The sequence below is a fragment of the Capsella rubella genome, unplaced genomic scaffold (genome assembly GCF_000375325.1).
Source record: "Capsella rubella cultivar Monte Gargano unplaced genomic scaffold, Caprub1_0 scaffold_3, whole genome shotgun sequence".
NCBI classification, from domain to species: Eukaryota; Viridiplantae; Streptophyta; class Magnoliopsida; order Brassicales; family Brassicaceae; genus Capsella; species Capsella rubella.
Window position 1 is genome coordinate 10,971,757 of NW_006238921.1, and position 58,841 is coordinate 11,030,597.

The 58,841-nt window shown below is 33.0% G+C and overlaps 5 protein-coding genes and 3 long non-coding RNA genes across 10 annotated transcripts; 2 read left to right on the plus strand and 6 right to left on the minus strand.

The window, feature by feature from the left end:
• Positions 1–11,099: 11,099 nt before the first annotated feature.
• On the minus strand, positions 11,100–13,222 carry LOC17892899. Its single transcript, XM_023786136.1, is given in 6 exon segments — positions 11,100–11,612; positions 12,024–12,230; positions 12,405–12,664; positions 12,749–12,847; positions 12,955–13,106; positions 13,164–13,222. Coding segments are annotated over 6 exon segments (1,290 nt in total).
• A 4,135-nt stretch (positions 13,223–17,357) lies between these two features.
• LOC111831739 lies at positions 17,358–17,848 on the minus strand. Its single transcript, XR_002834878.1, has 3 exons — positions 17,772–17,848; positions 17,609–17,693; positions 17,358–17,512 (listed from the first exon to the last, which is right to left on the minus strand). It is a non-coding gene; the product is annotated as an uncharacterized LOC111831739 (long non-coding RNA).
• A 1,815-nt stretch (positions 17,849–19,663) lies between these two features.
• LOC17892855 lies at positions 19,664–22,123 on the minus strand. The gene is made up of 7 exons (XM_023786137.1): positions 21,971–22,123; positions 21,645–21,891; positions 21,451–21,550; positions 20,843–20,971; positions 20,312–20,438; positions 20,105–20,218; positions 19,664–19,888 (listed from the first exon to the last, which is right to left on the minus strand). Exons 1-7 carry the CDS (start codon positions 22,121–22,123, stop codon positions 19,664–19,666), a joined length of 1,095 nt encoding a protein of 364 aa, XP_023641905.1.
• A 5,932-nt stretch (positions 22,124–28,055) lies between these two features.
• LOC111831521 lies at positions 28,056–28,361 on the plus strand. The gene has a single exon (XM_023786138.1). The coding sequence runs from the start codon at positions 28,056–28,058 to the stop codon at positions 28,359–28,361; it is 306 nt and encodes a 101-aa protein (XP_023641906.1).
• Positions 28,362–31,440: 3,079 nt separating this feature from the next.
• Positions 31,441–32,751, minus strand: LOC111831718. Its single transcript, XR_002834867.1, has 4 exons — positions 32,700–32,751; positions 32,307–32,346; positions 31,973–32,115; positions 31,441–31,649 (listed from the first exon to the last, which is right to left on the minus strand). It is a non-coding gene; the product is annotated as an uncharacterized LOC111831718 (long non-coding RNA).
• Positions 32,752–34,262: 1,511 nt separating this feature from the next.
• On the minus strand, positions 34,263–37,175 carry LOC17893353 (zinc finger MYM-type protein 1). Its single transcript, XM_023786275.1, is given in 2 exon segments — positions 34,263–36,631; positions 37,167–37,175. A coding segment is annotated over 1 exon segment (2,109 nt). The 5' UTR covers positions 36,428–36,631; positions 37,167–37,175; the 3' UTR covers positions 34,263–34,318.
• Positions 37,176–41,195: 4,020 nt separating this feature from the next.
• Positions 41,196–41,707, plus strand: LOC111831522. The gene is made up of 2 exons (XM_023786139.1): positions 41,196–41,330; positions 41,420–41,707. The coding sequence occupies exons 1-2, from the start codon at positions 41,196–41,198 to the stop codon at positions 41,705–41,707; spliced, it is 423 nt and encodes a 140-aa protein (XP_023641907.1).
• Positions 41,708–42,295: 588 nt separating this feature from the next.
• On the minus strand, positions 42,296–45,112 carry LOC111831593. Of its 3 annotated transcripts, none has more exons than XR_002834687.1 (7): positions 44,957–45,112; positions 44,671–44,829; positions 44,353–44,451; positions 44,160–44,239; positions 43,246–43,730; positions 42,962–43,148; positions 42,296–42,460 (listed from the first exon to the last, which is right to left on the minus strand). It is a non-coding gene; the product is annotated as an uncharacterized LOC111831593 (long non-coding RNA). The 3 variants fall into 3 exon arrangements; XR_002834688.1 differs by having other exon boundaries at positions 42,952–43,148; XR_002834686.1 differs by lacking the exon at positions 42,296–42,460 and having other exon boundaries at positions 42,701–43,148.
• Between the last annotated feature and the right edge of the window lie 13,729 nt (positions 45,113–58,841).

A 58,841-nucleotide genomic window follows, 5' to 3' on the forward strand; every position in this document is an offset into this window, starting at 1 on the left:
TAAGTGTTTTTGCAGGACCTATCAACCGAACATTTGCTTGTTTTATTTCATTGAGTCTAAGTCCTAGAGAGTCGAACCTAAGCCTCCGACTTGTGGAGAGGGTTCACTTGTGCGAATGACACAAGTTTCCTTTTTTGGTTGTTTTTCTTACTTTATTTTGTAACCGTTAGTTTATTTGAGATTGAATCTCGACCCTCGAAGGTCATGGCTGAAGGACTATTAATAAAGTCCCATTCGCAGCCTTGTAGTCACGTTTTTAACCTAGATCAATAAAGTTGCATTTTCTTCTCTTGCGCCGTTTGCGAGTTGAGAGTTCTTACACGAGTATTCTTGAGTGGTTTCCCCTTGAATCAATCCGTGTGAGCTTGTTACTTGGTTGATCGAACCCCCTTGCTTCCCCTAAGCTATCTTGTTCCATTGAGTTTCATCTTGTTTGCGGTTTTATCGAGAGAGAGCGAAGGCCAACTCGATCGACCCTAGTTCGTGCGTACGTGTGACCCTTGGAGCGTATATCAATCTTGAGCCGAGGTAAAAACAAGAACACCACCATATCCGTTCTTTAGAAATGTTGCATCTATACTTATAACCTTCCTCATGACTTGAAACCCTTCGATGGTAACTCCCAAAGCTATGAACAAGTACATGAATTTCTTATTCTCATCCAAATGCAGATATGTTCTCGTACCTTGATTAACCTTCTCTAACATGTGCAAATAACAAGGGAGCATTTTGTAGCTTTCTTCCGCGGTACCACGCAAACTAACGGCTTTAACTTTCCCTCTCAATGCCGTCGAGTATGATACACTCAAACCTAATTTGGTCTTCACAAGTTCCATGATAATCTTGGGACGTGGAGTTTCTATCTGTCCTGGATAATCATTATGCAAAAGGGATGCAACTAATTCTGGAGTGTCGCGCCTGTTACTGTTGCTTGAACTTTTACTCGCCCGAGAGCAACTATGCATATTGTTGTGCCGGCGGATAGAGAAAATCTCAGTATGTGGAACTCTTGTAGCTCGTAAACCCCAACTACATCCTTCTTTAGAACATTTCAACACATAACGATCCTTATCCGACTTCGCAATTTTAAACCTAAAACAGTTAGCAAACGAAGCTCTATCCACCACTTCTTGCAATGCCTTCTTGTTTGGGAATTCGTCAAATTTCCTCAAAGTCAAACCGTCTTCCCATGGGTCTATAATCCGAGAAGGTTTTACAACAGGTGGTTGTTCAACATACTCATCACCTTCTTCACGGCCTAAAGTTTCAGAATCACCCTCGACACCCTTTCCTTTATCTTTCTCTTCGTATGGAACAATGGCGTTAGCCTCATCATCTCTAGTCTGTTGGTTTTGATAATTCATACCAACAGAACTTTGGTCCACTCTAACAGCCTCATCATCATCATCATCATCATCTTCAATCACTTGCTCAGGCTGTTCCGATACCTTTGTGACATCCACAATCAACACACATCTTCGCTTCTCTGTATCAAAGGACATCAAATACACATCCAAATCCTCATCATCATAAATCGTACACTTTTCCCTCTCATTCGATTCTGCCACTAGCGGATAGTAGCTCAACTCCAACTTAACGTGGCTCTCAACAAATCCAGCCTTCTTGTTTATCCTTCCGTTTAGCATCGACAACGTTATATCACTCGCTTTTGTCTTGATCATAATACTATACATCCGACCTTCACAATATATGCTAACACTTTCGCTCATTGTATCCTGCCAAAAAAATACAATAAACAGAATCAGTTTTATCAGTTTTACTAGTTTTACCATTTCCAGTACTACTTGGTTTTACCAGTTTTACCATTTATGCGAGTTGTACCAGTACTACCAGTTTTACTAGTTATACTATATTTACCACAGTGCCTAGTTTTACTAGTTCTACTCAAAATCGAATTTCGATTCCGGGTTCTAAACTCTGCAATTCAAGACGAATCTGGGTCTAAAAGTCATTCTAATCAACTAAATAGCTCAATCAACCCAGAACCCATGCTCAAACATCCAATGTGCTAAGGATTTATCTTCTCAACCAAAATCCAATCAAATTTCAAAAATCTAGTTCTATATGAAGCTTATAGTTGAAGAATGTACCTGCATTTTGGAACTTTCTACAGCTCAAAAGAGAAGAAGAAACGCAGGGCCTCCGACGTCGCCGGAATCGACAGCTCCAGCACCAAAAACCGAGCACCACGTCAGCTCGATTTTTTGTTTTGTTTTTTTTTTAATTAAACTGAATAAAAGAAAAAGAAAATAAGGAAGGGTAAAAATGGAATAACGAATTCTCATTAATGAAGGAGGGGTAGAGAGATTAAAAAGGGAGATAGTGGAATAAAATTGTGAAAAAGGACATGAGAGATGTTACTATCATTTCCCTTTATTTTCTAAAAAGAAGGAACAGTAACATAAAATTTAGATTTATTATTATATTTGACATGTATTTTGATACAGTGTTATTATCAATATTGTATTTTAAGTATTTATTTAAAAATATGAGAATTATTTTCATATTTTAAATTTTTTATTTTATTTCCGTAAGTTTTTTTTTCTATCACAAAATTATTTAATATAAATCTAATTACTACTGATCGTTACTACTAATCACTACTAATAATATAAATATTTATGATATAATGTCTAATCACGACTGATCATTTAAAATTCCACGTGAATGGCCTCAAAACCGTATATATGCATAAATTCTATGTAATAGAGATATTTTTTCTTCTTTCTGAAGTATTATAAATATAATTTTTAAGTATTGTCATTTCTAAAATTAATAAAGATTTTAAAATTTTAACATTTATATTTTGATTAGTTTAATTTCGTTTATTTATTTGGAAATCCAAAACCTAAATTAGAAATAGTTCCATATATTGTATGTTATGATTTCTTACCAAAAAAAAACTATCTTACAGAAAACTATATATTGTAATTTTGAGAATGTTAATCAATGAGATGGATAATCGTAACTGGTTGATTATGATTGTAAGTTTTGTATATTTCATATACTGTTTTCCAAAAATTTATATTTCTATTTTTCTATATATTTTCATTTTTATTAATATCTTTTATTGAAAATATTAGAATTTTAAATATTTTAATTAATGAGTTAAAAAAATGTTAAATAATGAAATGGCTAAATTTCTTCACATCTATACTTTGATATAACTGATAATTATATATCATTTAATTAAATTTGAAAATAAAATATTTTGATTATTTTTGTATCAAATATTTTAATAACAAAGTTTTATATTTAGAATAGTTCCTATATTTTAAAATATCTGTTTTATTTTGGGAAAAATGCCATAAAAATCCTGGAGAGTATGATTTCGTTGATTTAAATCCTGAACTCTCCAACTGTTGATTTAAATCACAAACTTTATGTTGACTCTCTCTTTAATATAAAACTTTAGTTGACTTTGCCAATTTAGGCACATCTTTAAAACGCCAAACGGAGCAATTAAACGAGGTTAGATGTCGTTAACGAAATCCGTCAAATATGAAATGAAACCGTTTTTAACATAACCCAAACACTTAATCGATTCAACTTTTTGTTAAGTGTTTTGGGGAAAAAGTTGAATCGATTAAGTGTTTGGGTTATGTTAAAACGGTTTCATTTTGTATTTGACGGATTTCGTTAATGACATTCAAACCCGTTTAATTGCTCCGTTTGGCGATTTAACGATGTGCCTAAATTGGCAAAGTCAATTAAAGTTTCATATTAAAGAGAGAGTAAACAGAAAGTTTGTGATTTAAATCAACAGTTGGAAAGTTCGGGATTTAAACCAACGAAATCGTACTCTGCAGGATTTTTATGGCATTTTTCCCGTTTTATTTTCCATATATCATTGGTGTATTTTCCTTTTTACATAATTTTAGATATGGAAAATAATTGCTATTTTAAAATTTGATATAATTTGGTTAAAATTATTTATCGTTGATGATTAATGAATTAACTACTCAAAACAACATCGTTCATCTAAACTCCTAAACTCGAAATTAGATGTCTTTCTTACTTTCTACCGTAACTTAGTTTTATATTTCCAGAATACCCATACTAAATTTCATAAACAAATAAATTAACTAACCAAGATATGTAAATAATAAACAAACAAAAAGAAAACAAATAAAGATATCGGATTGTACTTTTTACCTTAGCATCTTCTGCCTAACATCAACTCCAATTACTTCATTAAAAGACTTTTTCAATCAAAGATTCCAATATAGTCAATACTCCTATTACATAAACAAAACGTAAAAAAACAAAAAGTTAGAATTGCACTAAACAATTAAAACACACAAAATAATACAACACTATAAATACACAATTATAACCTTGAATGGAACACAAAAACATAAACGGATGAGATTACATGATACCAACATACATGATACATGGCAAATAGGCTTACAACCCATATGTGATCATTATATTTTCAAACTCATTTTTAAGTTGTTGACTAATTTCAACATAATATCTCCTCTTTCAATGTAAAAAAGAGAAACGAACATGAGAAATGTGGTAATCAATGCCATTATCAGTATTGCCCACATAAATGTGGCGATTTTGCTTGGTGAAGAAGGGTTGTTGCTGCTATAAACACTGAGCCTCTCTTCTCACTTTGGGCATCGATCATTTCGATAAAAAGCCCCCTTCTCTTTCCACAGTGCCAGTGATAGGCATATGCAAAGAGTGCATTTGTACAGGGATCATGTTTAGTTAACATAAAAAGTAATGTATTTTAAGGTCCAAAATTTTTTTTACATGTAACTTAAGTTCATTTTACAAAAATTAAACAGAAATTTTAATTTTTTTGGTTATTGTAACGCGGGTATATTTGCATTGGTTGTTTCAAATTGTTATAGATTTAGTAATCATTTAAATGCGCAAGTATGTATGTATCGATTATTATAACAAAAATTTAGACTTAATAACCATTTAAATATACAATGATAGGTACTACACAAAAATACAATAACATATTAATTTTGATTTGTTTGAACATAAATGATCTCTTATTTATATTTTGAGTATCATTTATATTATTTATAATATTGTGTTGATAAGAAAGAAAATATTAAAAAATTATATGATTAGTTAATATTCATATTAATATATTGGTGGACAAAAAAATAAAAAAATTTTAAAAAAATTGAAAATATCTCTGGTCTTTTTCACCTTCAACGCTCTAATGGAATCTTATTATTTAAGTTTTTATGATATATAAGAAATATGTGGTGGGGACTTAACTTCTATGACTTCCTCATTTTAGTATCCGCAATTCCACTATTATTCCTCTTTACTAATTACTACTCTCTTTATTTTAGCTCTTTTAAATATAACATTATAAAAAAAATTTGTCTATCTAAACTCATAAACTCTCTTTTGTACAACTACTATCTCTCATATAATATATGATCTATTAACAATATATTTTAGCATTTCTCGTTTCGCCTAATCTAATCACAACTGTACGTAGTAATATATATACAGTAAAACCTCTATAAATTAATACTCGATAAATTAATTATCTCTATAAATTAATAAATTTCTTCGGTCCCAACTTGGGACCAGTGTAATTTTAGACACATTTCGATAAAATAATAAGATAATAACTTTTTTGAAAATCCTTTGTAAATATATGATCCCATCAATATTATAAATTAATAATTAGGTAAACTTTTTAAAATATATGTATATATAGACACATTAGTTTTTGTTAGATTTTATTTCTAATATTTTACTATATGAAAAATAGTTAGCATTCTCTTTTAATACATAGAATTACTGTTTTATTTGTAATTGATTATATAAAATGCTAATTATCATGATTAAATCTTATTTTTAAATATTGTTTTGAAAATATTTTCCAAATTAGGAATATCTCTCTATAAATTAATAATTATTAATTTATCTATAAATTAATACCTCTATAAATTAATAGATTTTCATGGTCCTAACATTATTAATTTATAGAGGTTTTACTGTATATACTACCTCTCATATATAATAAATGATATTAAATAATATATTTTAGCACTTATTAGTACTCCGAATCTAATCACAACTGTATGTAGTAATATATATATATATATATATTTGCTTGTATATATGTAATCTCTTGCTTGATTTTTTTTACTTCATACATGTGAACGAACTTAACAAAATTAGTGATAGTAATATGGACTATGTAGTAATAATTAAAAAAAAAATAAAGACTTCATATATTTTTTAAAAGTTGGTTTGTGGTTTTTACCTTAGCATTCGTCTGCCTAACCCCATATCCAATTCATTCGCTTTCACGATCATAGAAACTAATACAAAAAGAACTCCTAGTACAAAAAAAACTCCAATCAAGAAAAATAGAATTGGACTAAATAATAAAACAATACAATAATACAACAAAATTATATATATATATATATATATATATATATATATATATAACTAAATTAGAACTTTGAATGGAATCACAAAATCATGAATGAATGATAAGCATCTCAGAAAAAGAAATACAAAAAAAAAATCATATTATCAAAAAATCAATTACAAAAAACTAATCAATTAGAGCTACAAATTTAAGCCTATCAATTCAACTATCTTGTATACTAATGTTGTGGTGGAGACCCTATATTTATAGTTAAATTGTTAGGCTAACTTTTAGAATTTTTACTTTTTAAAATTAGGAATTCACTCGAAAATAAATCTTCAAAATATTTTCCATATATCTTTTATTTCCATATATCTTATATTATTTTCCTTTTTGCAAAAAATCTTAAAACTGAAAACAAATATAATTTTTAAAAATGTTAATTAGTGAGATGGCTAATTCTGATTGATCGTTTAAAATCCTATGTGGACGGTCTTAGAAACTTATAGCTTCAACTTTTATATAGTATAGATTTTTTATATAAAATATTATATTTAAAAATGTTAATTAATGAGATAGAAAAAATGTTAAGCACTGAGATGTCTACTTGTAATTGGTCGTTTAAAATCCTATGTGGACAGATTCAAAAGCTTATAGCCTCAACTTTTATATAGTATAGACTAGATTTAACCCGCGGGACAAACATTTTTTTTTAATTTATATATTTTAAAATTTACAGATTTTTTGGATTTTATTTAATAATTATTAAGATTATATAATATATATATTGATATCTACTATGCAGAAGTTTTATATCAATCCTATTAAAGGAAAAGCGATTTAATCCTGTTGCCAAACAAAAACATTAAATTTTCATATCAATACTATAGTATAAAAAAATTAAAACTGTTGCCAAACAATGTTTTAATCTTAGCCTTTCTTTTATAAGTGGAAGCTTCTATTCCTCACCGTCTGATTTTCTGGCCAAAAATTTAATGTTTTAATCTTAGTCGTTCGTTGTAAGAGGAAGCTTCTATTCCTCACCGTTTAAATTAATAACTAACCATACAATTTTTTGGGCCTTAGTTATAATTTACGTTACGAAAACATACCTTTTCTTAATGTCTTCAAACATCGGTATGGCCATATTAGTAAGCAATTGTGATGAGTCATAAGAATTAGAAACACTCCAAACATCTGAATTAGTGAATAAATATATATGATTGTAATTGCAAAAATCTTTTAGTCTGTATACATGATATATTTTTGATGTAAAAGATTATGTCACATACATGGCCCTATATACCTTTGCTCTAATGAATTTTAATCTCAAAACTAAAATCGTATATTATCAATATGGTTGCAAACGGAAATTCCACCCTACTTTTTGGATTAGATTATTCACAAAAGATTCTAAGATTTATTTGTTTTAATTAATGATAATTAATGATAATTGAAATCGTATACTAAGATCTTAAATTACGGAAGAGGATACCATAACTACCCTATAATTGATTAGCACAATATACGATTTTGTATTTTTATCCAAAACAATAACAAACTTTGTAAGCAAGTTTATTTTATTTCTTATTTTAAATATATTCGTAATAATCGAAAATCAAATTCGCTAATCTTAAAGGGATTCGAAATCTTCCCTAACCTAAATTTCAATGACGATACCATCACACTATAAATAAACAAATTCTTATTTATACCTATCATAACTAAAAGATTAAATAAAATTAGAGAATCAAAAGTTGTTAGCCGCTACACTCCCAATCACTTCTCTTAATGCGGTAAAACCTTACAAATTGAATTGGTATATTCAAGTGAAGGTTTTGCATATTTGGAAGCAGTATTCCACCAAAATTGGTGAAACAATCGAGATGTTTTTGGTCGACATTTCTGTAAGTTACAATTATAACAATTTTTCATATAATAGTATTGATTTTAATTTCCTAACTGTGATATTAGAGTTTCTTTCTTTGCTTTGAATTTTTCATAGGGTCATAAGATTGCTGCTAACGTCAAAAAGGAGCATATTAAAAAGTTTGATAAATGTTTAATCCCAAATTCTTGGATCATTATTTCTATTTTTGATTTAACTCCTTTTTATGGTGCATTGAAAATATCGGACATAAAATTTAAGATTGGTTTCATGTCGAAAACAATTGTCACCGCTTCTGAAAACATTTCCGACGATATGTTTCTTCAATTGGCCAGTTACGATGACGTTCTTAATGGAAACAAAACAAGAGTTATTTATTCGGTTAGTTATGTTTTTATTAGTTTTAAAATAAATTAAATGTTTAGTTAAAATCTATAACTAATTTTGCTTAATTTTGGGCCAAGTCGATGATTGTGGTGAGATTCAAGATATTCCTAATTCTACTAAGCCAACCAAGAAGATCGACTTTCACTTGAGAAAAAACGAGTAAGCTTACAATTTTCAAGTTTAAATTAACAATTCATGAAAATACCTTGTAGGACATATTTCTATTATTTTCAAATATTAATTATTCGATGTACTAGGGGTACTCGGGTGTTATGTACACTGTGGGAAAAATTTGCTCAATCACTAAGTCAACCATGTCAAGAATCGACGGATGGTATTGTATTTTGTTTGATACGATATGCCAAAGTCAATGTTTTCAACGGTAACATAACAATTTACATGACATAATCTTTTACATCAAAAATATATCATGTATACAGACTAAAAGATTTTTGCAATTACAATCATATATATTTATTCACTAATTCAGATGTTTGGAGTGTTTCTAATTCTTATGACTCATCACAATTGCTTACTAATATGGCCATACCGATGTTTGAAGACATTAAGAAAAGGTATGTTTTCGTAAAACATTAATATTAGTAATTATCTACTCTATTAATAATTATTAATTTATCTATAAATTAATACCTCTATAAATTAATAGATTTTCATGGTCCTAACATTATTAATTTATAGAGGTTTTACTGTATATACTACCTCTCATATATAATAAATGATATTAAATAATATATTTTAGCACTTATTAGTACTCCGAATCTAATCACAACTGTACGTAGTAATATATATATATATATATATATTTGCTTGTATATATGTAATCTCTTGCTTGATTTTTTTTACTTCATACATGTGAACGAACTTAACAAAATTAGTGATAGTAATATGGACTATGTAGTAATAATTAAAAAAAAAATAAAGACTTCATATATTTTTTTAAAGTTGGTTTGTGGTTTTTACCTTAGCATTCGTCTGCCTAACCCCATATCCAATTCATTCGCTTTCACGATCATAGAAACTAATACAAAAAGAACTCCTAGTACAAAAAAAACTCCAATCAAGAAACATTAATATTAGTAATTATCTACTCTATAAATGTTATAACTAATATCATTTTATTTTGAATATTATGTAAACAACCTTACCAGTGATGGTTCACAATTGATGGTCGTGGGTAACGTACAGACAACTGTCTTCTTTGCTCGTACTAAAAAAGAAGACATGGATGAGTATCCTATCATGACTATTGAGGAACTGCTTCAAGAAAATGAGGTTTATTCATATTTTCGTCTAACGATTCTTCAGATGTTTTATCTCATGTTTGTTGCTCGCTGAGCAAAACAATGAATTACTAATGAGAAATAGCGAGATGAGACCTCCGGATCAGCCCCACTCCCTGAAACCAATGCTGTTGCATCGGATAAGAAAGAAGCCAAAGAGGCTAACCACGTCCAAATAGATAATAATACATCCGGCCGTGGACGTGATAAATAGCAAGGACGTGACCGTAGTCACTCCTCCAGTCGTGGACAAGGTCGAGGCCGCGGGTATCACGGCGGAAAAGGGCGTAGCCGTGGTACATCTTTCAAACCGCAAAACCCGACCGAAAAATCAGTTTGCCATAGATGTGGGATGGGGAACCATTGGGCTAAGAATTGTCGGACTCCCAAAAATTTTATTGACCTCTATCAAGAAAGTGTCAAAGGGAAGAATCCGGAAGCTCAATTGTTGCATTATGATAATGAGGATGATTTCGATCATTCCAAGGATGATCTCATGGAGACTTCCGATTGCCTTGAATAAACCAAGTGTTTTGACATCAAGCTTTGTTAAGCTTTATAATTCTCTATAATAATTTGGATGTATTCTCAATAATTACTATGGATCTATCTCTATTGTTTTGGTTTGAATAAAATATGAGAATATTTTTATAAAAGTGTTTAAGATATAATTCGTGGTGGATAGTGGGGCAAGCCACACGATCTTACACTTAAAAAACGCCAATATAAGTACCATAGCGGGTATGGCTAATTTAATTGAAGGCTACGGCCAGGCCCATATATTATTGCCCATGGATACGCATTTAGGGATTTCTAATGCGTTATATTCACCCACCTCAAAGAGGAGCCTATTATCTCTCAAAGATATTAGAATGAATGGTTTTCATATTGAAACCAAGGGCGAAGGAAACAGAGAGTTCCTTATAACTTATAAAACGCCTAAGGCCATAAGAAAGTCCTAGAGACTATACCCGCTATATAAACAGGCATTCACTATGCTAAGGCCAGCAGTGGCGGACCCATGAATTTTTTTTGCCCATGTCAAAATATAAGTAAAAAAAACTGTTTTTAATATGATATAAAAAAAAGTTCCTACAAACCGTCTAACAAGATTTAAAAAACAAAAGTCCTACAAAAGCATCCTACGGTCCTTCATGTCTTGAAATCTTGTTATCACAGTTTCATTTGTAATAGCTTTGAATATATCTTTCTCGATAAAACAAACTAAACAATCATTCAAAAATTGATCTCCAATCCGATTGCGTCGATGTGTCTTTACAATCTTCATGGCTGAAAAGCATCTCTCAACAGTTGTAGTAGCAACATGCAGAATCAAAACCAACTTCAAAAGCCTATTAACCAAAGGATATGACATATGTTTCCGTGTTTCCACCACCATTCTAGCAAGATCTCCAAGATTCTCCAAATTAGAAAATCTTTCATCATTTCGAACATTGTCAATGTAGATATATAATTCTTGTTCAAGAGAAATGAACTCCCCTGAACTAAAGTCATCTGGTTAGAACCTAGATAACTTCAATAACTTTGAGAGATCAAACTCAGAAAATGCATCCATAGGAGATAAAGAAGCAGCACAAACAAGCAATTCAATGTTCACCTCATTAAATCGGTCGTTAAATTGCTGAAGCTGCAAATCCAAGACTGAAAATAAGCAATTGACCTTGTAATTATGCATATTTGATATTCCTGATTTTTTTCTTCTTCTTTTCGAGTCAACAAAATCTGCCTCCATCTCAACCTTTTCAGTCTCATGTTTCTCACAAAACAATGACACTTTTGTCATGAGAGAATTCCATCCATCATCCCTGAACAACTGAAGTTGTCTCTTAGTTGATTTCACTAATGACATAGCATTTAAAATATCTTGATCTCTTCTTTGGAGCGCCATTGACAAGTTATCTGTGAATCCTAAAAGGTGTACCATCATTTGCAAATAAAACACAAAATCAAAGCTATGAAAGTAATCAAGGAGACCATGTGCTTGACGTCTTTTCAAGTCATCTAGACCTTCATTCTCAATGTACTCAAGCACCTCGATGATAGAAGAAAACAACTCAATCAACCGCAATAGAGTTTTGTAGTGAGAATTCCATCGAGTATTCGCTGGTCTTTGTAGAGAGATCTCTTGATTCAACCCTGTTCCAGTACTGATTTCACCATTATTAATTTCTTCCATAATCTTTTTCTTGTAACTCTCTCGGATCATATCCTTCCTTTTACATGATGCTCCCACCACATTCAATAACAAAGAAATCATATCAAAAAAGTCGCCAACATTAAAATGTTTTTTTGCAACTGCCACAACAACTAATTGAAGTTGATGAGCAAAACAATGAACATAATATGCCGATGTGCTTTCCCTCTGAATTAATGATCTTAACCCGTTAAACTCGCCTTTCATGTTACTTGCTCTGTCGTACCCTTTTCCTCTCACCTTTTTAATGCTCAATCCATACTTAGCAAACAAATCATCAATAGCAAATTTCAAAGATGTTGCAGATGTCTCACTCACATGTGTAATACTCATAAATCTCTCTTTGACTATCCCACTTTTATCAACAAAGCAGAACACTACCGCCATTTCCTCTTTATCAGAAACATCAGCAGATTCATCTACCAGCAAACCAAAAACATCATGATCAATTTCTTCAATAACATATTTGACCACGTCTTCTGCAAAACAATGCACAATATCTTTCTGGATTTTAAGAGACTACATCTGATTATTTCTGGGAGCATTATCTAAAACAACCTTACTCACAACTTCGTTCTGATTAGCAGTGTACTTTAAGAGTTCCACAAAGTTTCCTCTATTAGCTGATTTTTCTGATTCATCATGACCACGAAAAGCTAATCCTTGTTGCAATAAGTATCTTGAAACATCTACGGAAGCATTCAGCCGAATTCGATACTCATTCCTTGTAATATCGTCTTGTTTATGCAAAGCATGTCAATAGACTGGCCTTGTTTCATCAAATTTTCACACTTCATAACTGCTTTATTATGAAAACTATCAACACCTCCCACATGTTCCGAAAAACTCTTCAAACTATTACACCTACAGAATCCATATGTGATAAATGCATCACTTCTTACACATTTACCAGCATTATCTCTGAACAAGTAACAACACAAGCAAAAAGCTTTTTCTGTTTTCACACTGTACTCTAACCTGTTTCTGTTTTGATCAAACCAAGCTGGATTAAATCGCCTCAATGATTTTCCTATCATTATTTGCTTAAAAGTATGCCCACGAGGTTGACAAGGACCTCTAATCAAATATTTTCGGATAACCTCATCTCTTTGGTTCGGATGATAATCTGTTTTTCTTTTTCGATCTGCAGGATCCCAAGGTAAATCAATGTTTTCTGATTCACTTCGAAGTGGATATGGTTCTTTTCTTTTATAGTATCTTTTCAAAGTGTGCATTACTTCGTCTGATAACAAATTAGAGAAGAAAAATATTGTAAATAGAATTAAAAAAATATTAATTTGATTTTAAAAAATCTAGTTTTGCGTATAATATATAAACTTACTTGATAGTTGACTTTGAAGAGTTTGATGTGTTTTTATGCCGCTGTGTGTGAAGAATAGAAACCTAAAAATCACCAACAAGATGTTCCAACTCGAAGACAAAAGAAAAAGCAGTTGCCAACACGTAAAAACCGATCTGTTTCTTCTGCTTCATTTAATTTAGTGGCAAAGAATAATTATTAGGTTAAAGTTTGGGCCAAATTTGTTTTTAATTTAAAACAACTGAAAAATAAATTAAAAAACCTTTTTCTATCTCAATGGACTAATGGACGTTTCTTTTTGTTAAGGGAGGTCAAATTAATAAAAAAATACTAAATGGGCTGGACTCAAATATACATACTTGAAAAACTCTATAAGAAATTCCAAAATTTGGGCAGGTCAACTGACCCCCCATCACTGCACGTAGGTCCGCTACTGAAGGCCAGTATGATATAATCTAATGCCACGGTAAACAAAGAGTTTACCGAGAGATTCACTCTATGGCACGACCGGCTTGGCCTTCCCGGGTCGAGTATGATGCGAAAAAATAATGGGCACACATTGAAAGAAATAAGAGTTATCCCAAAGAATCTCACGTGTGTAGCATGTTCACAAGGGAAACTCATTATAAGGCCATCACCAGTCAAAGTGATTAAAGACTATACGTCTAGATAATGCTGGTGAATTTACGTCCCAAGCTTTTAATGCTTAGTGTATGTCCATGGGGGGTAAGAGTAAAACATTTTGTGGCACATGGACATACACAAAACGGTCTGGCTGAATCATTTATAAAATGCATACAGCTAATTGCCAGACCATTGCTAATGAGATCAAAATTCCCGATCTCAGCTTGGGGACATGCTGTCTTACATGCAGCTGAATAATTCGCATCAGGCCATCTAGTGAACATACATATTCCCCAAAACAATTATTAACGGGTCATAAGCCCGACATATCCCATCTTAAGATATTCGAATGTGCCGTATATATATCAGTTGCTCCACCACAGAGAACTAAGATGGGTCCTCAGAGGAGGATGTGGATATATGTTGGATATGAATCTCCCATAATAAATAAGTAGCTTGAGCCGACCACGGTTGATTTATTCAAGGCCAAGTACGCAGATTGTCATTTTGACGGATCCAATTACCCACTATGAGTGGGGGGGGGAGATAATAATAATAAGCTGGTAAAGGAAATTATATGGAATTAATCATCCTTATAATGGCAAGATCCTCGGACTATGAAATATGAATTAGACGTCCAAAGATAATGCAAAAGCTATCTAATTGCCAGATTCCTTTGACCCGAATAGAGTGACTAAGTCACATATACCAGCTATAAATGCACCTATAAAGAATTGATGTTTAGGAAGGACACAATCAAGTTGCTACAGAGTTTAAAGCCCGTATGAAACGAGGCAGACCATTAAGTTCCAAAGATAAAAACCCTCGGAAATAAAGAAAGTTGCTAAGAATGAATCCGAGGTTGAGAAACCGTGGTTACCCGAGACATAACCGAACCTTAGTTACCTAACAATGGGGCTTGGGACGCCAAGCTTCAAGGTACTGATGATGTTCATGATATTAATGAGATCGTTATCATTGATGTTATGTCCGGGATAAAATGGAACCGCAAGAAAGTCGACGTCGACGATATATTTGCATACAAGGTAGCACTTGAAATGAAATTGATAAGCGAGGATCTATAACCCAAGTCCATAATAAGTGCACTCAATGATCAGATTGGATTAAATATGTGGAGCTGAAATCATAAAAGAAGAGGAATGTATAAGGACACCTCTCGATATAAAGCCAGTTGGACATAAATGGGTCTTTGTGAGGAAAATAAATAAATATGGTGAAATTGTGAGATATAAAGCACGGCATATTGCACAACTATTCTCACAAATACCATGAATATATTATGAGGAGATATGCTCCCCTGTGGTGAATGCTAAGTCTGGCTATATAAAAGAAAAGACTTGATTTGCGGCTAATAGATGTAATGCCTGCATATTTATTTAAGTCCACTGGATAATATATGAGATTACCAGAGAGTATTGAGCGCAAAGATAAGAAAGGTTCTCGAGAACATTATTGCATAAGGCTGGACAAATCCTTTCATGGACTTAGAATAAATGGGCATATGTAAGGTTATAAATGATCCCATCAGTCCACGTATTATTCATAAAGAGGTTTGCAAACAAAGGATTTGTAATCATAAGCAGTGTATATAAACCTCTAGGTAATCAACCAAACAGTTGAATCTAAAAGGAAAGACATAGGCAATAAATAATTCCTGTTTGGGATTACAACTTGAGTACATGAATAATGGAATCCTTATGCATCAAATGGCATATGCTGAAAGAGTACTCAAGGAGATTTAATAAGGACTAAGCCCGCCCATTGACCAAGCCCAATGGTGGTGAGAAGCCTCATATTGGATAGTGATCCATTTAGTCCGTAAATGCCATACCTCAGTGCTATAAGAGCTTTGATGTATTTGGCGAGCCACACTAGGCCAGATATATGTTTTTCCGTGAATCTATTATCTAGATTTAGCTCATGTCCAACCCAAAGGCACTGGAACGAGATTAAACATATTCTTCGTTATCTACAAGGTACGAAAGATTTGGGTTTATTTTACACTAACCATCCCAAGGAGGGATTAGTTGGTTTTGCTGATGCAGGTTATCTCTCGGATCCGCACAATGGTCGATCACAAAATGGCTATGTTTTCACACACGGTGGAACGGCAATATCTTCTTCATTCATGAATTACAGAAAGCCAGAGAGGTTCAAGTTGAACAAGTTCAATCATGTGACAACTCGGCGGATCTATTCACCAAGTCGCTTCCAACCACAACGTTAAAGAAGCTTATAAAGCAAATTGGAATGCGCCGGTTGAAAGATCTTCAGTGAGCTTCAAATGAGGGGGAGTAATACGTGTTGTACTCTTTTTCCTTCACCACGGTTTTATCCCAATGGGTTTTCCTGGTAAGGTTTTAATGAGGCAACATCCCCAAGCGTATTACTAGCTCACGGCGGTTATGACATCCAAGGGGGAGTGTTATAAATCATAGTGGATTGTCATAACAAGCCCAGTAAGGCTCGGCCCATGTCAAGCCCGATCTGGCCCAATGTTATGGAGGTTTAACCTTTTCCTAGTTGTATTAGGGTTTACTCATAACCTCTTGTATGAACCTATATATATATGGCTCTAAGCTAATGAATAAAGCATCCTAGTTCCCTCTCTATTCTCTCTAGTCTATAACAGCCAAATACTCTAACCAATAAAATAGAACAATTATCTTCGCATATTTAGGACTAAATGGTTTTAATCTTTATAATATTCCTATATCAAACTAAAAAAGGAATTGCAAATAAGTATATGTTTACCAAAAAAAGGTAATCAATGTTATTTTAGTACATAATATAAGCAGTTGTTAGGATTTTTTCATAATTTGTTCGAAATATCTTCCAAATTTATACTATTAGATATCTTGAAAGATATAATCAAGGATATGGAATAGTTTTCGGCCCAACCACAGTTTGTATGATTGTATACTAAATGGTAATGGAAGCCCAATCTCGACAGTTTAACATTTGTTATTTTAAAATATATCATATGTAAGTTTAACCTATGTTACTTCTATAGGAAATTGTGTCTTAAGCCCAATGTTTTAAGTTTAAGCCCAATATCTACTAAAACCGAATAATTCACTCATTTAAAACTATAATTTAAATGAAAAGAGGATAAATATAGATAACATCAATTAAAAGACCATAAAACATGGTCATCGTTTAAGTTTTTCATAATAAAACATAAGCTTTAAAAGCATAAGAACCGAGATAAATAGGTTTAAGTTCATTACATAATGATAACATTAACAAAAGGATGTAGACGGATCAACCAAACTAAACAACTTAGATAGATGAGCTTCTTTAGTTTCCTTCCACATCATTTGGACCATCATCGTCAATAACATCTGCTAAGAAGCCATTCCTGAAACCAAAAACATAGATGATAGTGGCATTAGCATGTGTTAAATTTAAAGAACCTACATTGCTTCATGTGTAAACATCGTTTGAAACGTCTTACAGTAAGTTGTCTCTGTCTATTTCATCGAAATCTTGGTCCATGAAGATCCTTGAGCACCGGAATCCAGAGATGAGACATGGATCCCCTACACATTTGATATTTGGATTTTTGTTAAATCTCTAGATAGTATCATTGTCCAATTGGAAAATGGTAAAGATCAAACCTTCGTAAGTAGAGGCTCTCCAATGGCGAAGAACACAGACTACTGGCTCGTTACCTAACTAGTAACTGAACTCCTCGTCATATCCTTTGTTACGCCAGCTATGCATGAAACGGTCGTAATATTCTCCCACAGCACAACATCTGACAATCTCACCACTAAAACATGTTGTAAACGTTATAAGCTAACAATATATGACATAAACTACTTATATTAAACCAATCAAACATTAAACCTCTTCTAAATTTAACAATACTTACGTTGAATCCTTAAGTTCAATCTCTACCAATGAACATTCATCTAGTATTGCATTTTCAGTGGCCACCCATGGAATTCTCTTAGTCGCCGAGACACTCCAAACAACACCAAAAGCATCTAGAAAAATAATATAAATTTCCAACAATATGTTAATGTTTCAATCAAGGCAAAATTGAATAGGAGAGAAAGTAATAGATATCCTTACCATGAACAAAAGAGTCATTAATTCGATTAGCCTTTATGTCGGTAATTGACACAAAATCAAAGAAGTTGGCTTCAGATCTTGGATCGACATGATACATGTTTGTCTCATAGAGACACTTTATCTGATAAGGATGGTTTGAGTTTCTAGGGAATTTTGGAGGGTTTATGACTCGAAAGTTGGACATCAAGTACCATTCACCTTCCACTATATCCCTTTCGAAGTCAAACATGTAAGCCATAGGAGGAATAGTTGCATCTATTCTTTTACCCTGAAATTTTTTGCAAAAATCTAACTTAAATCTAAACCGTATAACTATTATAACTGGTTAATCTCTATAAAAGCAAAAAAAACTTCATCTTTATGACAAAAAGGAGAAAAAATTACCGTTTCATCACAAAGAATCATCTTAGTCATTTGTCCTAAACAGTCGATTAGAGGCCTCCACTTCCTCAGTACCTTGACGAAGATGAACCAGCTAGTCTTTCTTGGAGTCAGATCTGCTACACTCTCGATCTCAAAGAGAAACTCTTCGTTTTCAGCCATTTTTTTGTTGGTAAAGTTGAAAGAGAAGAAAAATGTTTAGATATTATGAGGTAAGTAATGATATGTGAAGTTGAATTTTTGTAGAAGATGAGTCGTATCTGTAAATTAAATATTTTGAAAATATTTTTCCTTCTTTTTATTGGAAAGAGTTATCTAACACGATTTTGTAGGCATGCATGTCAAATCACCACATGCAAAGCAAGCAAAAGGAATTTTTCCAAATTTTCTTTTCTAAGATAATAACATTTATTAATAAATCTAACTGGTTTTTTAGTATAAAAGATATAAAAAGTTAGTCAGCTTTTGGAAACTGTACTAACCAAAGGAAATAATGCAAATATCTTATGAGATTTTTGGAAATCGAACTTTGGATTAATACAAATTCGAATTTTTGAATGATTTATGTTTTTAGAAAACTTTTTATTACCGATATTCTATGTAATTTAGTGTATATGTATAAACTGTATAATTTATTAAAAAGGTTTTAGTAAAGTAATTAAATTGTTATTACCTGGTCAAATAGTATAGATGATTTTCTTTTGGGCTTCAAGCACGTAAAATCTTTTTTAGTTGGCCTACTATAAATGTTGCCAACCGTTTTAAAATGAAGAGAGTGGTTTTTATATTGGACTAAATTATAACCTAATTTAATCCATATTTAGTTTCATATTTAGTTTAAGTAAATAAGATGAAAATTAGTATGAGTAGAACTAATTATTAGCAAATAATTATAATCCAAAAAAAACTTGAAATTAAACTGAATCCCAAAATAAATCCAAAAACAAAAGCAAAGGAACTGTAAAATTGTAAAGACTTAAATTGTTCGAATAAAAGCAAGTAATACGATAACTGGTTAATTCATTGAGGGAAAGATAGAAGTGAATGACTACTAAATGACTTGGTCTTCTCTTGTAATCTCTTCATTCAAATCTTTCCTCACAACTTCGGATCCATCAACCTGAATAGTATCAATCTTGGAGCACATTTTCTTAGTGGAACTTGAACGATCAGTTCCATTACCACTGCTGTCAGACTTCCGCTTTGATGAAGGTGTTGAAGTGGAACTCAAATCTGTTTCATAAGGTTCCGTACCATTGGTAATCATAAGGGAAGCCTGAAACAGTATATGAGATTATTGAGATATAATCTTTTTTCATAATGATAAAGTAAATTAATAATGTTCCATTAAGTTTAAAAAAATCCGAATATTTATAAAATTTAAAAAGATTTTAAACCTGATCAGAAGACAGTATGCTGTTATGCTCTAAATAACTTTCTGATTCTTCATTAGCAATTTAATGAATTTTTCGCCTGACCAAACATTAGACACCTTGTAGTACTCATACCCTCCATAAACATTTTTGTTTCCTACGGTTATCAGAAACTGAAAAGTTTTCCCAATCAATGCTTTAATTTGATCAGGAATTGCATTTGGATCCTCAATCTACACCAAGCAAAGTTTAAGAGTAAAACTTAATTATGATTTAGTCATTACATGCATTACGAATAACATATTATTTCATAGTTATAATCACACCTCATCAAAGGAACCATTAAGAAATTCAGAAGCTGGAGCACCTCCAAGGATCTTTTTAGCCCAACTATCAAACAAAAAATATTTGCTTTCACCAGTGTGATCCATGATGGACAAATGCAGTTTGTATCTATAACGAAAACATTTCATATTAATAACACATCAGAAATATTAGTATAGATAGTATAGATATGATAGTAAATATTAATTCTACTAAAAGATGTACATACTTTGGAACTATTATCTTAGCCCCAGCATCACATTCTTCGCACCAAAACTTTGGTTTAATTGGCTTCTTCACATCTTCGATTTTAACAGCATCATCCTTACACACCTTTTTGTTACATGGACGGCATCAAAAATAATACCATCCCATATCGGTATCAATTTCGGAGATTGTACAACAATTTCCTTACTACGATATATAAAATGGAATTAAAAAAATATATAGAAGACAAAATCAACTAAATTAGCAAGGTCTAAATTACTACTAAAATTTGAGTAATTAAATATTCAATAAAAGATATATATTACCTGAGACTAAGCAAGCATCTCAGAGATTGTAACCCTAGGGTAGTCAATGCCTTCATTAACGTTTTGGGGATATAAATCCCTTTATCACCAGAAGAGTTGATTGTCAAAGCCAAGCTATCATTTGGAAGTCTACATATAAACATATATCGTTTAAAAAGAGAGGTATATTAATCGAATTCAATGAATAAATGATGTTATTACATACATGCTCTTAAATTATTCCATCTCTTCTATTTGTGGATTGATCATCAGAATGGAAGATTCAAAAGCATTTCAATGTACCGTGTGTCTGCAATAATATGAAATTATGGAAGTTAAAACATATGACACGAAATAAAGGTATTCAACAAATCTGAAAATAATTTAAATAGTTTGATGAATAATATTATTACTTTTGTAAAGATTTTGCTTGACAAACCTCAACAAACAGATGACCATGCCATCATTTGACTCATGTATTGCCTTGTTAAGTAAGTCAGCATAATTTTCCCATAAAGTAAATGAGAGACGAATGTCGCTGTAATAAGATTGTTTTGATTATGTAAATTTGAATTTATATATAAATGTTACTGATAACGAATGGGGTTTTTGGGAATATAAGTGATTACTCATTGTCTCTGAGCTCAAACACGATTTTCTTGGTTTCTTTGTTGTAACGATTAAGAATCACTTCAATTCCACCGGAGGAAACAACTTGACCGATAACATCTGTGGATAAATATATAGGACAAATTAGTATAACATGTTTTAAATGTAAAACTAACTATAAACACTTAGTAAAATAATTATATTTATAACTTACCAAATAAAATGTTTTTGTCAAGGGTTCCAGCAAGGATATCATCAAACTTAGCGAATGATAAATAATGATCATCAGAAATCTTTTCAGACTGGTTAATTGTGGTACCATAACGTGTGGTAATCTTGTACTTCAAATGAGAAGGTCGGAACATTCCAGTGGAAGGATGCAAGCCAAAGCTGGTGATTATCTTCCATTCGCCCTCACGCAAACTGTGATCCTTTCTAATCGAAGCTCCCATTTTGTCACCCTATACATTAAAAAACACAATTAATAACTATATGAAGAATAAATAAAGTACATATAGTAGAGGAAAATAAAAGACATACTTCTTCATCCGCAAGAATCAATTCTATTGATTCACTAAACTTAGCTGAAAACATTCTCCAACTATGGAGAATTTTGACTTGGATACGCCATGAGTTTTTGTAAGGTTTCAGATCTTTGAGTGGTGTGAATGAGAGGGGAAGAGCCATAGACATTTTTTATGGAGTAGGTTTTCTTTTGGTTGGGAGAAGAATATGAGTGAGAAGCAAACGTAGTATCAAATTTATAGAGTTCTAAATATTTGTTTTTGGAAAGGAAAATAAATTAATTATGGTAATTTTCAATAATGTTAAACGTTTTGATAGTATAATTAGCAGAATATTCTATATACGCAATATTCAGTCGAAGATGACTGTGGTTAGAATATCTAATCATTTTTTCAAAATCAACGATTGTGATTTGTTTAGTAGAAACAAAGGACTAAGATCCATTCTCCAATATGTTAGCTAATATTTGATGAATATAGTTCCCTAATTTGATGGGATGATGATAAATTAGAACTTGTAATTTAGGTAAGATGTTATTAGATTTCGAAACCGGTAATATATAAATTTCCGAAAAATCAACGCAAATTGAGGACATTGTACTTGCGGATCAAGTGATCTAATAAATGGTAAAAATTAACGAATGAGATTAACGCTTCCAATTAACGGATGAGATTAAACATATTAACCACCGAGCAAATAAATGCTTACAAATTAACGAATGAGATTAAAGCATAATCATTAACGGATGTGATTAACATGTTAAACCCGATTAACAGATCCGAATTATTAGTTAGATCCGCGTGTTATTAAAGCTTGTGATTAACGGTTGTGATTAAATAAATTGAACCCGATTAACAGATACGATTAATTAGTTAGATCCGCGTGTAAACCCGATTAGGAATCATAATTATTTCATTTTGAAACTATAGTTTAAATTCATTGGATACTTCAGCTTTAATAGTATAGATACTAAATAGTCAACATTAATACAAAAGCTAAAGTCTATGATAGGATTGATATGGAAACCAGAAAACACTAATATCTTTTTATTGATCTCAAATGATTTTTAAATATTTTAATATTGCGAAAATGCATTATTCTTTTCCTATTAACCATCGGAACGATACATATCAAAAGTCGCATATATTCACTATATTAAAACCCTTCTTTTTTTCGACTTCCATTATCATAACCTCAAAGAAGACGAAACAATTCTACCCTAACTCCAACTTAATTTTTATCTTACAAAACCAAACTTATATCGACCATGAAGATCGATGCAGTAGCTGATTTAACCCCAAGAAGTAGTGGTTCCATCATAAGGGTCAAGGTTTTAAGTACTTGGCATGCTTGTGATTTCTTTATGAAGAGGGTTATGGTACTTGCTGATGTAAAGGTAATTCACTTTCTTAAATTCGCGTTAAATTTATATTTGTAGATTACTTAGTCAATTAGGTTAAATTAAGAAAAGGAACCATTTTTGTAGGGTGATAGAATAGAGTTAACGATTCCTCCTGGTTTGGAGAATCCTGAAATACCACGACACGTCTATGATGGTGAGTGATATGTTATAAGGGACTTCAAAGTCATCCCCGCTATTCTTAAAGAGAGGAATACAAATCATCCGTACCAGATAAAGTTAACGGAGAAGACTGACAAGATGTAGATTAGTCCAGACTCACTTAAGAAGTTTTACAAGTTTGAAGATTTCCATCATGTTGCTAGAGAGTTGCTTCCATCTAACAACTCTTACGGTTAGTACTTTTTACTTTTATTTATTTCCATAGAACAAATATATAATCTTACAACTATATAATCCTTACAATTAATACCACTTAGTCATAAGATTGGATTTTGGGTTTATTTTAGATTTCTATAGCTGCATTGTTGATGTTGGTCAAGTAAAAGCAGAGGATTTTACTAACAGTCAAAATGGGACGACTTCAAGGATCAATGGATTAGTAATCAAATTGATCAATGGGAGGTTAGTTTTGTAGTAACTTATTTACCATCTGGATTACAAATTCAGGGATGACATGAAGTCTTAGTTAACATGTTTCATCTTTGTAGGAATGAACAACTACTATGCCATATGATTGGCGGTGCTGTTCAATACTTCAACAACCTTTGGCAAGAAGGTGGGTACCATCTGACATACAAAACTGATCATGTGTTATGTATCTTTCGTTTCTGGCGAGTGTCTACGTATGAAGGTAAGTTTTGTATCTTTTGTTTAGTTAATTTCGGCAATTGTTAAGGGTTTTAAATGACTACAGTTTTTAATATCGGCTCATGAACAATGTAGGAGTCCCTTGCATTTCTAATGATACACATATTGGTAGTGGAGCAACTAGGATTTACCTAAATGTTCAAGAAGAAGGTCTTCAAAGTTATCGTACTATGTAAGTTCTCTTATGTTGTGAATCGTTTCTTTATGTGTATGAAAATATTGTGCTAATAATCTAACTTTGAATTGACATTTCCGAGTTCGCTGTTCGGCATTATTTTAGAAATCAAGAATGAAGATAAAGCCAGGGAACGAAATATCAAGATCCAGAGTCGTCCTTCATTTGTGAATTTTTTTTTGAGTTTTCTAATTATATATCAATCGATTTCTTTTATATATTACCTATGGTTGTCAAAAATATTGCATAACAAGGTTAATGTTAATATAATTATATAACCTGGCTTTATCTATGTAATGTAGTTGCAATTTATTAATGAAACACAGCATAAATGATTTAACGAAAATTGATGAGAAAAACGAAATCACACATATTTATATTTACGATGACGTTCCTTTGTAATGAATGGATCGGGCAAAGTAATGAATGGTTTTATGAAACCTAAGAATAAGCATATGTCTTTTCAGATGTCGAAACTCAATAACTTGGATTTTTCTGCCTTTAATCTCTCGAGAGATAATTATTTACAATGGGCGCTGGAAACTAAGATTATCCTAAAATCTCAAAGGCTCGGTGAATGTATTGTGAATGACGAGCCCGAAATGAATAAATATAAGGCAATATTGATTATTCGCCATCACCATGTGAAGAGTCTCAAGGATCAGTACTTGACAATTGAGAATCCCTTGGACCTTTGGAATGAGTTAAAAACGAGATATGATCACCAAAAGACGGTGCTATTACCAAAGGCCATGCATGATTGGAGGAATCTCAGAATCTAGGACTTCATGTCCGTGGATGAATATAATTCAGCCATGTTTAAGATACTTTCTATCTTGAAACTCTGTGGTGAGGATATAACCGAAAAGGATATGCTTGAGAAAACATGTCGGACTCCCAAGCATTTTATTGACCTCTATCAAGAGAGTATTAAAGGGAAAGTTCTGGAAGCCCACTTGGTCCATTATGACAATAAAGATGATTTTGATCATGACAAAGATGATATTATGGCATATGAGACTCCCGATTGCCTAGAATAACCAAGATAATTTTGACATCAAGATTCTCATGATTGTTTTATAGACCATAAGAAAGTATAAAAGACCATAAGAAAGTATAAAAGGCCATAAGAAAGTATTAATGGCCAGAAGAAAATATAAAAAGCCATAAGAAAGTATTAAAGGCATTTACTGTGCTAAGGCCAATATGATAGAAGCTAATGCCACGGTAAACAAAGAGTTTACCGAGAGATTCACTCTTTGGCACGACCGGTGTGGCCATCCCGGATCGAGTATGATGCGAAAATTAATATTAAATACAAATGAGCACACATTGAAAGAAAGAAGAGTTATCCCAAAGAATCTCACATGTGTAGCATGTTCACAAGGGAAACTCATTATAAGGTCATCACCAGTCAAAGTGATTAAAGACTATATGTCTAGATAATGACGGTGAATTCACGTCCAAAGCTTTTAATGCTTATTATATGTCCATGGGGATAAATGTAGAACATTATGTGGTACATGTACATACACAAAACGGTTTAGCTGAATCATTTATAAAACGCATACATCTAATTACCAAACCGTTGCTAAAGAGATCAAAATTCCTGATCACAGCTTGGGGACATGCTGTCTAACATGCAGCTGAATTAATTCGCATCAGGCCATCTAGTGAACATACATATTCCCCAACACAATTACTTACGAGTCATGAGCCAGACATATCTCATCTTATAAATTTGGATGTACTGTCTATATACCAATTTCTCCTCCACAGAGAACTAAGATGGGTCCTCAAAAGAGGATGGGGATATATGTTGGATATGAATCTCTAATAATAAATAAGTAGCTTGAGCCGACCACGGTTGATTTATTCAAGGCCAAGTACAAGGATTGTCATTTTGACGAATCCAATTACCCACCATTATGGAGAGATAATAATAAGCTGGGAAAGGAAATTACACGGAATCAATCATCCTTATCATGGCAAGATCTTCGGACTATAGAAAGTGAATTAGAAGTCCAAAAGATAATACAATTACAAAAGCTAGCTAATCAATTGCCAGATTCCTTTGATGGACCAAATAGAGTGACAAAGTCACATATACCAGCTGTAAATGCACCAATAAGAATTGATGTTCAGGAAGGACACAATCAAGTTCCTACAGAGTCTAACGCACGTATGATACGTGGTAGACCAATAGGTTCCAAAGATAAGAATCCTCGGAAAATTAAGAAAGGTGCTAAGAATGAGTCCGAGGTTGAGAAAATCGTGGTTATCTGAGACATAACCGAACCTCAGATACCTAACAATGAGGCTTGGGACGCCAAGCTTCAAGGTACTGATGAAGTTCATGATAATTATGAGATCGCGATCAATTATGTTATGTGCGGGATAAGATGGAACTGAAAGAATGTCGACATTGATAATATATTTGCATGCAAGGTAGTACTTGAAATTAAATATATAAGCGAGGATCTAGAACTCACGTCCATATTATAGTGCCCTCAAATATCAGATTGTATTAAATGGAAATAAGCTATAAACGTGGAGTTGAATTCATTAAATAAGAGGAATGTATTTGGTCTAATAATCCGGACACCTCTTGATATTAAAACAGTTGGACATATATGGGTCTTTGTGAGGAAAAGAATTGAACATGGAGAAATCTTGAGATATAAAGCACGGCTTGTTGCACAAGGATTCTCACAGAGACCAAGAATAGATTATGAGGAGATATACTCCCCTGTGGAGGATGCTAAGACATTTAAAATTTTGCTAAGTCTGGCTATATTAAAAGAGAAAGACTTGATTTGCGGCTAATAGATGTAATGCCTGCATATTTATATAAGTCCACTGGATAATATATGAGATTACTATAGGGTTCTCGAGAACAGCACTGCATAATGCTGGATAAATCCTTCCATGGACTTAGACTAAGTGGGCGCATGTAAAGTTATAAATGATCTCATCAGTCCATGTATTTTCATAAAGAGGTTTGCAAACAAAGGATTTGTAATAATAGCAGTGTATCTGAATGATTTAAACCTCTTGGTAATCGACCAAACAGTTGAATATATCTAAAGAAAGAATCAGAAATAAAAGACCTAGGCAATAATAATTAAGTTCTGTTTGGATTTACAACATGAGTACGTGAATAATGGAATCCTTGTGCATCAAATGGCATATACTGAAAGATTACTCAAGGAGATTTAATAAGGACTAAGCCCGCCCATTAACCAGGCCCAATGGTGGTGAGAAGCCTCAGATTGGATAGTGATCCATTCAGTCCGTAAATGCCATACCTCAGTACCATAGGAGCTTTAAAGTATCTGGCGAGCCACACTAGGCCATATATATATGTTTTGCCGTGATTATTATCAAGATTTAGCTCATGTCTGACCCAAAGGCACTGGAACGGGATTAAACATATTCTTCGTTACCTACAAGGAACGAAAGATTTGAGTCTATTTTATACTAACCAATCCAAAGAGGGATTAGTTGGTTTTGCTGATGCACGTTATCTCTCGGATCCGCACAATGGCCAATCACAAAATGGTTATGTGTTCACACACGGTGGTACGACAATATCTTGACGATCTCAAAAGCAAACAATCGCAGCCACATCGTCCAACCATGCTGAAATTTTGGTGATGCATGAGGCCAGCCGTGAATGTGTTTGGTTGAGATCCATGACTCAACACATTAGGATCGATTATGGGATGACCGAAGGGAAGGCAACACCAACAATAATGTATGAGGACAATGCTGCATGCATAGCTCAGCTTAAAGACGGATATATCAAAGGAGATAGGACGAAGCATATCTTGCCAAAGTTCTTCTTCACTCATGAATTACAGAAAGTCGGAGAGGTCCAAGTGGAACAAGTTCAATCATGTGACAATTTGGCGGATCTATTCACCAAGTCGCTTCCAACCTCTACGTTCAAGAAACTTACACATCAAATTGAAATGCGCCGGTTGAAAGATCTTCAGTGAGCTTCAAATCAGGGGGAGTAATACTTGTTATACTCTTTTTCCTTTACCACGGCTTTATCCCATTGGGTTTTCCTGGTAAGGTTCTAATGAGACAACATCCAAAACGTATTAAAAGCTCATAACGGTTGTGACATCCAAGGGGGAGTGTTATAAATCATATGGTGGATTGTCATAACAAATCCACTCCGGCCAGGCCCATATCAAGCCCGGTCCGTCCAATATTGAGGAGGCTTAATCTGTTACATATTTCCCCTTGCATCAATCCTTATATAAAGGACTCTATGCTAATGAATAAAGGCATCACGAATTCCCCTCTCTTCTCTCTAGTTTACAACATTTTACACATATGTTTTTGATAAATTTCAAATTTTATAGTGACTTTTTGATAAAATTAGAAAGATGGGTATTTTTAAAAAGTGGTATTGGAAAAGAGGTATTTCCCCCCTTAAAATATATTATGTACATCTATTATGTAAATATATTTAAATATATATATTACATATATTTTATTTTGTTTAAATATAAAATATATAAAAATAAAATATGAATTATACATCTCATTTTTGGATATAAAATATATAATTCAATATATATATATTTCATTAGATTTCTTTTAAAAATAATTTGGAATAAAAATGAAATATATATTTTGGATATGAAATATATAATTCAAAATAAACCTTTCATTGAATCACTTAATATTTTTGGATAAAATAGAATATGTAATATATATTATGAATTAATATATAAATAAATGATACAATGAAATATTACTAACAAATATTTTTCTTCAAATAAAATTATAATTAATTTCATGTCATGTATGCACTAATAATTAATAGAAATGAAGAAGGGTAAAATTGGAATATATATTTTTGAATATTTTTGGTAGGAAAATGACAATATTTAATATTTTAGGTATTAAATTGCATGTTTTTATTATTTTGGGTATTATTATTCCAACAAAAAAAGATCAAGTATTAAACGTCCAAATAAAAAATAGGTGAGGTATTTTTAATCTTTTTCCCAAATTTCTTTTTCAACAACAGGTATAATTTTATGAGAGACTCTACTCTTAAACTAATAATAGTCTGTGGCACCATTTTTTTGTAACTAATTCTCAAAATCTTTTTCTTGTTCTTCTTTTTCTTGTTTATGTGATTGTTTATTTCATTTCCGTGAGAGTGAGATATCAATTGATTGCTGAGGACCGACATTGTCATCAACAACTCAGATTTTAATGTGAGTGAAGCATAAGAAGAAGCAAAAGAAGAAGAAGAAGAAGAAGAAGAAGAAGAAGAAGAAGAAGAAGAAGAAGAAGAAGGATGTGTGATCAATATCGACGATTACGACGAGTCAACCATATGTAACTAAATTTGAGAATGTTTATTGAAGAAAAAAAAATTTAAGGTATGATGGACAAAGGAAATAATAATGCAAACACATAAAAGTTTGACGAGTTTAATTTTTTAGCAATATTTTAGCAATTTTTTAAGATACCCTCTAGTGTAAATCTTACCTCTAAGATCCCATCAATAATGTTGGTCTTAACAATGGTACCACATAATAAACTACCATGAACCCAAATCAGTATTAATTAATCTACATGGTTTAAAATTTTCAATTTTGAAGATTAAAAAACGTAATCATGTGACCAGACTTTTATTAAAAACGTTTAATAATATGATCAAGATTATTGATTTGTCCATATGATCTATAATCTCTATAAACGGAGTATAAAAGTTTTCAGATATCTGATCATCGAACGAAGAAAAGACTCATGCATGTTATCAGTGATCATGGAGCTTGCAAAAATACTCATTTCCTATCAATGAAATTAATTGGATACTACAGTCTATAGCCAGTCAGCCATACCAAATTTGAAGAAATTATTGGATACGATATGGCATATTTATTAGAGTTTTAGTAGAATCATCATGTAACTAATAAGATATATTGCTTTTTCAAAACAAAAAAAAACTAATAAGATATATTTTCTTTTAATGTTTGACAACAAACACCCATCATTTATTATTTTGCGTATTATTTTTCAAAAAAAACAATCAGGTATTAAACGTTCAAATAAAAAATAGATGAGATATTTTTAAGCTCCTTTCCCACAACAGAGTTTACAATTCATTTAAGGCCCAATTAAATTTTTCCATCAAAGTAGTTTTTCCTATTAAAACTTTTATAAATCTATATATACATTTTTCAAGTAATTTGGTATTATAAACTTTTATTTTATAATATTTGCATAATAAATCATTGACATTTTAATAAATACAAAACTTTAAGATAAAATTTTTAATAAAATCACAACAGCATCACAAAATTGGAAACCAATTATTACATTAACAAAATTTCCTAAAATATTTCCCTAATAAATTGAAAGTCTCTCAAATATTTTTATATGATCTTGTTTGTTTTTAAATTAATATTATTACATATAACGTGTATAATAAAAATATATTTTTCGCATATGTTTCAATCTGTCTTTTTGAAAACGAACTTATTATTAAATCTATAAAGAAAAACAAATATGTACAACGTCACGCATCAGTTAGAAAATTTTAGACAATGGTTCATACTATTATAATTAGGAATAACATTCTTCTAAACGGGGTTTGAGTTTACATAAATTTGATTGAAGGGGTTTGAGTTTACATAAATCCCTTATATATTATAGAGAAGCATTTTTAAGAGGAAAAACTGATGTGGCACTCTTAGAAAGCTCCTCACAAAAAATTGCACAATTAGCACTATAGAAGTTAAAATTTACAAAAACAAATATTTGTAAACATTGAAAAATTGAGACTAAGTAAATTCGATTTACTCTCATTTTTTACATAAATCCTAATTTTTTCAGCTTGTATAAATTGTCTCATTTGTTTAGAAGCCATATTCCACATTGATTTTTATCCTGTATACTGTGTATGTATTTTTCTAAATGAATAATTTTACGGGCTTATTACAGAAAATGCGACTTTATAGCCCATATATTTTGATCTACCATTTCCTTATTGAACTTGTAGATATGCCATTTTTGATTCAACGGATAGACAATCTCTTTCTTCCTATATCCACAAAAAATGTACACACAAACTGAATATGCACACACGTTTCTCTTGTTCATTGCTCTCTACCATAGCTAGTCATTCCTTCATTTATACATCCCTAACCTCCACTACCACAAGCATCTGAATAAATAACTCATATTCCCTTTCTTGAGCACGCAATGCACATTTACTTTTTTCAGCAAGAACTAGTGTGTGTCATGCTCCAATCCTGCCAATAGACACCACAGAATCCTAAGTTTCCTTTAACACAAGACCACCAATGTTTTGTAAATTCGTTGAAAAAGAATGTGAGTGAAAGGGAGATGATCACATATACAAGTCATAAATTAAAGTGAATAATATCTTAGAAATATCAGCAAAACATCAACAAGTGGGAACATGTTACAAGAAGTTCTAAGAGAAGGAATACTAAACCATAATCACTGTTGCCGAGGGGAACCCAAACCAAAGATGATAAGAACACAAAGATCAACGATAACACAACAACCACATAAACATGGCATAAAAGAGAGATTACTAAACCCTACTCACCACTATGGAGGAGAACCCAAACCAAGTAGTATTAAGCCACTAATGCATGGTTGTAAACCGTAGAATCCAAACAGAAAACAACAACAAACTCAAGAGTTTGCACTTCACCTTGTAAAATGGGTATAGGTACCTACATTTATGAGCTGAATAATATCGAGCAGGTGGTTAGCAAACAAAAGTAAAATCAAACGTCGTTGTCTTGCGAGGTCGATTGAGCTTGTCTCAATCTCAATTTTCAGGAAATAGTATTGTTAGACGGCTTATGATCAAAAGTTCCAGGTTTCAAAGACATATAATTTACATTAAGATGAAATCAAGGCAAAAAGATTATTACTTTCGTTGTGCATTAGCTCTTGCTAAGATCTTTGATTTTTCTGCAATCATGAATAAACATCTGAATTAAACAAGCAAAAATCAAAACCTCGAGATACATTTGAATCAACAAAGACCGAAGAGCAAAGTATGCTTTTAACGAAGCCCAAACAACAATCAAAACCTTAGTTTTATTCTTGAATTTTTTGTTAATTAAACTGACCTTGAACTAATCCGTTGAACAGTATTCATTTTGACCATAAACCCTAAGCTAATCCCAGCCACCACCTTTAGAAGCTAAATCAGAAAACAAAGATGCAATGAAAATTTCTTGAAATTTAAGTTCAGTTTCTACAAGATTTAGCTTTGCAAAATATGTAGAAGCAATCAATTGAAGACAAAGGGAGTTTAATACCTCGGTATCTTTCAGGGACGGAGCTGAAGGAAAAGCTATGGCAACGGAGGAGCATCAGACGATCTTCAAAGCTCGAGTCTATCAATATTTTTAAACTCCATTGTTCGATTAGATTTCAAAAGCGGAATAAAATAAAGAAAATAGATGTTGATGGTGAGGAAGGGAAGAAAATCGAAACTTATGGTTTCATCGCAAACTGGGTTTTCTCGATTTTCCTTCAGTTCAGAATTATGTGAACAAGGTAATTTCGTCTTTCCATGCAGCTGATAATGGAAAATCCACAAACTAATACGAAAAGGGCTGAATCAACAAAGGCCACGCCATAAAGTGGCTTTCTCATAATTAATTCTAATTTTACAACATGGTGGGAATCAACGTCAGAAATTAAAGACTATGTTCATGTTTCTTATTATAAGGGAGGTGGACGTGATTTCTTCGAGAAACAATAAATTCTTCAAGATGAATAAACTAGAAATTATGCATTTGAATTCGCAAGTCAGCCACCAAACAAATATGTAACTCAGCCTCAATAAATCAGCCACAACATGAATAATATTTAAGTAATCTTTAAATGATTTTTTTTCGGCTGCCAAATTCAGCCGTAACGTCAATAAGTCAGCCGTAACGTCAATAAGTAAGCCGTGGCAGGTTTAAGCTCGGCAGAGGGTTCGAGAATAGGGTCCTGCCCAACTGCATAATATTTAAGTAATTAATCTTTCGTCTATAAGTCAGCCGTAACATGGTTGAGTTTCCGTTAAGTCAGCCAATTACGACTGAGTTAGGTCTCTGAAACATACGTCAACCGTAATGACATTTGATAACTCAGCCGTTATCGATAACTCAGACAACCGGAGAAAGTTAAGTCAGCCGTGTCGAAGACATAACTCAGCCAAATTTCAGATAACTCAACCATCAGAATATAACTCAACCGCAGTTGCGGCTGAGTTATGCGCGTAAGTCAGCCGTTGGCCCAAAACTCAGCCGTTTTCCATAACTCAGCCGTAACGTAAAATAAGTCAGCTGTAACGTAAAATAAGTCAGCCGTAACGTAAGTTATGGCTGAGTTATTGGAGACACACGGCAGAATATCTGACGTGGCGATTGCATTCTTCGTAATTATTTTTTCATTTAACGTGTAAAAAAGGCACGTTGGGAATTAAAAAAAAAACCCGAAATACCTAAGTTATAAAAAAAGATTTAGCAGGTTCTGGTCATTTCACCTAAAATGTGTTGTATCTAAGTAAATCTCCCTATATACAACTATGGATTCTATTTAAGTGTACCTTGATATTTAAAAATTTTATAGGAAGAAAGAAATCCAATGTATGGCAGTAGGCAAAGCTACTAGACAATTTCATAAAGAGTGGACATATCTTATTTTCAAGAGAGACTTTGTTGATAAACCTATAATGTGTGTTCTTCGTTTTTGGAGAATGACTGAATTTAAAGGTAAGTAAACTTCCTTCACCAATTTTTTAGGTCCCTATAATAATGAATGAATAATTACACGTGTATACTTGGTCAGTGGCGGATCCAAAACTATTTTTAACCTCGGGCACGAAATAATAAAAATAAACTTTTAACTAAAATAAAAATAAGTCTTACAATAGAAAAAATATCTATAAAGTTATCCTACGGTCTTCCATATTTTGGAACCTTTTCACCACTTGCTCGTTTGTCACTTGATCGAGTAATTATCTTTCAATGAAACAAACTAGACAATCATTCATAAACTGATCGCCTATACGATTACGCAAACTAGTCTTCACAATTTTCATCGCAGAGAAGCATCTTTTAACTGTAGCTGTAGCTATAGGTAAAGTCAAAACTAGCTTTAAAAGTCGATAAACCTGAGGATGTGAAAGATGTTTCCTTGTCTCCATCATCACACGTGCAAGATCTCCTAAACTCTTCAAATTAGCAAATCTTTCATCTTCACGGATGTTGTCGATGTATAAATCAAGTTGATGCTCGAGTGCTATACGATCGACATGAGTAAAATCTTCTGGATAAAACTCAGATAATCTCAAAACTTTCAACTGATTAAAATCATGAAATGAATCAACAGGGCTTAAAGAAGCAACACATCCAAGTAGTTCAGCGTTTACCTCATCAAAGCGATCATTAAACTCTTGAATTTGCATATCCAACACAGTGTAAAAACACTCTACTTGGTAGTGATGCAAGCTGGTCATGTTGCTTCGTTTTCTAGACTTTCTTGGATCAACAAATTCTCTATCCATAGTGACTAACTCAATGTCATGATTCTCACAAAAAGATGAAACTTTATTAAGAAAAGAATCCCATCCATCATCCCAGAGCTTGCATAATTGATGCTTGGTGAACTTCACTAATGACATAGCATTCAAAATGTCTTGGTCTTTCCTTTGTAGTGCCACTGATAAACTGTTCGTGAGTCCAAGAAGAAGCAACATCAACTGTAAGTAGAACACAAAATCAAAGGTATTAAAGTACTTGAGAAGACCATTAGCTTGTCGTCTTTTGGTACTATCAGTCCCTTCCATTTCGATATATTCAAGCACTTTAATGATAGAAGAAAATAAATCAACCAACCGGAGTAATGTTGTGTAGTGAGAACCCCAACGAGTATTACCAGGTCTCTGTAGTGAGAGCTCTTGATTCAATCCTTTTCCTGTCTTAATTTCACCTTGACTGATTTCTTCCTCGATCTTTTTTCTATATTCCTCTCGGAGCATGTCCTTTCTTTTACAAGAAGCCCCAACAACATTTATCAAGACATAAATCATATCAAAGAAATCTCCGACTTCAAAATGTTTCTTAGCAACTGCCACTACGACTAACTGAAGCTGATGAGCAAAACAGTGGATATAATAAGCAGAACTATTTTCTCTCAAAATCAGAGATCTCAACCCATTGAATTTACCTTTCATATTACTAGCTCCATCATATCCATGTCCCCTTAATTGTTTCATACTCAAACCATGCTTAGCAAATAATGAATCAATAGCACATTTCAGAGATGCAGAAGATGTCTCTTTAACATGGATAAGACCAATAAATCTTTCTTTGACTGTCCCATGTTCATCAACAAAACGAAAAACCACTGCCATCTGCTCTTTATCTGAAACATCTGCAGATTCATCCACCAACAAACAAAAGATATCATGCTCAACTTCATGAATTATAGATCCAGTAACTTCTTCTGCAAAGCAATGCACTATATCTTTCTGAATTTTAGGAGACACCATCTGATTATTTTTTGGAGCATTTTCCAACACAACTTTACTTACAAGCTCGCTTTGTCCTGCAGTATATTTCACAAGCTCTAAGAAATTTCCTCTATTAGCTGATTCAACTGACTCATCATGACCTCTAAAAGGTAATCCTTGGCGTAGTAAATATCTACAACAATCAATTGACGCATTCAATCTTATCTTGTATTCATTCTTTACCATGTCATCTTGCTTATGAAAAGCATGAATGATTGATTGACCTTGCCTCATCAAATCATCAGCTCTTTTTAATGCATTATTGTGAAAACTATTCACCAATCCTACATGCTCTCGCAAACTCTGAAGATTTTTCCAAGTATCAAAGCCTTTTGTCACAAATGCATCACTTCCACCCTTATTTTATGTGTAATCTCTAAACAAATAACAAAACAAGCAATAAGCTTTGTCTTTTTTCACACTGTATTCCAACCAACTGCCATAGAGATCAAACCATTCTGGATTGAATCGTCTCATTTTGTTTCCTGATGGTGTTTTAGGAAAATCATGACCGCGAGGTTGACAAGGACCTTTAATAAGATATTTGCGTCTTACCTCATCTCTTTCATTAGGATGATACTCCGATATTCGTTTCCTATCCGCAGGATCCCAAGGCAAATCTTCTGAATCTTGTTCAGACGTGGATTCAAACTTTCTTTTGAAAAACCTTTTGATTGATACCTACAAAATAATGATTATATTAACAAATTAAAACTATATTTAGATTAAATTTGACATATTCATGAATTGTCAATCTAAAAACATACCATACAAAGTTATAAAACTACATCATTTCCTCTAAAATTTAGAAAACACTACGTTCATACTTAGCAATCATAATAAAAAAATTAAACATAAATACTTACTGTAGACATATTTGATATTAGCTAGATGCCTTGAAAACTAAGAAAAAGCCAAAAGAGAAACAACTAAAAAAAGTTTTAGTTGCTGAAACTGAATTTTTGTGAACAAAGAAAAAAAGTTGCTGGGAAAAGAGATGTACTAGGTTAAAGTGTCGTGACAAAGTGAGTTATTGTTATAAATTAATTGTTGCAGATTTTTGTGGGCTTTCTATTTAATTTTAACGGATTTGGACAGAATATAGTATGATTAGTTTAAATAAAAGGAGGCATGGACCACTCATTTATTAATCATAAATAAACTAAAGTTATATAAATTTTTTTTTTTTTTAAAGAGTCTCGGGCACGTGCCCAACCCTCTCATGCACTGGGTCCGCCCCTGTACTTGGTTGTCTTTATTCATTAGGTAATCCATGTATTATGTCTCAATATGGATCTTCTAAAATGTTCTTGGAAAAAGAGTATGACAAATGAATCTATTCACTTAACTGTAAGTTCAATTGTATTTGTGTTATTTTAGTAGTATACAAACTTAGACACACTCCTATTACCTATAATACAGTTTCATTTAACCAAACTCATTGTGATATAATGTGTTTTTCTGAACATATAGGGGAAGTGAAAGATTGGCTGACTATACTTGGGAAGGACCTAGCGAAGAGGACGATGATTAATATTTTTAACTTTATGTTTAATTATCCTATGTTTTGTAAACTTGTACTAGGGATGGACCCGCACGTACGTGCGGGGTTCATTGCTAAACTTAAGTTTATCAGTGAGTTTACAATATTCGGATCTACATTATAAGAGATCCGAATCGAGTGTTAATCAAATTAATGATGAGTTAGAAATCAATTAAATTTGTGAACTATCACATCACATAAAACAATAGAAAACATTAAAACTTTTGAATAAAATAACTTAAATATAGATGTCAAGAGAGTCAAACCCGTTCACTATGCATGTCGTGCAACAAATTAAAATATTTTGGTCCACCCACATGAATAAATAATATGTCTTCTTGCATGTTATTAGACATAGTTAAGATATACCTTTTATTTTCTAAATTATCCGATATTCGAAATATTTAAGTACTTAGAAACTTACTTTTGCTATTTAAAATTTCATATTCATGTATCATACCCGTTATTAGATATTTGAAAGCTAAAATTGAATTGAAGTTTCCAAATTTTTTTATATCTTCTTGTTTTTGATGAGAAATAATTTAGATACTTTTTTAAAAATTACCCGTTCCCTTTTTGTACCCGTTCTTTCCCTTTAAGATAAGATCATATATATATATATATATATATGACATCATTTACATGTTTTCTGTTTTAAAAATAACATTATATAGCCTGTAATTAACTAATTAAATTACCGGTCCGTTCTCTTTTCATATCCGTTATTTCATGTCCCGATATTTGAAATATTTAAGTAATTTGAAACTTACTTTTGCTATTTAAATTTCATATTCTTGTATCATACTCGTCATTTGATATTTGAAAGTTGAAATTGAATTTAAGTTTCCAAATTGTTTTATATTGTCTTGTTTTTGATGAGAAATAGTTTAGATAATTTTTTTTTGAATTACATGTTCCCTTTTTGTACCCGTTATTTCCCTCTATATGTTCGTAATTATTTTTATATAAATAAAATCATTTACATGTTTTTTTTAAAAACAACATTATATAGCTTGTAGTTAACTAATTAAATTATCCGTTCTTTTTTTGTATCCATTTTTTTGTCCTGATATTTGAAATAAGTAATTTAAAACTTACTTTTGCTATTTAAATTTCATATTCATTTATCATACCCGTCATTTGATATTTGAAATTAAAAATTGAATTTAAGTTTCCAAATTTTTTATATTTTCTTGTTTTTGATGAGAAATAGTTTAGAGTTTTTTTTTTTTGAATTACCCGTTTCCTTTTTGTACCCGTTCTTTCCCTCTAAAATAAGATCATATATTTTTTTTATATAAAGGGCATCATTTACATGTTTAAACAAAAATAACATTATATAGCATGTAATTAACAACATTAAAAACCAATACCGTTAATTATTAGGCTATCGAAACATATAGCATGTAATTAGAGTGTAATGTTCTTTTTTGTGTTACCACAAAATTTAATGAAATGTAACCAAAGAGTCATATTTATAAAGTAAGAACTTATCTCGAATTAAATCATCAAAAAGAAATGAATCAATTGAATAAAATATATATTAATTATTTTAGTAAGTAGCTATGGTAAATATAGATTAAGTAATGGAAATTAAAATAAATATTTGATTCCATTTTTAATCATAATTATTTGATTTTATTTATTTATTTTTAGCATACATTAACTTTTTTTTGGATTGTCAATGTTATATTATATAGAAAATATTATAATCATGTGATATGATTTCCTGAAGTTTTCTAAAATTATTAAATGCTAATTGTATATTAGTTAATATATAGCGAGATTGGGGGGGGGGTTGATATATTATTAAATTGATGTTAATAATTAGGAATTTTTATTTGACTATTTTATTTTTGCTCCTATGCTATTTTTGGGTTTTTTTATTTTATTTCTAGGAAATATATGAATATCTCATTTGTAATCAATATATCTCAAAAAAAAAAAATTGTTTTGCTATATTTGCGAGATTTTTTTCAATATGAAGATTTTTAATGTGAAAAAATATTGTATGTGATATAAAATATTTATTCTATTTTATGAAAACAAATTTTTATTATTGATTTATTGAATATTTTTATTAAAACATTTAAAATTATTTATTTAAGATTTTATCGTTTATTTTTATTTTATCATATTATCAATTCTGTTGAATATTTCTCTCCTTATTTTATGCTATTGTACAATAAATAACATATTTGTTTTTGTGTTTAAAATATATGATGATTTTGTAAAGAAAAATAAATTTATTATCATATCATAAGAGATATACAAAATAAATGTAACATAAACCACTTGAATAAAATCATTAAACCAAATAAATAAAATACAATAAATTAGATTTTATTAAATATTAAATTATTGCTTAAAAATATCTCAAAAAATTAAATATGTTACATATATAAATTTTCGAATTTAATTGTCCACTTTTTTGGCAACAAAATTAATATGATTTCCATAAATATAGGTTGTTTCTGTTTTTTATTATTTTTTATTTTTTTAAAGATTTTGCTGTCATTAATTTTGTTTGGCAACATGTTTAAGTTTCATGAATTTTATTTTAAAAATTGGGGGTGTTTGGCTTCAAGTTGTCCTTCCCAATTAATAGTATAGATGTCTATGTTTTGGACTACTTTTTTAATTTACTTTCGTTTTTTTAATTTCATTAAAAACCTTTCATTATAATTGTGTTTTTTTACAAATTTTAAATGTGTCATGATCATGCAGAATAATATAGGGGATCAATCCCTATATACAAAATTAAGGACTATGAAACCAAACTTAATGATAGGAGGCATACCTTAAATAAATGATTCTGCTAGAGTATACTATCTCCCAATCTATATATAAAAAAGTAATCAACTTTGTTAGATGTTTGGAAAGACTTCTTTAGTCAACAATATTTGGAAATCAATAATTTAAGGAGCATCAATCAAATTTGGAAGTATAAATTTATATAAGAGCATTGCATTTACGAATTTTATAAAGTTTCAATTCAACTAACATTGAAAATAGTTATATCTTTATATTAAGTTTAATGTAACCACTGCATGCAAGGAGTCAAAGAGACAAAAAAAACTCAAGACCAACAGCAACTTTATGGCTAAGCTTTATACAGACGTAATGTTTCATTGTGAACTGCAATTTCTAAATCAGCTCTAGAAAATTCTGGTATTTTATATATTTAATGCAAGGAGTCAAAGAGACAAAAAAAACTCAAGACCAACAGCAACTTTATGGCTAAGCTTTATACAGACGTAATGTTTCATTGTGAACTGCAATTTCTAAATCAGCTCTAGAAAATTCTGGTATTTTATATATTTAATATAGCCAAAATTAACACTATATACTGAATTAAATTGACAATTCAGATGGCATATAGTTATTCTTCTAAGGTTTTGGTAAATTACATTTTATTCAATCATGAAGTATGGAAGATAATATCTGCATAAAATAAGAATATATCCATTTTGTTAAAAATTAATATTACCAAAATTGTTCAATATATACAATTATTCATTCACCTTAATAGTTGCAAACTGAATCCTAAACATTTATTTACTTATCGACGTGACTTTTCAGTTAAACCTAATTTGTACCCTTTCTAATCTATATAAGGGGCTTCTTACAACTACTTTACGCCTCCCTACTCTCAATTGTAGCATCAAAATTTCAAACTCTTTCTTAAAACGTGTCACTACCATGGTTCATTTCGACAGGCTTCGTGATATTCATTCATGGAGGAATGATTGGAAAATATGTGTAAAGGTCCTACAGAAATGGAGGAAGATTGATGAAGGAGAAGACACTGTTGAAATCATCTTCTTAGATGTTTTTGTAAGTTCTTTTTAACTATTAATATTGTTAGTAAAGGTTGTTAGCAATTTATATTTAACATATTACTAATTTTATTCAATATTCCTTAGGGGGACAAGATGCATGGAACAATATCCAATGATCTGTTCCTGCAATTAAACAACAAATTGCAGGAGAATGACTGGAAGATTGTTTATAATTTCTCCATTATCCGTAAAACAAGCCCCATCAAGATTGTTGATAACAGTTATTGCATTGCCTTCATAGAGGAAACAATTTTGGATGACTCAGAACCACTGTCTAGCAATCATTTCATCAACTACCTATCTTTTGATAGAGTATTCGATAGTTTCCATGCTGTGAGGAACGTCTGCTTAGGTAACAATTCAGAGTTTTAATCATTATTTTTTCATTGATAGTTAATATAGTTTATAATGGTATTTATTCAAGTATAGACATTATGAGGCAAGTTGTCCGTGTGGAACCAATCCTACATGTGGATGATCCAAATGTTGTGCACTATCATGAAAGGAGTAGGCTTGTGAGGTTCTGTCTGAGAAACCTAGAGTAAGTAATCTATTGGAGTTTTTATGAACACTTTTTTAATGATGATAATATTGATAGTTTTACCTATTCAATATATGTTTGGTGTAGGGGACATGAGATTCAATGTGTTGCTTACAACGAACATGCTGATTTCTTTGAGAACAATTGGTGGCCAATTATGTGGTTATATATTCTTTATGTTATAAGTAATGTAGATTTTAGTATTATATATTCAAAATTTAAATAATAGTATTAAACATAACTAACATAAACAGTAATATTTTATTATTAATAATATTGTTACTAATTATCAAAGTAGAACGTATAATTATATTTAACAATTCATAATTAACTGACACTAAGTCCTAAACAAAAACTAACATCTCCTTATATATTAAAAGAGAAGTACACATTTGAGCATTGCTAATTGATTGCTAAAATTTACAAAATTGCCTTTCAATTTGTGAGAAAGGAGGCTTTTTATTAAAATTAAGAGGGTAATTTGAGTCACTATGACAAATTGAAATCGAAATTGAAACCCAGTTTGAAGGAGATCCGCGTCTGTGCCCGTTACATTCTCGGATCCTAGAGCTTCGGGTTCGATCCTGCGAGAAAACATTAACATACATATCTTTATTTGGCTTAAAAAGCTTTGTCCACAAAACTGACTAATTTCGAGTCCACTACGAGAATTCTATATGGGCCTAATTTGTAGAAAAAATCATTTCAAACGTAATCGTATCTATCCGTGCATTAACTACCCGCAATTACTGCTAATTTTTTTCCTTATTAATCGTTGGACCTATGATATTCTATGATTGTTTTACAACTAAATTTACGCTCAATGACACAAATCAATCATATTTCATTACCTAAATCGTAGCATATACTTTAAAATTTTGGAAATATTACACAACGGCGGATTTGACTTACCTTATTCATATGTAACCATCCAAAATCAGTGATATCAATTTATTCAAATGCCAATCACGGGTATACCTCATCCCTAAACAAAGAACTAATTCATCCCTAAACCCTTAGCTAATACTTCTACCTATAAATATCGACATTTTCTACAACTCAAGCTACATCACACCTTTTCTCACCATAATCGTTCTCGCTGATTGTGTGCTCTGTAGTCTCGGTGTTTCTTTATTCATCTTCTTGACAGAAGTTGATTTAATTGCTGATCTCCATGATTTTGCTTGGTAGCTTGGAGGTGTGGCCAAGTTTGGGTTCTGATTTTCACTTTCTTGGTTGTTTGGAGTAGACGGTGATAAGACATATCCCCTCCTACAAGTTAATATGACATAAGAATGTCAAAGGCCATAGCAAAACATTGAGGTTGGGGATTTCAAGTAGAGAGTTAAAAGAGCATCTCGCAATGTACCTCTGATTCTACTCTGCAACTCCAAGAGTCTCATTTGTATCCCTCAGACTTGGATGCTTCAAAATCAGAAAGACTAAACGGAAAGTTATATTAAACTGTAAACTGTAATTTCATTCCTGTTTCATATCTTTATGAGAAAACAAGAAAGTAAAAGAAGAAGGAGAAGCAAACTGAGAAAAAGTCCTCAGGTCTCTTGGGGTGATTACATTCTAATACGACATAATGAGTAGTCAAGCGGGCTAGAGGTCTAATAGAAGAATGAAAACTCCTTCAGTCTCATTATTTACAGTATTTTATCTACACTTTTCAAATTCAGTTTACAGTATGTTAACATTCCTAAACCATTGATGTTATCATTCTACCTATAAAGATTGACTGTTGGAGAAAAGTATATTCATCATATTCTCCAAATACTCTTATCAGCTTTCGCTTACCTTTCCACCAAAGAAATGGCTTCCTCCTACGCTTTCCTCAGGATGTTAGCCCTGCAAAACATCATGAAAGGTTCAAGTGAGAGTCCTGCACACTTCCTAGACTTACACAACCAAGCTTGGTGAAACCTTTTACATGGTGCTATCTGCTGCACAAATAAGTTAATGTCCATGTCTGATTTCTATTTCTAAGATCCTTTCTTTTAAAATACTGACTAATATATCGTTTTCTTTTACTAGGGAACAAAGATCCATGCATTCATACATGTTACTAAGCCTTAATGTTTATTGTATTACATCTACGCTTTTGCATTTTACTGCAAGCTGTTTTTCATAATGTTCCTTATTGATCAAACTTATCATTAATAAAATTCACCTGGGATTATTTGAATGTGTTTTTAAGATCAACTAATTTATTAGTCTTTCCAGAAGCAGAGTACAACCATAGATTATAGTTGCAGAAAGTGTGTATAGTGAACTAACCTTCCTTGGTAGAATCAAAAATCTGGGTTGGTTTCGAAAGATTCATCCCTCCATGAATTAGATAACCGGATTTTTACAACCTATAAGGGAAAATTTGTCGCTTCATTATGTTAAAGTAATCAATAGCTCATATACATTTTACGAGTCTAATGTGAATTCTATGTTAAAATAGATTGAATGTCCTGCCTCTTACCGGTAAACATAAAGCTCTCTTTTTAATTTGTTAGCGCTCTTAAAGGAAGAAGCCTGTCCAATTTTTCTTTTTACATCACTCCCCCTAATTGATGTGTTTCTAAAAAAACCCAAACAAAATAGGTAAGAGTAGTATCACCAAATGTATGATAAACTACACAATATTTCGGTCTCCAATCAAATAGCAAATAAGTAAGCCACAAAAAAAAACCAAAGACAATACATTATAATCAACGAGAAAGAAGCAACACCGAGAATGGTTATATACCCAGAAATTCACAAAAAGCAATTTAACTGGTATGGACAGTCATCTCCTTACCGAAATCTGAAAGTGGATTTAGAAATTGAGAAACAAATGTGAGTTGGATCTGTCATGGTGTTGTTTCAGAGTAGATAGACCTTTCGATACGGATTAGCGTAGGATGATTTCGGTAATAATCACATGTGCGTAGGCGTCTTCGAAGGTTTGCCCATTCAACTGTGACCATCGAGAGTGAAAGTGAATCTAAAGGAATCTTTTTTTTTTTTAAACAATCTAAAGGAAGCGTGAAGATCTAATTTAGATAAACAGTCATGAATTGTTTGATAATTAATAACCAGCTTACCTTTGGCACAAATTGCTAAGAGGAATTTAAAATCTCATGTGTGTTGTTGAATCTACAATCGATTCCTTTAGAGTAGATCGAGCATCCAATAAATTAGAAACTTGAATAGAGTTTTGCTTCATCTAAAATCTGAAATCTACCCACATGCAAAGGTGTTGTGAAGAATCGATACATTAGTGGTGAGCTTAATCACTGAAATGTAGACAACTAAATGGGCTTTACTGGCCCAATTAGAGTAGTTAATAACAATAAAACGGAGCCCACTTGATTTAGAATGTAATTCATTTTTTTTTCATCAAAATATAATTATATTTGATAATTGAAAAAATCGTAATACAATTGGTCTGATAGCCATACAAGCGGATTTAAAAAATCAGAATAAAAAGGAAACGAAATACATCCAGAAGAAGCTAATACATGAGCAACTTTGTTACAATTCCTATTACAAAAAGCAAATGAAACATTGGAAAACTTGTTAACCCAAAAGAGAATGTCCCGATGAACAGCTTCAATTGTAATATCGGAATATTGTTTTTGTAATAGATCAATCAACAACTTGCAATCTCCTTCAAAACAAATATTCATAATACCCCTTATCCAAACTTGTTGTAATGCAGCTAGTAATGACTTTGCTTCGGCTTCGATTGGCGAAATAGACGTTCCTAGTTGAGAAGCTCCCCAACCTAAAGAAACACCATCCGAATTGCGAATGATCCAACCCCCCATTGTTCTCTTAGAAAAGCTATCAAAAGCCGCGTCAAAATTACATTTTAGAGTGTCGACCGGTGGCCGAGTCCATACTCTTTGAGGTGAAGATCTAGTCTCCGGAGTGATAGAATTTTGATCTATAGAAGTATGATTCATCCAGGCCTGAACATCACATCTTGATTTATGTAGAACCTTGGACTGAGAGAGCCAAACACCTTCAAAAATAAATTTATTTCTCGATTTCCAAATATGCCAAAGAAGCCACAAAGGTAGCATTCTTTCTTGTTGGGAGAAGGATGTGAACTGAAAGTCAATAATATTTTTTAAATTTTGTTCACTATCAATGGAAGGAGTATATAGATTAGGAAGGTGAATATGAGAAGAATCCAAAATACGTTTAACATAAGGGCAAGTGAAAAAAATATGATTTATTGTTTCATCCGCCCTAAAGCAACGCGGACATACTGGATCTATGTTCAGTCCCCTAGAATTTAATCTTGTAATTGTGGCTAAAGATCGAGTAATGAAACGCCAAAGGAAATGTTTTATTTTGGGAAGAATATCAAGTTTCCAAATTTTGTTCTTTAAATAAGTGGAGCCGTGAGGTAAAGGTGGACGAGTATCCAAAGTATTGGGGTCGTTCATGGTAATCCAATAACCGGATCGCACGGAATACTCCCTTGTCTTGTTGTAGTGCCAAACCACATCATCTGCAGTTACTTGCTGAGAAAGGTAAATATCTTGTAAAAGAGCATGGTCCTCAGGTCTTATTTTTTCCGAAAGTTTCCTCGTATCCCATTGTCTATATCCTCTAGTCGTCGAGATCAAGTCACTTATATGAATCTCCGCATCTGGATTAATACTATAAACCGGTCTAGGAGGATGTGTTAAAGAGACATTGTCTTTATTTATACGAATATGCTCACCATCGCCAATTTTGAATCGTGTTCCTTTTTTAATAACTTCTAAACCTGCAAGAATCGATGCCCATCCATACGATTGTTTTGATCTATTTTTTGCATCTAATATTGAACAATCACGGAAGTACATAGCTTTCATAATACGAGCAAATAAAGATTCTGGTTGTTTAATGATTCGCCAAGCTTGTTTCGCAAGTAAAGCGTCATTGAATTTCTCCAAATCTTTAAAACCCAATCCACCATCCTTTTTAGCATATTGAAGGCGCTTCCAAGCTATCCAAGATATCCCACGATTCTGATGACCTTTTTCCCACCAAAACTGTTGGAGTACTGATTCTCGATATAAGACCAAGGGGTAGCTTGAAGCAAGACATTGAGTAAACAGGCATTGACATAGCAACAGACTTCAGCATTATCTCTTTTCCCGCCGGAGATAAGTATTTTGCACTCCACGTCGAAGTACGTTGTTTGACTCGATCAATGATGTAATTAAACATTTCCTTTTTTTTCTTTCCAAATTGTTCCGGCAAGCCTAAATATTTTCCCCCACCCCCATGGTTTGGAATATTCAGAATGTTTTTAAGTCTATTTTGCGTGCGTCCATCTACTCTTGAACCAAATGTTATAAGAGATTTATTCATATTAATTTTTTGCCCTGAGTAATATTCATAGACTTGAAAAACCTCTTTTATAGCTTGACAATTTCTAACATTTGCTTGACAAAAGAAAAGAGAGTCATCAGCAAATTGGAGGTGGGTTATTGAAGGAACACCATTGCCTATCCGGACTCCACGAATATCTCCATCTTTCACACGAATTCGAATAAGGTGGCTCATTATATCATCACAAAGGATAAAAAGATATGGAGATAACGGATCCCCTTGACGAATACCTCTCCCAGGAACGACTAAGCCATGAGGAGTACCATTGATCAATATTGAGTAACGAACAGATCTAACTGTAGCCATTATCCAATTAATCCAAATTTCAGAGAAACCAAATAATTTCATTGCAACCTCCAAAAAGTCCCATTCCACTCTATCATAAGCCTTAGTAACATCAGTTTTAATGGCCATATAATTTTTTGAAACTCTTTTTCTTACTTTTAAGGAATGCATCACCTCATGTGCGATCATAACATTATCATTTATATGACGACCCGGAATGAAAGCAGCTTGGGTGTCTGAAACTATGCCATTCAAATGTTTTTTTAACCGATTTACTAGGCATTTAGATATAATTTTGTAAAGGACATTACATAAAGCAATAGGTCTGTAATCTGATAAAGTGGAAGGTTTATCATGTTTAGGTATCATGCATATATTTGTGTGATTGATACCTGGTTTCATAAAGGAGGTTGCAAAGAAATCCTTAACTTCCATTATTATATCATCTCCTATGATATCCCAATACTGTTTATAAAATCGAGCAGTCAAACCGTCTGGTCCTGGTGCTTTGTCATCGCCAATGGAGGAGACTGCTTCAAAAACTTCGGTCGCACTAAACTCTTTGGTAAGATCATCGTTCATGGTTGCTGAAACAGTGGAGGGGAAATCGCCAAAGTCTATAGGCGCAACAGGAATTTTACTTGACGTGTAAACATTAGTGAAATACTCTTGTGCATGGTCTCCAACTGCTTTATCTCCTTGATAAAAATTATTGTGATCATCCCGAATAAAGGAAATAAAGTTGTTAGAGTATCGTGTTTTTGTACTTGCATGAAAGAAACCAGTGTTTCGATCACCCAAATTCATCCAAGTATTCCTACTTTTATTTTTCCAATAGTATTCTTCGTCATTGTAAGCTGATTGGAGCTCCCTTTGCAGATTTGGAATTTGTTGACGATGGCATCGGTTCAAACTCTCCATGGCTTTGTTTAGGGCTTCTTGGAAATAAACAATACGCTTAGCTGAATTAATGTTAGAGTTATGTTTTCCTTTTGCCATAGCTAGACGACAGTTAGATATTTGATCACCAATAGAATAGAAACGTTTTGTTTTGCAATGATTCCATCCTTTTTCCACAATAATATCAAAGTCAGGAATATTGGTTAGCCTCTTATCAAAACAAAAGGTTTTTGGTGATTTGTATATGTGTTCGTGAAGGTTGTAGACGTGGGTTTATGGTCAGAACCACAAAAGTCCATGAACTCAGTTACAACATCAGGAAAACTTGCTGTCCATTCATTGTTGGCCATGACTCTATCAAGACAACAACTAACAGTGTGATTACGCCTCTCTCCTATCCAAGTAAACCGATTTCCTTTAGACTGAATATCCTGAAGATTACAAGATGTAACCATGTCTCTAAAATCTCTAAATGTCCACTCTTCTCTACGAGGACCTCCAATCTTTTCATCATTATTCAAAATCTCATTAAAATCCCCTACTAACATCCAAGGACCAACTCTTGTTTGACTCAAAGTTTTTAACTGATCCCAAAATAAGTATCTATCACTTTGAACTGGATTACCATACACACCAGATAAATAAAAACTTATATTATTAAAGTTAACATGAACATCAATCATACGTTTATCCTGAGAAATTCTGGATAAACATACATTGTTTGTCCACATCATTGCCAAACCACCACTTCTGCCACTAGGTGGTTCAGTTATTACATTAGAGAAACCTAGAACTGAAGCAAAATTACATACAACATCACACTGATTAAGTGTTTCACACAGAAATAAAACATTAGGCTTTACAATACGACATAAACGCTTTAATCTCATTTGAGTCAACTGAGTGCAGACTCCTTGGCAATTCCATGAGACGACTCTCATGGGGGAAACAGTGAGGGTACCGGGCCCCTCGCGCCACCGTCCATTGCTGGATTTAGAATATAATTCATTTGGAATTTGAAATCTAAAAAATATGAAAAATTAATTCGAAATTTAAAAAATATTAATGAAAAAATATATTTTATATTAGTTAAAGATTTTGATACAACTGCAAAATTAATACAATTAAATTCCAAATCCAATATTTATTAGACATTCTAAATATAGTTACATTTTCAAAATAAAAAACAACTATACACGTACGTCTACCCGTTAAAACAATATGTTTCATTCAACCAAATACAAACTACACTCATATAAAAAAAATGAGTACTATAAAATACTCCTAAACTACTTAATATTTTTAAGAAACTTAATTACACATAATCCCGCGGTGTACCGCGGGTTCAAACCTAGTCTATACTAATAAAAAGGAAGCATTTTGTATAAATCAATCATAGTTTATAGAATCAAAAAAGGTAAAACAAAACCAATGTGAATATAAGAAAACTACATAACCGAACCCCTTAATTATAGAAACAATTATCGAAACAAATTAATATCATAAAATTTAATGCTACACCATCGACTAATATCTTGGAGAAGATCAAATAATATAATCACACTTTAAAATACATTCCAAAAATATAGGAAACAATTTAAACAATTATATAAACAAATTAAACTCATAAAATTTAATCCTACACCATCGACTAATATCTTGGAGAAGATCAAATAATATAATCACACTTTAAAATACATTCCTAAAATATAGCAAACAATTTATTTTTAGTTTGGATTCATCTACTAATTTTTAATATAATTAATAAATTATATTAATCAATAATTAACTATGCTTATAAGAAACCGATTTCAATGTATCAAATTTGGTAAATCAATAAAATAAATCTAATAACTAATAATGTTCATTTCCTAATCCATAAATCATATACTTAAATCACGATTAGTATTTGTTTCCTAAACCAGAAAATCATAACTAACAATTTTGAAAATCAATTACTTACCAAACTATAACAACTAAATATATGAAAATAATAAATACCAAGAATATTTTAGGTTCCATTAGAATTAATATAAATAAGAGATGAGGCCTTCGATGGTGTACGGTTCTCCCAAAAGATTATTAGCTACAAACACATTTTATCACTCAAAAAAATGGCAGAAACTAATGGTATCACAAGCCTTGCTCTGATTAAGTCATTCAAAACAACATGGAAGGTGCAAGCTAAGATTTTACACTCTTGGAGGCAGTACACTTCTTACTGTGGGGAAACCATTGAGATGATTCTTGCAGATTTGGAGGTCTGAATATAGTTTCATATTTTATTTGTAATTTCTATATATGTTTGTGTTTTTATACTGACTAAATTCTACCATTGTGCAGGGAACACTCATCCATGCAACTGTTAAGAAGCAACAAGTGAATAAGTTTCACAGAATGATTGTGTCAGGAGAGTGGAGGACTTTTGAGAATTTTCAGCTCACTAAATCAATGGGAAAAAATAGAGCAACTAAACATGCGTTCAAGATGACCTTCACTAACCAGACGATCATTGGCCGCTCACCTACCCTATCCGATGACATGTTTCTCGATCTGGCTGACTTTGGAAACATCCTCGATGACAATGGTCTCAATGAGAACGTTTTTTAATTGGTAAGAATTTTTAACCATAAAACGATCTTCTAATATTACTGCTTTCTAAACTATATTTTCGAATTCGGTTTCTCATTTATGTATGTGCGGATATTATTGGCTCTTTCCATATGAAAATATGACAGATGTGTTTAGACAGTTCGTAAGCGTTGGAGCTATGAAAACTCATGATCAAAATGGCAAAATATCGAAACGGTTGGAAATAGAACTCAGAGACACAAGGTAATGCTATCATGTTTAGATATTTGCTTTGGTACGTGCGGTTTATTGGTCTCTAATAATTTTGCAACTTCAAAAATTTGCAGTGATAACCGTTTGTCCTGTACTTTGTGGGGGAGATTTGCTGAAAACATGTGAGATGAATGTGAAAAGGCAGAAGGTAGCCCAGTTAATTGCTTGATTCGTCTTGCCAAAGATAAACATGTTCAACGGTTAGTCACAAAAAAAATATTTGCAGCAATTAGCTAAACAATATTACTCTTAATTCCCACACAAACGTTTGTATTTTTTTGTTTATTAGGTCAAAGATCGATCTCGAATGCTTACGACATGTCTTTGCTTCTGATTAATCCTGACATTCCTGAGATTGTCGACTTTGTTTCCAAGTAAGCTCTTACTTACAATAATAGAATAATTGTTAAAGCGTTGAGCTATTGGTATATGCTAAGATTTGAGATTTTGGTTCTTGAACGTACTCTTTACAATATTTTTTTTTAGAGTAGCAATAATTAAACAGTTTGCAGGGTCTGCTGCAAACGTATATGTGTAGACAGACTATAGAGTATATAGTCTATAAAATGCTACGATCAAAATAATAATATAGATGCTATTTAAAATCAATGCACACACATCGTAGTACAAAGCATACGTTTGTAAGATAGTATGTATGCGTTTGACTGTTATATTAGATCGTGTTTATACTTTCAAGCTTTATAAATCTTTTGCATTTATACACTCTACGAAGTAGAGGAGATATTTTACTCAATGTTGCTTCAAGTGGAATAGCTTCTCTACTACTAGCTGGTAAAAGGACAGCTCACTCAAGGTTTGGAATCCCCTTAAACAAGGGACTGATCAGGCTAAATTAGTAGAAGCAGCATCTTTGAACAATTGGGACGAAGCTCCAATGATGAGTAAGCATTGTTTTGAGTCATTAGATAATTGTTTGACTGATATTATTGGATTTGCTGGAAACCTAACCTTTTGGTGGTAAAGTTGTTGTCTTTGGTGGTGATTTCCGTCAAGTATTACCTGTCAGGTGGTAGAAGAGCATAAATCATTATGGCTGCACTAAACGCTTCTTATATTTGGGATCATTGTAAGGTTTTGCGACTTGCAAAGAATATGAGGCTTTGTTATGGGAAATTGAGTTTAGAGGAGGCAAAGGAAATTTAGGAATTTTCAGAGTGGATACTAGGAGTGGATGATGGTAAAATCTCAGAGCCTAATGATGGGGAAGTTCTTATAGATATTCCAGAAGATTTACTAATTACTGATGCAGATGATCCTATAGAAGCGATTAGCAAATAGGTTTATAGAGATCCTCAAATTTTTCAAAAGGAGAGTGATCCAAAATTATTTCAACAGAGAGCAATCTTGTGTCCTACCAATGATGACGTGGGCATTATTAACGACTACATGCTTGATCAACTACAAGGTTAGTTAAAGTTTTTAAACAAAAACATTTGTGGTGAGTTAATTTTTTGGTACTGAGTTTAAACTATTACAGGTGAAGAACGAGTATATCTCAGTTCAGATTCTATAGATCCGTCTAATCTACGTTCTGCAAAAAATCCAATGATGACCCCAGAGCTTTTGAACAGCATTAAGGTATCATGAATACCTAACCATCTTATTAGGTTGAAGGTTGGTTGTCCAGTTATGCTCTTACGGAATATAGATGCTAGAGGAGGCCTCATGAATGGTACACAATTGGCTGAGTTTGTTATAGAAGCAATCATAATAACAGGAGATCGAGTTTGAGATAAAGTGTTGATTCCACGTATATTGTTATCTCCATCAGACACAAAGCTTCCTTTTATGATGCGTCGAAGACAATTGCCGTTAGCTGTTGCGTTCGCCATGACAATTAATAAAAGTCAGGGACAGTCTTTGAGTAACGTCGGTCTTTACCTCCCTAGACCATGTTTTTCACATGGACAGCTCTATGTTGCTGACTGAAGGTGCTCATCGTTGATAAAGAAGGCAAACCAAAGAAGAAAACAACCAATTTGGTCTTCAAAGAAGTGTTCAAGAACCTTTAAATTATAATTCTGCATTTTTTCTTTTCATTTCCTGCAAGTATGACTTTGGTTACATTTCTTTCAATACCATCTTCAAGACTATTTTTTTTTTGTCATCAAATAAATCAAACGATAAGCTCAAAAGAGCCAATGTGACGGGCAATTGTTAACATACTGGACTTGTTGCGGAATGGACCGAGCTTGTCGAGCCAAATAATCCACTTTTACATTCAAGCTTCTAGGAACAAGTATTAAAGAAAAGGACGAGAATTCTGCCCTATCAGTAGTGATGTCTTCCAGGTAGACAGAGAAGGCCGGCCAGTCGGTAGGAGAAGACACCATCTTCACCAAGTCTGAACAGTTAGTGATGAACTCTACATCTCTAAAATTGTGGCCAATCATACATCGCATGGCCCACACCAGCGCTTCTACTTCAGCATGGAGGGGAGAGAGACTTCTGCGGAGATTCTTGGCACCCATCCTTGGTGAAGGTGCCTGAGCATGCAGAAAAAACCATCCCAAACCTGCAAATCAGTCAGAGTCCTTCCAAGAACCATGTATGAAGCAACGATGACCAGTAAACATATTAGTTAGGGGGTTTGTACGCCCCCGTAAAACCGTAGTAGCTAGAGGAGGCACCATGGTGATCCCTAAATCTTCAGTTTAGGCTTCTTGCCAAACCCTCGCCTCATCTCTTGCAATCCGAACTATTCATGTTGGAATTGTATCCACATTTTCGAAAACTTTGGTATTCCTAGCTTTCCAGATATACCACAACAGCCAAGGTGAGAAACCAGTCTGAACCCCTTCTGAAGTTAACCGAAGAATATGATCCATATTGCATATACAGACTCAGTAGGAAAAGCTATAGCCCCCACCGGAATGTAAGAGATGGCCCAAGATTGGCAGGCCAGTGGGCATGTAAAAAGGACATGGTTGACCGTCTCCAATTGATCTCGGCAACGAGCGCAATTGGTATCACGATTAATTCCCCTCCGTTGTAAATTAGCCGTAACCGATATACATCCTGTCAGAACCTGCCACATAAATTGATGTAGCTTTGGTGGACATCGTGCTTTCCAAACCCTTGCCAAGAGTGGATTAATGTCCGGTCCATATATCCTCATAATTGGTAATTTTGGGTCTTGCAGCCTCGCTGTGTGATAACCAGATTTAACCGTGTATTTTCCATTTTTGGTAAAATGCCATCCTATGGTATCTTCCATTGGTGTGTTTCCGATTGGCAAGGCATTAATCATAGCTACATCCTCTGTAGAAATGAGTTCCTGAAGCACGTCCACCCGCCAGGAATTTGATTGACGATCAATTAAGTGTCGAATTTGAATTGAAGGGCCCAAAGGCGACCCATTACTTAAGGCTGGTCTCGGGGATTGAGCTGGAATCCAGGGATCTGTCCAAACAGAGATAGTGTCTGTAACCCCCGTGTCTGGAACTTCGGGTGGTGTCGATCGACACCAAGGTTGGGTGTCGATCGACACTAGTAATTTTTTGTTCGATGGTTTAATTTTAAATCGTCGGTTCAATTGAGGCTTGGTTTGGAAGAAAACCTAGGTCGACTTTATAAACTTTGAAGCGCTGTTATTCTCTTTTAACTTCATTTTGTCGCTTTGTGAGTTTGAGAGAGAAGAGAGAGTGAGTTTGATCCTTTTTGGTGCCTTTAAGTGGGTTTTTGGAGAGATCAAAGCTTGTTCTTGGTGGTTCAAGGCTAGAGAAGGGTTGATCTGTGGTATTTGGTGTCTGTGGAGATTGTTTTCACCCTTGCAAGCCCTGTTTCGTTGCTGTTCCTTCTTGTTTAAGAGGTGAGTGCATGACCAAGGCTTATCTAAGCATGTTTGATCATTGTTTTGGGTGTTTGATCATTGTTTGATTGATTTCTTTGCTTGTTTGGCTGTTTATATGATGATTGATGCCTGTGGAATCCCTTGGAGACTCGCTCATTTCATGGACGTGGTTTGGAGAGGAGATCCAGTGAGAAAGCAGTTGGAGCGTCTGCAGAAAGTCGGAGTCGATCGACACCAATGGTGGGTGTCGCTCGATACCAACGTTTTGTCTCGCGAGGATAACTGCGACTTACGATTGGAGTGTCGAGACCGGTGTCAGTGGTGGGTGTCGATTGACACCGATAGTCAGAAGCGATTTATTGTTTGTCTTTTATTGGCTGTTGGTTCTTTTCCTTGAATGATGGTTGAATGTGCTTGTGTGTATAGCCAGTGGTGGGATGATTGCCTCACTATGTATTTATGAAATACTTATGCATCTCTTTCTGTGATGCAGGTAAAGCTAAAGTGTTATCCGTGGAATCATGGCGAGGAGAGGAGGATGATCTAGGCGCTCATTAGTGTTTTAGATTATTGTTGGATTTGTTAGGGTGTTAGAAAGGAATTTAGAAGCATGTTAGGGTGCTTATGTTTCTGGAATAATGTTTTGTTGAACTAGTTGGATTAATAAAAAATTTTTATGGATTTATGCTTAAGCCTTCCGCTGGTTATGTTATGTGTTGTTTAATTAATTTGAATTGATTTAGGGCTTAATCCGGTCAGCATGTTTTTAAAAAAAACGGGATGGGTTCTTTCAGTGTCCCCCGCTCCCACTCGTTTAATAAGTCCTCTATGAACCAAAGATCTAGCCGATGTGATACTTCTTCAGCCATAAGATGGGGAGTATGATTTGATATGCTCCATTGGAGTAGAGTTCCGATAGTATCGACCCTTGAAAACCTGTGCAAATAGGGATTCTGGCACTTCCATCAACCGGCATAGCTGTTTTGCTAGAAGTGCCGTGTTAAAATCATTTACATCTCAGAACCCCAACCCACCCATTTGCTTGGACGAGCATAATTTGTCCCACGCCCGCCAGTGCATACCCCCAGACTGTCCATTTGAACTCAACCAAAACTTTGCAATTGCGCTTACTGCTTCCCAAAGTTTTGACGTTACTGCTTTGGGAAGGCGAAAACATGACATGACATAGGTCGGTAACGAAGAGGCGACTGACTTAATAATGACTTCCTTCCCACCTTTCGATAATAGTTTTGCCGACCAAACATTAATATGGACGTTTAACCTATCCCTAACGAAGGAAAAAACCTGCGTCTTGGCTCCTCCGAGACTCTCCGGTAATCCAAGATAGGATCCCATACCTCCTAAGTTGCAATTCCTAGAGTTTCATGAATTTTCATTTTAAGATCTTCCGACACCATGTGACCAAATTGCAGGGATAACTTATCAAAATTGATTCTTTGACCAGACACCTTTTCATAATTCTTCAGGATTCCCAGAATTATCTCACATTGCTCTTTAGTGGTCCGACAAAAGAATAAACTATCATCTGCACACAACAAATGTGAGATGGGTGGACATTTGTTAGCCACCTTAATTCCAGATATTAATTTACCTCGTTCTACCTTCTGAATATTGGCGATTAAAACCTTTGTATAGAGAATGAATAAATATGGGGATAAGGGGTCCCCTTGCCTCAACCCTCTGGTTGGAAGGATCGAACCTTGGGTCTGACCATTAATCAGAACCCGATACTCCACCGATGAGATACAAAACAGTATCCAAGAAATTTACCCTTACAAGAAGTTACAAGAAGGGTTTGTTCTTAGGCCATGAAACATTTCCTGTGCAATCAGAATATTATCAGAGATCAACCGCCCCGCCACAAAAGCCGATTGGGTTTCGGAAATCAGCTGTGGCATTATTACCTTTAAGCTTTGATAATCTTATAACTCACATTGCACAAGCTGATAGGACGTAATTTCGTCATCCTAGTAGGTCGCTCCACCTTTGGAATTAGGCAAATATTTGTTTGATTTAACCTTTTGTCAAACATTCTTGACTGCAAAAAAGAATTCACCAAGGTAACAAGATCACCCTAAATCACTTGCCATGCCTTTTGAAAGAACAAAGCTGTCATACCATCCGGCCCCGGAGCTTTATCCGGGTACATAATAAATAAAGCTTGCCTAATTTCCTTTTCTGTTGCGGGGGCAGTTAAAAATTCATTAATCTCATCAGATATAACCGATTGTACTTCATTAAGGAGATCCTCTGAGTCCTGAGGATTAGATGTTGTGAAAAGCTCCTCAAAATATCCTGTAGCCACACAACTGATATCTTTGTCTTCCGTAATCCAGTTATTATCATTGTCATACAACCCGATAATCCTGTTCCTCGCCCTCGGTTGTTTGGTCTGGGCATGAAAATATTCCGAAATTTTTGTCTCCGACTCTCATCCAATGATTCCTACTCTTTTGTTCCCAATAGATTTCTTCTGCCTCATATGCTTCACGCAACTTGGTCGACAAAGCAAAGATCTCCGACGTAACATTAATATGGACGTTTAACCTATCCCTAACGAAGGAAAAAACCTGCGTCTTGGCTCCTCCGAGACTCTCCGGTAATCCAAGATAGGATCCCATACCTCCTAAGTTGCAATTCCTAGAGTTTCATGAATTTTCATTTTAAGATCTTCCGACACCATGTGACCAAATTGCAGGGATAACTTATCAAAATTGATTCTTTGACCAGACACCTTTTCATAATTCTTCAGGATTCCCAGAATTATCTCACATTGCTCTTTAGTGGTCCGACAAAAGAATAAACTATCATCTGCACACAACAAATGTGAGATGGGTGGACATTTGTTAGCCACCTTAATTCCAGATATTAATTTACCTCGTTGCACCTTCTGAATATTGGCGATTAAAACCTTTGTATAGAGAATGAATAAATATGGGGATAAGGGGTCCCCTTGCCTCAACCCTGTGGTTGGAAGGATCGAACCTTGGGTCTGACCATTAATCAGAACCCGATACTCCACCGATGAGATACAAAACAGTATCCAAGAAATTTACCCTTACAAGAAGTTACAAGAAGGGTTTGTTCTTAGGCCATGAAACATTTCCTGTGCAATCAGAATATTATCAGAGATCAACCGCCCCGCCACAAAAGCCGATTGGGTTTCGGAAATCAGCTGTGGCATTATTACCTTTAAGCTTTGATAATCTTATAACTCACATTGCACAAGCTGATAGGACGTAATTTCGTCATCCTAGTAGGTCGCTCCACCTTTGGAATTAGGCAAATATTTGTTTGATTTAACCTTTTGTCAAACATTCTTGACTGCAAAAAAGAATTCACCAAGGTAACAAGATCACCCTAAATCACTTGCCATGCCTTTTGAAAGAACAAAGCTGTCATACCATCCGGCCCCGGAGCTTTATCCGGGTACATAATAAATAAAGCTTGCCTAATTTCCTTTTCTGTTGCGGGGGCAGTTAAAAATTCATTAATCTCATCAGATATAACCGATTGTACTTCATTAAGGAGATCCTCTGAGTCCTGAGGATTAGATGTTGTGAAAAGCTCCTCAAAATATCCTGTAGCCACACAACTGATATCTTTGTCTTCCGTAATCCAGTTATTATCATTGTCATACAACCCGATAATCCTGTTCCTCGCCCTCGGTTGTTTGGTCTGGGCATGAAAATATTCCGAAATTTTTGTCTCCGACTCTCATCCAATGATTC

Excerpts from the sequence above, each read along its gene's own strand:
- LOC111831521 (XM_023786138.1), top strand. The coding sequence starts at position 28,056 with ATGACTCAACACATTAGGATCGATTATGGGATGACCGAAGGGAAGGCA.
- LOC111831522 (XM_023786139.1), top strand. The coding sequence starts at position 41,196 with ATGGTTCATTTCGACAGGCTTCGTGATATTCATTCATGGAGGAATGAT. Across the intron at positions 41,331-41,419 it reads TCATCTTCTTAGATGTTTTT|GGGGACAAGATGCATGGAAC; the intron begins GTAAGTTCTTTT and ends AATATTCCTTAG.
- LOC17892855 (XM_023786137.1), bottom strand. The coding sequence starts at position 22,123 with ATGTCTATGGCTCTTCCCCTCTCATTCACACCACTCAAAGATCTGAAA. Across the intron at positions 20,972-21,450 it reads TTTGAGCTCAGAGACAATGA|ACTTCCAAATGATAGCTTGG; the intron begins GTAATCACTTAT and ends GTTTATATGTAG. Across the intron at positions 20,219-20,311 it reads TTAATGGTTCCTTTGATGAG|ATTGAGGATCCAAATGCAAT; the intron begins GTGTGATTATAA and ends TGCTTGGTGTAG.